Raw genomic sequence first — 72,089 nt, 5'->3', positions numbered from 1 at the left:
GTTTTAGTACAGGTATGTTAAGGCGGACACCTATATGTTTAGGCCATTTGGAGATATTTTGGCACCATCTTTGACCTTTGACCTTTCTCATGTATCAGATTATTTTTTTATTTTTTTTGGGGGGGGGGGGATTTTTTGGGGTTGGCCGACCAATGGTATGGAAATTCGGCGTTGAAACCGGACATGACACATTCTCCAGTTGGAGAAAACTGGATGTGACTTAGGCCGTGTTTACCGTCTCGGGAAAAGAATGGTGGCATCGTATAGCATGCAAAATTGTGAAAAAAAATGTGATATCGATGAAGAGAATTGATCGAGGTAAACTCTTTATATCACTTCGGATGCCGATGGGGGTCCGTTGGCTCCTATGAGGTTAAAAAAGTCCTGGGTTGCTTACACACTATATTTTGGGTCATTGTCCATCAGTATTGTGAAGCACCATCCAATCAACTTTGCTGAATTTGTCTGAATCTGAGCAGACAGAATATCCCTAAACACTTCAGAATTCATCTGTCTGCTTCTGTCTTCTGTCACATCATCAATAAACACTAGTGACCCAGTGCCATTGGAAGCCATGCATGTCCATGTCATCACACTGCCTCCACGTTTTTTCACAGATTATGTGGTATGCGTCGGATCATGAGCCGTTCCAAGCCTTCTCCATACTTTTTTCTTCCCATCATTCTGGTACAGGTTGATCTTAGTTCCATCGGTCCAAAGAATGCTGTTCCAGAACAGGGCTGGCTTTTTTAGATGTTTTTTTGTCAAAGTCTAGTCTGGCCTTATGAATGGCTTGCACCTTGTGGTGAACCCTCTGTATTTGCTTGAGTGAAGTCTTTCTTTTATGGTACACATGGATAATGATATGCCTACCTCCTGGAGACTGTTCTTCACTTGGCTGGATGTTTTGATGGGGTTTTTCTTTACCATGTAAAGGATCCTGTGATCATCCACCACTCTTGTCTTCCATGGACGTCCAGACCTTTTTGTGGTGCCAAGCTCACCAGTGCATTCTTTTTTTCTCAGAATGTACCAAACAGTTAATTCGGCCACTATTAAAGTTCCCACTATCTCTCTGATGGATTTTTGTATTGTTTTTACAGCCTAAGGATGGCCTGTTTCACTTGCATTGAGAGCTCTGTTGACTGCATGTTGTGCGTATACAGCAACAGCTTCCAAATGCAAATGCCACACTTGGAATCAACTCAGAACTTTTACCTGCTTAATTGATAAAGAAATAATGAAGGAATAAATAGCCCACACTGGCCCATGAAACAGCTTTTGAGTCAATTGTCTAATTACTTTTGGTTATTATATATAAAAGAGCTATAATTCATAAACCCTTCCTTCAATGTGGATGTGAATACTCTTAACCTAAAGCTGAGAGTCTGCATTAAGCCCAGTAAATTCTGTTGGAAATCTCATCTAAGATACGTTAGATCCAAAGTATCAAGGAGTATTGCAGTATTGTGTAGGGCAAAACATATTCTGGAACAGAGGATGTTGTATACTCTATATTGTTGTCTTGTCTTACCCTATTTGAGTTACTGTGTGGAGATATGGGGAAATGCATATAAAAGCACGTTAAACCCATTGATTACACTACAGAAAAAAGCTATGAGGATTGTACATAAGGTCGGATATCGTGATCACACAAATAACTTGTTCCTAATGTCAAATGCCTTAAAGCTCATGGACTTATTCAAATTTAAATTGGCACAGTTAATGTATAAAGCAAAGACTCAAGAACTCCCAGGTAACATTAACAAATGATTTATAGAGAGGGATAAGGGATATAATTTGAGAGGTAACCACAACTTTAACAAGGGTTATGCTCGCACCCATCTCAGGAGCAGGTGCATATCATTCTACTGAGTTACCATATGGAATGGGCTAGAGGAAAATATGGAAAGCAGAAAGCAGAAATATTGCTCTATTTAAAAAAAGGTTTAAAGAAATTATTTTTGTTAAATACCAAAATGAGGAAAGGGAAGGTTGTTAATCTTCTGGAAAGTAAGGTGTGGTTTTCTGTGTCTTTTTCTTCTGTATTACATTGTGGATACTGATGTTTGTTATTTATTTATTTAGTGTTGTTTCAGTATTAAGAATGGAAAAATGATGTTTATTTGGTTATTTTGTGTCAATATTAAGAATGAAAAAGTATTAGAACGGATGATACTGAAATATATGTATTAATTAATTGGATTATATAATGTAAGCATAATTGTTAAATATGCAGGCGCGGTATGATGACGCGCTCGAACCAAATATGGTGTCCAAGCGTCCGGGTGATGCGCGTGTAGGCTGCAGCTGGATATACTTGCTTTTCGTAGCTGTGTTCTGGAACTCCGCCCACTTAGCTCGGGTAAATTTCTTTAAAATAAAAGCGCCCGCGTTCAACTTGTTTAAGCATTTCGAAATGCTACATATGGATAAAGTAACGCAAATGATATGCAACTACATAATTCTTCTAATATCCTAATTATTGTGGTGAAAGACTGCTGCACTGCATAAGGGGACATAATTGATTGTACACAAATAATCTTGCAAGGCTAAACATGATTACTACCACTGACTGTACTCAGCAACACTTCTAGAATATGGATCAAGTGAGTTTCAACCATGAGGGGTGACATACAGCTGTCTCTTGTCGTGTAATTTCTACTAATTAATCAATAATAAAGATACACGTGAGTTTCTAGGCTTACAAGAACTTAGCACTAAGGTACACGATGTGATGAAACAAAGTCTCCTCAGTTTATTAAGAGCTCTTAGAGAAGCAAGATACAAAGCAAAGCTCTACCTCAGTTCTGAGGGGTTACTGAGGGGTAAAAATACTAATAATACAACAATAAGGAAGACAAGATATTATCACTTCTCATCAACACAAACATCTGTGGGGTGGAAGCTGTTCAATATTCAGATTTTTTTTGGTAAATACATTTCAGTTTTGTTGAAAATCAATGACACACTCGCTAGTCAACTAACACAGCTTGTTTTGTGAGCCAGCTAACAATGTAAAGCAGTGTTATAGTTAATAGTTATAGGTGCATGTAGGTCCGTTTACCTGCTGGAACTTTCCCCTTTTTATCCAACTGAGCTGATGTGCCATGCAGGCGTCATGCAGGGGTCAAAGAAGTCAATACCACACAGGAGTTCAACCAAATCAAATGGTGCATCAGTCAGACAGTCACCGCAGGTCAGTGAGCTAATTACACCTCCTAGAATTGTCACAGTTCCGCCCCCGGCTCATCAGCCGGCTATCAGTGGCGCCAGGTGTGGCCGATTAAGACCGCGACTGGTTCCTACTTAAGCCCTGCTCCTGCTTCCAGTCAACGCCAGATCGTAGCCACTTAATGGTTGGTTCATGTGTTCGTTCCCTCAACTCTAGATGTTACCCGTTACCGTAGCCTAACCCTATTCTCCCTGTTCCCCGTTTAAGGATTCCCTGCCTGCCGACCTCCTGCCTGTCTGACTACCTGCCTACCTGCCTGACCCCCTGCCTGTCTGAGTACCTGCCTACCTGCCTGACCCCCTGCCTGTCTGAGTACCTGCCTACCTGCCTGACCCCCTGCCTGTCTGAGTACCTGCCTACCTGCCAGACCCCCTACCTGCACTACCTACCTCCAGCCTGATTCCCCTAACACCCCAATCCTACAATACATCACTGTTATTATTATACTACCTGTTCTCCGTTGTCTGCTTCTGGGTTCCGCCCTCTGGTCGTGACAAGAATATGGATCAAGTGAGTTTCAACCATAAGAGCTCTTAGAGAAGCAAGAGAAAGGAACCACTTTACACCACTTTACAAGTGTTCTGGGTCCTTTGTGTCACAGATGAACGAGGCACCTAGCAGACATCCTGTCTGTGATCAAATCGTCAAACCCCTTTTTTCCATGTTATTACGTTTGAATGTATTAATAGTTGGGTGTATAGTCATGTTTGATCTTATTTTAATGTATGTTTTATGAGTAGTATGTTGTTGTCATTTTCATTATTGTGTGATGTTTCTTTCCAGTATTTTGTTGTGCCTTTTTAATAACATTCCACAGAAACCCAGCCAAATGGTCAATGAGCTCATGACAATTGGTATGGAGCTCATTACAGTGGTTATTGGGATTAAAATAGTGTCACACCTCTGGCTGATGTCTCTGTGGAAAACACTGTTTATGAAAGGAATACTTTTGTTGTGTGAGTGTCCAGTGAGTACTTTTGCCAGTGAGTGTCCCCATTTGATAAAAGGTATTTTGATATGTTAAGGTTAAAACCACACCCAGTGTTGGAATGGGATGAATTGGATTTGGGCTTCAACGTACACTTCAGTCCAAACTTCAACATGATGACTGAGCCAAAAAACTAAAACAAAATTGTGTGCACATATTGCAGCGATGAACTGTCTTTCCACAACAGTATTGTTGTGTGTAATTTCAAGATCCCTTGAGCCAACATCTTGCTTCTTGTGACATGACAGAAGATGATATACACTTGCTGTTGTTTTAATGATTTGTAATGACTGTGCTATGAGCCTATAGGTACGATACTTTATTCAAGTTGCATGTGTATCTTTGTGAGAAAGGATCTGTTATAAAATGATCAGACCTGTTTCTTTCTCTCGTGGATTGCATCACTTGCTATTAGCAATGTGTCTAACTCTAAATGATCAAATAAAACTCAGATGAAAGATTTATATTTGAAATAGAACATTTGTTATTTTAATAATCACAAAAAACATACTCACAAAAATAAACAATTTAACCTCTTAAAAACCCTGAGGTTAAATAAATAACTATTTACAGAGACGAGATAAAAGATTCATATTTGAAACAGAACATTTGTTATTTAAATAATTACAAATAAACACACACTCACACACAAATGAACAAGTTAGGCGTATTCCAGCAGGTCCTGTCACAAGCCGAGGATGGTGCTGACAGCCTGGTTACTCTGCCAGGCTGTCCACATGGTCCTTTCCTGGCACGCTGTGCTCATCCACTACCTGAAAAATAATACCAATGCCAGGATACCACATTCAGGTTGTGTGTGGATATGCTCAGATCTGACTTCAGAATAACATTCTACACATGACAAAGATATACAATCATCAATAATTAACTGAATACAAAATGAAGCAGAATTATAACCTGCAGGAAATGACATGCCCACAATTAATATAGAATATCTCCACAACCATAAGGGCCATTGTAATAATCTTGGTATCAGATGAAAGCTAACACCTGTGGGGTGTCAGAATCAAAATAGATGTTACTGTGTAGTAGCAAATAGAGCAAGGACTTTGTATGTAATCAGTATTCCAATGTATCATTAGTACTTGTCCCAAGTTAGATGCTAGTATGTGAGCCAGTGACACTTTGGAGAGGTGTTAGTACAGGTATGTCCAGACGGACCACCAAATTGTGCCATTTGGAGAACTTTTGGCACCACCAGTGCCATTTGACCTTTCTCATGTACCAAACTGTAAAACTAATTATATTTCACCGACAGATCACTATAGGTATACATTCCATCCAAATTAAACTGTTTTCTCACTTGTTTTGAAAAGTAAACCATTCAACATCTATACGTTTTACCGCTCAAAGAAAATCATACAAAGAAAATGAAGTTTGACTCAGATTTATTGTCAAACTGAGAATATACAGAATTACAATGAAAGCAAACAGAAAATATAATCAAACACACAATAAAACCAAACCTTGAAATTGCTGAAATAACAGGTAAAAACAAATCAGAAGTATATACAATGTCTGCCACTCAGTCATTTGCACCTGCATTTGCACTTTCTTCACCACAAGAATGTTTCCTGGATAGGATTTCACTATGAGGACAATAGTGAAATAAGATTCATTTTTATCTAATCATGAAAATAGGTTGAACCATCCTGTAAAAAAACTATGATGTCTGTGACCACTAAACAGTCTGATACTCCAATCCTACTCCGACACTTAACTCCTAACACTGAGGACCATGTGTTGGTTATTACAATTCTTCTAATGAGGTCAAATACAGAATCCATTGGAGGATACAACCTTCCAGTTCTGTGACCAAAGACCACAAGTTACTATAAATACATGGATGAATCTATCTTCTTTTTAACTATTATAATAATAATAATATATGCAAACACTTTTATCCAAAGCAACTTACATTGCAGTGAGTGCATACATGTTTCAGTATATATGGTCCCAGCAGGGATATATGGTACTACACAAGGGGTAATGGAACTCTGTCAGTGTGCGTACCATGATGCTCTCAGGTTGCAGGACTTACTGAAACTGTTCTGACTCTAGGAGCAGTGGTACTCTCTCCTGTGTGTATTCTCTGTTGTACCTTTGGGGGATGTTTGTAACTCTCCTCACACTCCCCACAAATGTATGTATTCTCTCGTGGGTCTTTAGCGCTCTTGGCGTAGTAAAACTCTTCCCACACTGGGAGCAGTGGTATGGCCTCTCTCCTGTGTGTATTATCTGATGGATCTTAAGCTTTCCTGCCTCATTAAATCTCTTCTCACACTGGCCTCTCTCCTGTGTGAATTCTCTGATGTACCTTAAGGTTTTCTAGTCTACTGAAACTCTTCCCACACTGGGAGCAGTGGTACGGTCTCTCTCCTGTATGTATTCTCTCATGGGTCTTAAGGTGTTGTAGTCTACTGAAACTCTTCCCACACTGGGAGCAGTGGTACGGTCTCTCTCCTGTGTGTATTCTCTTATGGGTCTCTAGCGCTCCTGGAGTAGTAAAACACTTCTCACACTGGGAGCAGTGGTATGGCCTCTCTCCTGTGTGTATTCTCTGATGGACTTTTAAGTGTGCTGCCTGAGTAAATCTCTTCCCACACTGGGAGCAGTCGTATGGCCTCTCTCCTGTGTGTATTCTCTGATGTGTCTTTAGGTCTCCTAGTTGAGAGAAACTCTTCCCACACTGGGAGCAGTGGTATGGCTTCTCTCCTGTGTGTATTCTCTGATGGGTCTTTAGCGCTCCTGCCTCAGTAAATCTCTTCCCACACTGGGAGCAGTTGTATGGCCTCTCTCCTGTGTGTATTCTCTGATGTGTCTTTAGGCCTCCTAGTTGACTGAAACTCTTCCCACACTCGGTGCAGTTGTGTGTCTTCTCTCCTGTGTGTTTCCTCTGATGTTGCTTTAGGGTGTTATGGGAAGCTAAACTCTTCCCACACTGACGGTCAGGGTAAGTATGTTCTCCTCTGTGAGCCTGTGGTTGTTTGTGGTTTCCTGACATGGTGGAGCTGGGCTCGCTGTCTGAGCCTGGGTTGGAGCTCTCTCCTGTAAGAGTAGGAACATATACAGGATTAGAAACAATTCATTCAACCTTAATTCATACAGGGGAAAACATACTGAGAACAAGGCCTCTTTTGCAGTTGCCCCCTGTCCACAATATCTATACCATTACAAAACAACACATAAGAAATACATTTGAATAGAGACATCAATACATCACTTAAAACCACAACCTTCTTAAACTCAGACATGCAATTGATACCATTCCTGTGAGTAGTGCAGATTGGGAAAGAGGTTTTTCAGAAATTAATAATGTTGTCACACCTTTGCGCACACAACTGAGAATTGAAAACACCTCAGCTCTTATTTTTATTTAACTAGTTGGACCTCCTCTTGAGTGTTGGAACCCCATGAAATATGTAAAGAAGAAGATCTAGAAGATCTGCTAGTCGTAAACTTGTTTATATTTGTGTGTGTGTAGATGGGCAAATGTATATGTATATATGCATGCAGACATGTTTGAGAGGGAGGGGTGGGTGTAGGGGATGGAGAAAAACAGAAAATATTCATGCCTTTTTCAATGTATCAATCTTCTATACTGGACTAAAAAATAGTTAAAAAAGAAGAAAAAAAGAAGATCTGCTAGTCACTTGGCATGCATGCAGAGAGGACAGGCTTCAACATACCAGCCCATCTGGGATCTTCTGAACTAAGATTGTATATAAATAACTAGCTAACTTACTGTGTAAGAGATACGAGATAACCAAGATTAGAGACTGTCAGTGTACGTTATTGGCCTGCTGTATTACGGAAACTCAATGAAAAAGAAATAAAATGGATTGAAATTTAAAATTGCATTATGGACATTTTAATTTCAAGATCATTTATGGTTTGATTTGTGAGGCAGTATTGAGCCCCACCATCACTCCCGCACCTTTACCCACCTCTAACACAGAGCCCCCCCACTTAATAAATCCCACTTTAACCCCTGCGTAATGGTAATAATATATAAGGACCCATCCCGTATGCACAATTAACACCATAGAGCAATGTACAATAAATACATTATAATAGTAGTCAAGTTCATGAACGTACCATCCAACTCACTATCTGTCTCCAGTAAATCCTCTCCTCCCTCCTCTTCTTTCATCATCACATCAGATAACCTCTGAACAAGTAGGTAATGGTAATAATAAATAAGGACCCATCCCTAATACACAATTAACACCATAGACCAATAATGTACATTACATACAATTATAATATTAGCCAAGTTCATGAACTTACCATCCGTTCCTTCCTCTCCTCCATTTTCTTCTTTCACAATCACATCTTTCTCCTCCACTTCCTCCTCTTCTTTCATTATCACATCTTTCTCCTCCACTTCCTCTTCTATTTCTTCTTTCACCATCATAGCTTTTTCCTCCTCTTCCTCTCTTCCAGCCACCATCATTTCTTCTTCTTCCTCTTTCACTAACACATTATGTTCCAGTGTTTGACTGCAGTCCTCCAACTTCACTGCCACCATCTCTGGACCCTGCTGTGAACCCAGGGACTCTGTGGACTTGGCTTCAGACATGGTAGCTGGGCTGTGAGATGGATCTGTGTAATGTAAACAAAGGAAGAGCAACACATAGTGGAGAGTTAATTTCACAAACATTCAGATTACCAAACACCTAACAAAGAATATGCACTACTATGAATTGTTATTGTAAAGCATGGGTCACCAACAGGCGGTCCGCGGGCCGAATGCGGCCCACCAAAGCTTCCCATCGGGCCCGTGTAATATTTATGGTTTTTAAAATATTAATGAATTCAGAAAATGTGAGGAGGGAAATACCGTTTAGAACATATAGGGCGCGTTCGTAAATTCGTCGGAGCGCACACTGGATTCAACGTCATCATGGAACCAAGTAATTTGATTGGACTAGAGGCAGTCACGTGGACGCTCTGATTCTCTCAGAGCGAATTTACTCATTCACAAAGCTTCAACCTTGCATCTAAATAGCAGTAGCAAAGCTGAAACTAATTCCCGTCTTTTAAATGGAATTCGGCAGACGTAGCGCCTATTCGCATGCAAGAATGGGGACACACTCATAGCTCTCATTTAACATTTCGTTTTTGGTTTTTTTCACATACTCATTTAACATTTCGTGTTTTTTTTTCTTCACATGCTCTTGTTTAACATTTCGTGTTATAGGCTCTTTTTTCACATGCACATTATAGTGACTTAAATAACAAATAACTTCTCAGTCAAAACATGAATGAGGTAAATGGCTTGTTATGATTGTAGAACCCAGACAGCCCGGAGAGATGCACTAGTTGCCCTCTCGTTCAGATAACGTTCTGCTAATAATTCCACTGGCATGTCCATATCCAGCTTTTAAGTTGCTTTTAGGTCTATTTTTCTGTGACGGGTCTCAGGGTATGACTTCTCAGGGTATGATTCTCTGAAAGCTGCATGCCTTGTATAATTGTAACAGCGAAGATTGTATTGTTTTTCAATAGCTTCAGTGCAGATGAGGCATATTGGTAAATGGACTGACCTATTCCAAAGCGCTTTACAATGGCCTCTAATTCACCCATTCACACACCACTGGCAGCAAGCTACCATGAGAGGCGCGAGCCCGCTCATTGGGAGCAATTTGGGGTACAGTGACTTGCCCAAGAACAGTTTGACATGTGGTCTGTCAAAATACTTTTGAATGCATGCAGGATTCTGCCACAGTACAGGATAGTATACAGGATTGCTTTGCTGCATTGAGAATCTCCCTTCAAGAAGCATTTCCATGCAATGCCGTTATAGATCCAGCAGGGGGCGACTGGCAGTAGACAGCATATGCAAAGTAGTATTATAAAGAAATGAAGAAGAAGCCTTGACAAACACTCTAGCCAAGGTTAAGATACAATTATGGTGGGTATTGAGGTGGTCAGTATAGGATATCTTGACAGTTATAATAGATCATTTAAACACTACAAATTGAAAAGTTAGGTTGACAGAGTTGGAGTTGTGCATACAGGCCTAACGTTAGTGTATATGTGTGGTGGCCTGGGAAAACCCGTCGGATGTCGCTGGCGTTCGTTCGTGGCAAAGAGCAAATATAGATGGAAATCGCGATTTTGGCGATTTTGATATCATGTGGTATTCTAGTACTTTTAAGAAACATTTTAAGAAAACAAAAGAGAAAGTACTTATTTTGATGTTTTTGTGGCGGGTAGTTTGCTAGCGAAACAACATCACGTTGAACGTGTCTCATTCTCAGTTAAGCAACGCACGCACACATGAGCGAAAGGAGAGATGATACTTCCACCTGTGTTATTGCCAGTTTACTGATGCTCACAATAAGCATAAAGTAATAAAATCTTAACTAGAAGACACACAAATGGATCTGTCCCTCGCATACCGACGAGGCGAGCAGACTACCACCGCATCACAAGCAGACAAACGAGACCGGCCGATCTGCATAGGCTCCTCCCCCGACCCGGAGGAGAAAGGGGAGGATTTCTCCCCTTTCACTTTTTTTGACATGCTACATTAAAATGCTCATAACTTTTTAAAATAAAGGGCTATCTCAGTCATTCAACCAGTTATGAATAGCTGAGAACTTCTAATTTATGGAAATATTAAAAAATGAAAATGTCAAAATGCCACCATGTGAAGGGTTTTCCCAGGCCACCACACATATGTTACTTTACTTGTTTAAATTCGTCCACCTGCTGCTACTCAGATAACTGTTGGGGAAGACTTTACTCTAACACCTTCAAATAATAACAATAAACACTCTCTAAGAAACCGGAGCTGCTGATCACAAGAGGCCCTTTATTACAGACCGGGGCCTGAGCGAGTTCACGATGCAACTCTCTAGGCACTCAGAAATATCATCTCTTATAGAATTCTCCTGGGGACCCCTCCCCAAATACTCATTTACATACCGTGGCCCCAACTTCCAGCTCAATATCCTGGGGCTGTTGCTGTGAAACCCTTTGATCAGTGATTAGGCTAACTCTTTCCCCCATATAGGCCTATTCCAAGCCTTTCTCATGATTACTCTGGGCATCATTAATAGCCTACCTCCTGGCTGGCTGTCTCCCTGAATAACAAATGGTACCATCTATTGCTAAATTCCTTCTCTGAATTCATGAGGGTTAGGGAGAGAAAACAAGCTCTTCACACAAATCCAACTTTAAAACGCGCAGAGTCGTCTAACTCGTGTTTTTATGACTTTCGGTTTTGATACCTATTCAACTTCAATGATTACACAACAACACTCAACTCTTCAACAACCGACACTACCACTCTCAACCAGTCAACCAACCCTCCACCCGGTCCACTGAACTACCCCAGACTCCTATCTATCTATCTATCATACTATCTATCTATCTATCTATCTATCTACCTATTTAACTATCTGACTCTGTCTAACCTTCTATCTATCTGTAACATACAATCCATCTATCTATATATCAAACTCTGACTGTCTAACCATCTATCTTTCCAACATCATATCTATCTAACCTTTCAACTAAACAGACTAACTAGAAATGACATTCTGCGATATTTCATAGATAAATAAGGTCTAGATTGGAAACGAGGACACACTGTAACAGAAGTCAACAACTTTCAAAGCGACTCATCTATTCAGCCTTTGTAAATTCACCCTATTAAGTCTAGAATATCACTGTTCTTTACTCTGATATCCAGTCTATCCCATTTCGACCTCATTCAGAGCAGACATTGTGACTTTGCAACTGCAAACCAAGGCCTCACACGAGTTGCACAAAGGACAGACGAAAACGTTTTCTTGTGGAATGTTGATATGAAATCTAAATACTCATCAGAACATATGTTTGATCCGTGGTGTATTCCGGTAGAAACGATCAAACAGATACAACATCTCTTCTGATTAGTATGTTCACCTCATTTAAACTTTCCTCAAGAAACAACCACCATTACGAACAATGAAGCAATGCGATGCAGGACTTGCTGCTACGAACACGTTTTACTTACATTTCTGCGTTTTCACCAATGTGGACATACCGGCGCTGCTCCAAACGGCCCTGTCGGAAGTCTTAAAAAACAAGAAATCAAATAAATGTCCTCCAAGCTGGCGACCTCGACGGACTCACATCAGGAGTAGAATGAAGCATGTTATAAACACGTTGTCGTCTTTTGATGACGTCATCACCGGGTCCTTCCGGAGCTGTGTTCTGGAACTCCGCCCACTTAACTCGGGTACATTTCTTTAAAATAAAAGCTTGTTTAAGCATTTAGAAATACTACATTTGGATAAAGTAACGCAAATGATATGCAACTACATAATTCTTCTAATATCCTAATTATTGTGGTGAAAGACTGCTGCACTGCATAAGGGGACATATAATTGATTGTACACAAATAATCTTGCAAGGCTAAACATGATTACTACCACTGACTGTACTCAGCAACACTTCTAGAATATGGATCAAGTGAGTTTCAACCATGAGGGGTGACATACAGCTGTGTCTTGTCGTGTAATTTCTACTAATTAATCAATAATAAAGATACACGTGAGTTGCTAGGCTCACAAGAACTTACCACTAAGGTACACGATGTGATGAAACAAAGTCTCCTCAGTTTATTAAGAGCTCTTAGAGAAGCAAGATACAAAGCAAAGCTCTACCTCAGTTCTGAGGGGTTACTGAGGGGTACAAATACTAATAATACAACAATAAGGAAGACAATATATTATCACTTCTCATCAACACAAACACATTTCCATCAGTGGGGTGGAAGCTGTTTAATGTTTGCACTTTTATTTCGAAAAATGAGAATACATTTCAATGAAAATCAATGACACACTGGCTAGTCAACTAACACAGCTTGTTTTGTGAGCCTGCTATTAATGTAAAGTATATTTTAGTTAACTAGGTAGCAGTAGGGATTACTCACCAAACCCACTGCATTACAATATATTGGCTTGTCTAGCGAATTTATTCAGATGACTAACAGGGTCGATCACTCTCTATGCTTGGGAGTCAAATGAATTGCCTGACCCAGCTGAAACCACTTTACACTTTACAAGTGTTCTGGGTCCTTTGTGTTACAGATGAATGAGGCACCTAGCAGACATCCTGTCTGTGATCAAATCGACAAACCCCTTTTTTCCTTGCTATTACATTTGAATGTTTCAGTAGTTGGGTGTATAGTCATGTTTGATCTTATTTTAATGTATGTTTTATGAGTAGTGTGTTGTTGTCATTTTCATTATTGTGAGATGTTCCTTTCCAGTATTTTGTTGTGCCTTTTTAATAACATTCCACAGAAACCCAGCCAAATGGTCAATCAGCTCATGACAATTGGTATGGAGCTCATTACAGTGGTTATTGGGATGTAAATAGTGTCACCTCTGGCTGATGTCTCTGTGGAAAACACTGTTTATGAAATGAATACTTTTGTTGTGTTACTTGCCAGTGAGTGTCCCCATTTGATAAAAAGGTCTTTTGATATTTTAAGGTTAAAACCACACCCAGTGTTGGAATGGGATAAATTGGATTTGGGCTTCAACGTACACTTCAGTCCAAACTTCAACATGATGACTGAGCCAAAAAACTAAAACAAAATTGTGTGCACATATTGCAGCGATGAACTGTCTTTCCACAACAGTATTGTTTTGTGTAAATTCTAGATCCCTTGAGCCAACATCTTGCTTCTTGTGACATAACAGAAGATTATATACACTTGCTGTTGTTTTAATGATGTTTAATGACTGTGTTATGGGCCTATAGGTACGATACTTTATTCAAGTTGTTGTTTTAATGATGTTTAAAGACTGTGTTATGGGCCTATAGGTATGATACTCTATTCAAGTTGCATGTGTATCTTTGTGAGAAAGGATCTGTTATAAAATGATCAGACCTGTTTCTTTCTCTCGTGCATTGCGTCACTTGCTATTAGCAATGTGTCTAAATGATCAAATACAACTCAGATGAAAGATTTATATTTGAAATAGAACATTTGTTATTTTAATAATCACAAAAAACATACTCACACACAAATAAACAAGTTAACCGCTTAAAAACCCTGAGGTTAAATAAATAACTATTTACAGAGAGGAGATAAAAGATCCATATTTGAAATTGAACATTTGTTATTTAAATAATCACAAATAAACACACACTCACACACAAATAAACAAGTTAAGCGTATTCCAGCAGGGTTCCAGCAGGGTTCCTGTCACAAGCCGAGGATGGTGCTGACAGCCTGGTTACTCTGCCAGGCTGTCCACATGGTCCTTTACTGGCACGCTGTGCTCATCCACTACCTGAAAAATAATACCAATGCCAGGATACCACCTTCAGGTTTTGTGTGGATATGCTCAGATCTTGCTTCCTCTAACATTCTACACATGACAAAGATATACAATCATCAATAATTAACTGAATACAAAATGAAGCAGAATTATAACCTGCAGGAAATGACATGCCCACAATGAATATAGAATATCTCCACAACCATAAGGGCCATTGTAATAATCTTGGTATCAGATGAAAGCTAACACCTGTGGGATGTCAGAATCAAAATAGATGTTACTGTGTAGTAGCAAATAGAGCTAGGACTTTGTATGTAATCAGTATTCCAATGTATGTTTAGTACTTGTGTAGAGTTAGAAGCTAGTATGTGAGCCAGTGGAGAGGTTTTAGTACAGGTATGTCCAGACGGACCACCAAATTGTGCCATTTGGAGAACTTTTGGCACCACCAGTGCCATTTGACCTTTCTCATGTACCAGACTGTAAAACTAATTATATTTCACCGACAGATCACTATAGGTATACATTCCATCCAAATTCAACTGTTTTCTCACTTGTTTTGAAAAGTAAACCATTCACCTCTATACATTTTCTCACTCAAAGAAAATCATACAAAGAAAATGAAGTTTGACTCAGATTTATTGTCAAAGTGAGAATATACAGAATTAAAATTTTAATGTCTGTGATCAATTCGACAAACCCCTTTTTTCCTTGCTATTACATTTGAATGTTTCAGTAGTTGGGTGTATAGTCATGTTTGATCTTATTTTAATGTATGTTTTATGAGTAGTGTGTTGTTGTCATTTTCATTATTGTGAGATGTTCCTTTCCAGTATTTTGTTGTGCCTTTTTAATAACATTCCACAGAAACCCAGCCAAATGGTCAATCAGCTCATGACAATTGGTATGGAGCTCATTACAGTGGTTATTGGGATGTAAATAGTGTCACACCTCTGGCTGATGTCTCTGTGGAAAACACTGTTTATGAAATGAATACTTTTGTTGTGTTACTTGCCAGTGAGTGTCCCCATTTGATAAAAAGGTCTTTTGATATTTTAAGGTTAAAACCACACCCAGTGTTGGAATGGGATGAATTGGATTTGGGCTTCAACGTACACTTCAGTCCAAACTTCAACATGATGACTGAGCCAAAAAACTAAAACAAAATTGTGTGCACATATTGCAGCGATGAACTGTCTTTCCACAACAGTATTGTTTTGTGTAAATTCTAGATCCCTTGAGCCAACATCTTGCTTCTTGTGACATAACAGAAGATTATATACACTTGCTGTTGTTTTAATGATGTTTAATGACTGTGTTATGGGCCTATAGGTACGATACTTTATTCAAGTTGTTGTTTTAATGATGTTTAAAGACTGTGTTATGGGCCTATAGGTATGATACTCTATTCAAGTTGCATGTGTATCTTTGTGAGAAAGGATCTGTTATAAAATGATCAGACCTGTTTCTTTCTCTCGTGCATTGCGTCACTTGCTATTAGCAATGTGTCTAAATGATCAAATACAACTCAGATGAAAGATTTATATTTGAAATAGAACATTTGTTATTTTAATAATCACAAAAAACATACTCACACACAAATAAACAAGTTAACCGCTTAAAAACCCTGAGGTTAAATAAATAACTATTTACAGAGAGGAGATAAAAGATCCATATTTGAAATTGAACATTTGTTATTTAAATAATCACAAATAAACACACACTCACACACAAATAAACAAGTTAAGCGTATTCCAGCAGGGTTCCTGTCACAAGCCGAGGATGGTGCTGACAGCCTGGTTACTCTGCCAGGCTGTCCACATGGTCCTTTACTGGCACGCTGTGCTCATCCACTACCTGAAAAATAATACCAATGCCAGGATACCACCTTCAGGTTTTGTGTGGATATGCTCAGATCTTGCTTTTAAGGTTAAAACCACACCCAGTGTTGGAATGGGATAAATTGGATTTGGGCTTCAACGTACACTTCAGTCCAAACTTCAACATGATGACTGAGCCAAAAAACTAAAACAAAATTGTGTGCACATATTGCAGCGATGAACTGTCTTTCCACAACAGTATTGTTTTGTGTAAATTCTAGATCCCTTGAGCCAACATCTTGCTTCTTGTGACATAACAGAAGATTATATACACTTGCTGTTGTTTTAATGATGTTTAATGACTGTGTTATGGGCCTATAGGTACGATACTTTATTCAAGTTGTTGTTTTAATGATGTTTAAAGACTGTGTTATGGGCCTATAGGTATGATACTCTATTCAAGTTGCATGTGTATCTTTGTGAGAAAGGATCTGTTATAAAATGATCAGACCTGTTTCTTTCTCTCGTGCATTGCGTCACTTGCTATTAGCAATGTGTCTAAATGATCAAATACAACTCAGATGAAAGATTTATATTTGAAATAGAACATTTGTTATTTTAATAATCACAAAAAACATACTCACACACAAATAAACAAGTTAACCGCTTAAAAACCCTGAGGTTAAATAAATAACTATTTACAGAGAGGAGATAAAAGATCCATATTTGAAATTGAACATTTGTTATTTAAATAATCACAAATAAACACACACTCACACACAAATAAACAAGTTAAGCGTATTCCAGCAGGGTTCCAGCAGGGTTCCTGTCACAAGCCGAGGATGGTGCTGACAGCCTGGTTACTCTGCCAGGCTGTCCACATGGTCCTTTACTGGCACGCTGTGCTCATCCACTACCTGAAAAATAATACCAATGCCAGGATACCACCTTCAGGTTTTGTGTGGATATGCTCAGATCTTGCTTCCTCTAACATTCTACACATGACAAAGATATACAATCATCAATAATTAACTGAATACAAAATGAAGCAGAATTATAACCTGCAGGAAATGACATGCCCACAATGAATATAGAATATCTCCACAACCATAAGGGCCATTGTAATAATCTTGGTATCAGATGAAAGCTAACACCTGTGGGATGTCAGAATCAAAATAGATGTTACTGTGTAGTAGCAAATAGAGCTAGGACTTTGTATGTAATCAGTATTCCAATGTATGTTTAGTACTTGTGTAGAGTTAGAAGCTAGTATGTGAGCCAGTGGAGAGGTTTTAGTACAGGTATGTCCAGACGGACCACCAAATTGTGCCATTTGGAGAACTTTTGGCACCACCAGTGCCATTTGACCTTTCTCATGTACCAGACTGTAAAACTAATTATATTTCACCGACAGATCACTATAGGTATACATTCCATCCAAATTCAACTGTTTTCTCACTTGTTTTGAAAAGTAAACCATTCACCTCTATACATTTTCTCACTCAAAGAAAATCATACAAAGAAAATGAAGTTTGACTCAGATTTATTGTCAAAGTGAGAATATACAGAATTACAATGAAAGCAAACTTTGAAATATGAAACAGAAAATATAATCAAACATACAAAAAAAAAAAAACTTGACATTTCAGAAATAACAGGTAAAAACACATCAGAAGTATATACAATGTCTGCCACTCAGTCATTTGCACCTGCATTTGCACTTTCTTCACCACAAGAATGTTTCCTGGATAGGATTTCACTATGAGGTGAATAGTGAAATAAGATACATTTTTATCTAATCATGAAACTAGGTTGAACTATCCCGTTAAAAACCATGATATCTGTGACCCCTAAACAGTCTGATACTCCAACCCTACTCCTACACTTAAGAGCAGGAATTCTGGTCTTGATCGGGGATGTTGACGGTACCACTGTAAGTTGTTGACATTGCCTTCATAGTTACAGGAGAGAGTGACGTCTGATCCTTGGAGGACATTCACCTCAGTTCTCACCGGCTGTATTGAATCCTCAAGACTATGATCTGCAACACATTCATATGGTCATTATGTTGTAAAGTTATTCCTGATGATGTTTTAATGGTAAACTGACAATCTGGATTTGATGCACCTCATGAGAAGATTTTGATGTAGAATTGTATGTGAATTATTAGTTATCTGATTGAAAACTACTTATACAATAATTCAATTGTAATGTTATCTTACTTCTAACAACATGAATATTTAAAAACTTACCAAGAAATGTTGAGAGGAGCAAAAACAATATGAGCAACATCCTGACGAAGCTTGGAAACAGACTGACAGCTAGAGACAGTGAGAGCTGAGTAGACAGTCCAACCACACGCACGCATGCACACACGCACACACACACACACACACACACACACACACACACACACACACACTATTGTAACTGTGTTTGCATACAAGCTTGATTTACTTTTGAAGTTACAGCACTGTATCTGCCTTGATTGATATTTCGCTGTTGATAAGGATCAAGATCATTCTGAACAGCAAGCCTGCATCTAAATGTATGTGTGTCAACTGGCATGTTTTGGTACAGTGTCTCTGGGTTTCCTGTCACTGTGGGCCTCAGAGCGCAGTAGTAGAGAGCAGAGTCTGTCACTTCAGCAGAGGAGATCTCCAGATACAGTTGGGTCTTCTCTGTGTTCAGTTTACCAGAGAGGCGAGGGTCCAGAGACTCAGCAGTCCCTCCGGTCCCAGTGGAGCCTACAAGGAGAAGGAGGTACTGGGGAGCAGATCCTGGGTTCTGCTTGTACCATAGTAGAGAGAACGCTGAGGAGTAGTTGCAGGACAGAGTAACTTTGCTGCCTTCTTCTCCATGTACTTCATGTTGGTTTGACTGGATAGTTTGCCCAGAACTGACACCTGGAAACATGAGGAAGTGAACATCGAGGTATTACTTTTTTCCAAACATGAAGTATTTTATCATTAATATAACTACTAAGTAATTTGAACAGATAATACTACAAATGCAGTATTTTCCCAAAATAAATATGACTACTATAATAGCTTGAAGCAGTCAGCTACTTACCAAAAAGTGGTGAAAAAAAGACAATTGAACAGAAACACAACATTGTTGGGGTTGGACGTCAAACTGACAAAGAAGCGTTTTAATGCACCAAACTAAATTCCTCTGCAAGGTTTTCAATGGACCATGTCAGCCTGTCTTTCTGTTGAAGCTCCACCCCAAAGGACTTTAATGCAGTCAGGTTTTTGTACAGTGTCTCTGGGTTTCCTGTCACTGTGGGCTGCAGGGCGCAGTAGTAGAGAGCAGAGTCTGTCACTTCAGCAGAGGAGATCTCCAGATCCACACGGTTTCTCTCCTTATTCAGGTTAACAGATAGTCGAGGGTACGGAGGATCAGCTCTCACTACAGTCTCTTTATCTCCATATGCTGAGATGAGGAGGAGGAACTGAGGAGCAGATCTGGGATGTTGGTGATACCATAACAGACTACTTGATGCACTACTAGTTAGTGAGTAGTTGCAGGAGAGCTTGACATTGTCACCCTGGATCGCATGTTCTTCCAGACTGATGGAGAATATTTCATCTTCGTAACTGTCACCTGCAGAAAGTCAAGACTGTGTATTGAGTCATTTCTTGGAAAATCGTAATATGTTGTGTTTTGTTATGAATGTATAATGTTTTAAAAGTTGTTATTAAGAGGTTATTACATATCTATTCTGTTACTGTATTTCACTTACCTACGAATGTTAAAAGTCCAAAGACTATCCAACACAGCATGGTTGATGTTAAAGAGACAAGCTGACAATGAACAGAGAAGAACACTTCATGCCACTCTGGTTCTCTTCTTCTTCTTCTTCTTCTTCTTCTTCTTCTTCTTCTTCTTCCATTCTAGCTCCTCCTCTCAATGCAGTTGTACATGACATCTCCTTTCAGAGAGGATCTTCTGAAGAGGAGGAACCACAGTCAGGGAAGAAGATGTGTTAGAAAGAATAAGCTTTGGTTTTCATGTCTCTGATTTTCAAGACCAATAAGAAACAATGAAGACAACCTCTCTCCAATCTACCCTTTGTTATGGAGTTTCAGATACATGTTTTCACATGTCTTTAATGTCCACTGAATTAATGTCAACACGTGAGAAAGATAACAGTAGTGATTGAGTTATTAACTGCCTCTATGTTTTTACAATGGAGTTAATGTGATAGTTTGACCTTATGTGAGGTCACATTGTGTAAAGTGTTGCCCCCATCACACTAAACATGCTGCCACTCGTTCACCCAACAGGTGTTACCACAACAATACTCTTATCTCCAGAGCCTCTGCAGCCGTGTAGCTGATACTGAACTGTGGTGAGAGAATTACCTGTAAACTGGTCTACAACAGGGCCTTTCTCAGCGTAGGGGTTTTTGTACAGCCTCTAGGAGACTTTGTATCAGTGTGCGGCCCTCAGGGCGCAGTAGTAGAGAGCGGCGTCTGTCAGAGTCACTGGTTTGATCACGAGGCTGATGGACTTTGGAGACGATTCAATCGTATATCGACTATCAGTGCTGTGTTCATCTTTGTTTGTTCCTGCACCTTTATACAGTAGAAACTCAGGCGCCTGGTTAGGATGTTGCCGGTACCAGAAAAGGTGGATGTTTTGGCTGCTTGAATCATAGGAGCACCTCAGTGTCGCAGAGCCTCCTTCTGTATGGGTGTATTCTTCCTTCTCAGGAGTCATTTCATCACCACATACTAAACCTGCAGTGGGAAAACTATTATGTCAATTATTAAAAACAATATATGTATATGATATATGTTTTTATATCAGCATGACTATCTATATTAATATTCTTGTTTGTATTTTCATTATTGTTTAGTAACAATATGAATAATCTCATGGTGATAATAAGGATATCAGGAGACTTGTTGTTGTTGTTGTTGTTTACATGTGTTGTTTACCTGTAGTGATGATTAGAATCAGGACACTGAGGGGTTTCTCCATCTCCAGACAGACTGTTGCAGGCCTTCACTCTCCTCTAAAGTCTTCCTCTGTGTGTTACTGTGGGCTTTACAACCAGCTGGGACGTCACCACACCCACCAAGGAAACAGGAGGGGCAGGTTTACTGTTCTATAGCTGCAGTGTGTCTGTCTGTCTGTCTGTCTGTCTCACTATCTGTCTTGTCTTCCTGCCTGCCTTCCTGTCTGTCTGTCTGTCTGTCTCTCTGTATGTCTGTCTTTTTGTCTGTCTGTCTGTCTGTCTAAAACTTGATGAAAGTCATTTAAGATCGGATACAGTGTCTGTGTGTGTGTGTGTGTGTGTGTGTGTGTGTGTGTGTGCACATCCATGTGTGCAGGATATATTCCAGGACCAGGTGCAACCACAGACTCTCTGATAACCTAAAGCCTCTACCAGAGTGCATCTGGTGTAATGTTGTGGTCTGGATATGACTTCTGACCTCATTAGATAATAACATCTTATCTCTGCTCAGCTTTTTGTACAGCCTCTTCCAGCTGTTGCATCGCTGGGTAGTCTGAGTCAGTACTCAGAGCACAGTAGTAGAGACCTGTGTCTGCCAGGGTCAGATGCTTTATGACAAGTTCAGTTGATATTGTGTGTGTTATGGATTCATATCGACTATCAGAGGCATGTCCAGTACTGCTCAATGATCCTGCACCTTTATACAGCAGATACTGAGGTGCCTGGTCAGGGTAATGCATAAACCAGTAAAACCTAATAGCATGCCTCTTAGATTTATAAGTGCAGCTCAGTTTCACAGATTCTCCCTCTTTTCCACAGACTTCAGGTGTAACAGGACACAGGGAATCTCCAGCCACCAGGGGGGTATTCCATCAACATCGCTAAAAGAAAATCCAGGTTTAGTCTGACAAGTCTCGCGAGAGTTCCTAAAAATATCCAGGCATATTCTGATAGGTCTCGCGAGAGTTATCAAAAATAAGCCAGGATTTTCCTTTAGCGACATTGATGGAATACCCCCCAGTTCTGTAAAAATACAGAAACAACATGATTGCAGTACAGTAACATAACATCACCTCCGTCCAAAGATAGAAGAAAATACGTTCAAAGCAAGTTATTTAAATGGTAATGATGATACTAGTTTACGATATTAAACTTTAAAACAGAAACATTGTTTAACTGAGGCAAGGAAAACGCACACACATAAAACACTTTGCACACACACACACACACACACACACACACACACACACACACAGTGGATGAATGGATATAGCACTAGATCAACCTACACAGATCAACATATTACTGGACATACAAACAGCATTTCCACATGTAGTCTATGCAGACATAGAGGATGGTTGAATCACACTGGCACCTATGAACATAGTTGTTGTACAGGAGCTGTATATCCTGTAGTCACAGTGGGCCTCAGAGCACAGTAGTACACAGCAGAGTCAGACAGCTGCAGCCTCTGGATCCTCAGAGGAACTGACTTCAGAGTGGAAGTGATATTGAGATTGGCATCAAATCTCCCTTTGAATTTTTCTGCATTTTCCCCTTTTGACTCCAAATGTGAACCTCTTCAACATGAACCTGGGGTAGTCGTTAGCTTCTTGTTTGTACCAGAACAGAAAGGGGTTTGTATCTATAGTATCAAATTCACAGCCCAGTGAGGCTAGACCTCCCTCAGTAGCAGTCACATCTCCTGTTGGCTGGGTGACCGAGTCCTCTCCTCTGCACTCTGGAAAACAACCAACATATTTATTCATATTTGTGTCAGGAGGAAATGTATCAAGTAAAACATTATAGAGGGGACTGTGTTGATTTGTTAACTCTGATTGTGCTTATTGTTGTGCTTTCTTTAACCCTGCTTTTTTATCTGAACAAACTAAATGAAACTAAAGTAACAAACTAGAGGTGATAATACTGGTGGTGTCATACCAAGACAGAGAGCCAGAATCAGCAGGTTCCTCAGCCAGTGCTCCATGTCTGCTGTGAGGTGAGATGGAAGAGATCAGTTCCATCACATTTGAAACAAAGTTTTAACAGCATAATTCGGATTGACAATAATTTTATGAAAAAGCAAAGTCACTTACAAGAACACATTGCAGAGACAAACAGGAGTAAAGCAAGTAACATTGTGATACTAATGTACAGTTTAGAATGTTGGACAAACAAACTGACAGCTGGTGAATCTTTCACGTCTCCTGTCATAACATGTAGAGTATGAAAAGGACCATTCCTCTAGCTCCTCCCCCTTGACACAAAACCCTTCTGATGATGGCAGTGAAGTGTGTGTTGGTGTCAGGGTGATGCAGGTTAGGTTTTTGTACAGTGTTTCTGGGTTTCCTGTCACTGTGGGCGTCAGGGCGCAGTAGTAGAGAGCAGAGTCAGTCACTTCAGCAGAGGAGATCTCCAGAGAAACCTGAGTTTGGTCTCTATTTCGTCTGACAGTCATTCGACCTTCTTTCATCGATTCAGAAAACATAAGCAGGAGGAACTGTGGAGGTGATCCAGGGTTCTGGTGATACCAGAGGAGATTCTGTGCAGATGAGTAGTTACATGATAGTGTGATATTGCTGCCCTCCAGTCCATACACCTCCTCTCTGGTTGGCTCAATGGTCTGTCCATCACTACCACCTGCATTAAGATGAGGTATCAGACAGATAAACATGATTACTCTATCTTCAAAACACTATTAGAGCCATGAGATATACTGTAATAACATCCTAGAATGATAACATGTACTGCAAATCTTAGTAACTGACTTAAAATGATGTAACTGCAACATGAAATACTCACATGCAATTATCAAAAGCAGAATAAATGTATAGATTGGCATCATGACTATAACTGGAGATCAACATGAGAATGATAGTGACTATACTGAATACTCCAAACACACACCTCATGGTTTTGAATGAACTGTCTCCTGTGATTACTGTAACATCTTTAGCTCCACCCAGCTTTGACTTGAAAGATGAACACATGGATGTATGGTGTTGTTGAACAAACCATCCTCCTTATTCATCAGGAGGTATTGAAGTACGGCTGTCTGTCTCCCTCTACTGGATGTTGTGGAGAAGTGTATTTATTATTGTTATTATCTCCTGGAGGCATTTCAGGCTAACAGAGGCAGGCAGAGAGGCTGTCCTGCCCAAGTAATGGTGCAGTAGGGTAGGCCTCAGTGTTGTTTTTGGTGCAGGCTCTTCAACATCATTCATCCATTCAACATGAGGAAATGTATTTTATTTCATTATAATAGGTCATTTGTTTAAGCCAGAATCTAATTTGAATCCAAATGCGATGGTCACTTTTGGGAATCATTTATTGCCCATTTGCAGTTAATGAAATTATTAATGCAGTTAAGAAAGTTCCTACATTGAGGAGGAGACAGAGACAGTTTTCCTCTCATGAGACGTCAGTCAGGGAGGTTTCTGGGATGTCAGTCAGGGTTTCTGGGTTTCCTGAGTAACTTTGCTGCCTTCTTCTCTGTATACTTGGTTTGACTGGATAGTTTGTCCAGAACTGGCACCTGGAAATATGAGGAGGTGAACATTGAGTCATGACCTTTTTTCAAACAATCAAACATAGTCTTTTCCCAAGAAATAAATAAGACTACTACAATACTGTGAAGCAGTACACTACTTATGCAAAAGTGCTGAAAAAAGATAATTGAACAGAACATCAAACTGACTAGTGACAACGTTTTAATGCATTTTCAATGGAACATATCAGTCTTTCTGTTGATGTGTCTCTCCAAAGGACTTTAACGCAGTCAGGTTTTTGTACAGTGTCTCTGGGTTTCCTGTCACTGTGGGCTGCAGGGCGCAGTAGTAGAGAGCAGAGTCTGTCACTTCAGCAGAGGAGATCTCCAGATACAGATGGTTCTTCTCATCATTCAGTCTCGTTGATATTCGTGGATTTGGATTTCGGTCATCTGCATGACTTGTGGTCCTTAACCCTGATATGGTTATGAGAAATTCGGGTGCTTTTCCTGCATCTTGACGATACCAGAAGAAGTAATCATTACTTGCAGCAGTTTTGGAGTAGTTGTAGGAGAGAGTAACATTGGTGTCTTCTAAACTAGACACTTCAGTCTGGACAGGAGTGAGGTCCTGAGAACTGACACCTGCATATTAAAACATATAGAAATATTCACTTATTCAGAGAGATTAATTTGAAATGGTTCACTCATCCATTTCATAAGTAAATGACTATGTATTTAATTTGGTTAAATTGCATGAGTATCATCACATGTTCATGACCTACCCATAACTATCACCAGGAACAACACAGAACACAGCAACACCATCTTAGATGAAACAGAGATGAAGGGACAGAGAGCACTGCTGTTTCTGGATGTTTCATCCTCTCTTATGTACTTCACTGCCTCTGTAGCCCCTCCCCTGCCACAAGCCCCTCCCCTTAGTGTCAGTAGGTGTGTTTCATGTACTGTAGGTTCATGTGAGGTTTTTGTACAGTGTCTCTGGGTTTCCTGTCACTGTGGGCCTCACAGCACAGTAGTAGAGAGCAGAGTCTGTCACATCAGCAGAGGAGATCTCTAGATCCAAGCGGTTTCCAGTAACTTTAGCAGACAATCTTGTGTTTGGATTCAGAGGATCTGCATGCCTTGAGTTAGTCCCTGATCCCAATATGTACACAATGAACTCTGGTGGTTTTCCTGCATCTTGTCGATACCAGAAAAAATAATCTGAACCTGTAGCAGTTTTGGAGTAGTTGTAGGAGAGAGTAACATTGGTATCTTCTACAGTAGACACTTCAGTCTGGACTGGAGTGAGGTCCTGAGAACTGACACCTGGACAGAAAATTATTTTACAACATTATTGATCATTCCATTTAATTTCATCTTTATTTAACTTAAACGATTCAAACATATGTGACTGCTCCTGGTGTTTCTGGACACCTCTCGGAAATGAGAAAGACGTCAAATTCGTCTTTAAAGTTTTTTTTTTTTTTTTTTAATTTTCGTTTTTTTAGCTAACATTCAACTCGAAGATGTGAAGTACCCACTCGTTATTGTTCCGAACAGTTTTACGTTCATTAAATAAGTGTAATCTATAACACAATGACTTCGTTTCTTGTTGTTTGATGGGAATTCATTATCTTTGATGGGGATTTTCTGTGCTTAGTGATTTCCGGTGTAGCAACTTTCAAATACTCATGTCGTCTTCAATTTGTTTCCGATTTCAATGTATGATGCATCATTTGAAAGCTTACAATCTGTAGTTTAAGCACATGTAAAAAACTTAAAAATGATTTCGCCTACAGGTAGCCCTTTTCATTGGGCTGTGTCACATATGAGCAACACAATGAGTATCATGGTAAAACATTATATCACCTACCCATAACTATGTTCAGGAGCAGCAGAGAACACAACAACATCATCTTCCATGAAACAGAGACATATGATAACTGAACATTCCATCCTGGTGTTTATGATCTTCTCTGTTTAGCCCCTCCCCTGCCACAAGCCCCTCCCCTTAACATAGTCAGTGTCAGTAGGTGTGTTTCATGTGCTGTAGGTTCATTTGAGGTTTTTGTACAGTGTTTCTGGGTTTCCTGTCACTGTGGGCGCCACAGCACAGTAGTAGAGAGCAGAGTCTGTCACTTCGGCAGAGGAGATCTCCAGAGAAACATTCTTTTCGTTTTTCTGGATGTTAGCTGACAGGCGAGGGTATGGTGGAGTAGCGTTTTCTATAGAACCCTGTTCTGAGATGTACAGGAGGAACTCTGGTTTAGATCCTGGATATTGGCGGTACCACTGTACGTTGTAGATACTGCTGTCATCATATTTACAGGAGAGGTGGACATTTCTCCCCTCCACAGCATGCTCTTCTGGAGAGTTTGGCTTTATATCCAGGGGTGCACATAACTGGTGCGCCAGTGCTCATGCGTCGCCAAAATGCATGCTGCGCGGCAGATCAGCGGCATGAACGCGCTCTTGCGCACCAAAAGCTGGAAGCGCTGGGAGAGGAATTTACTTCCTCAAAATACAACTGCTGACTGCTGACTGCTGCATCACTGCAAGCCCCACTAAGTAACTATTTGCCGTCCCCTCAGCAATCCATCACAACAGTCGACCGACGACGACCACTGCGACTCCCCTCACGAAAACATTCGGAAAGTATCGTAACTCGTACTTTCATTCCGCGTATCGCGTATCGCACGGTTATCACGGTTATCACGGTTATCACGCCGCACGTGAAAATTCAGTCCCGAACGACTCGTCGCTAAAAGGAAAAACAACACCAAGGGACTTCACGTTTCTTTTCTCTGAAGCTTTCAAACGTTCAGACGTTTGTTTTACAGCTTCATTATCGCACCTAGACCCCTGACCCAGGGAATATGGTTGGGAATTCTATTAGAAGAAAAAAAAAAAAACTTTGTTGCACAATCAAAATAATGAGCTATTTAAAGTGATAGCCTACAACATCCTCTACCATGGTTGAAATTGAGGACAGTATTAACAGCAGTCAAGAGAGCAGTGATGATGATGATGATGATGATTAAGCTTGTAGCATAAATAAATGCTTAGGCTGTAACTTTTTGTTGAAAAGTTGATTTCAGTGTTTACAGAACAGAGCAGTGCTTAAAGAGATGTCAGTTGATTTCATTGTGTTTAAAGAACAGACATTCAGTTAGTGCTTAAAGAGATGTCAGTTGATTTCATTGTGTTTAAAGAACAGACATTCAGTTAGTGCTTAAAGAGATGTCAGTTGATTTCATTGTGTTTAAAGGAGTCTGACAGACTTTCATGCTTAAAGAGCAGTCATTTGATTTTGCATTTGTTTCTTTTGTTTTGCACACAATCATTTGTTCGTTCATCTTTATTTATGAACAAATGTCGTATTGCTAATATAAGTTATCCATGTATCCCTTTTTCATCCATCCTGTGGGACGGGTCGTGACTCGCGAGCTCGGGGAGCACCAAGCAGCATCCCTAGGTGCTCCTCTGAGCACTGGCCCCAAAAAGTTATGTGCACCCCTGTTTATATCCCCAAAACTGATTCCTGAAAAATGTTGGAATGGAAAATGTGTATTACATTGTGAATATATTGCATGTGTGTCATATCATATGTGACTGCTCCTGGTGTTTCTGGACACCTCTCGGAAATGAGAAAGACGTCAAATTCGTCTTTAAAGTTTTTTTTGTTTTTTTTCAAATTTTCGTTTTTTTAGCTAACATTCAACTCGAAGATGTGAAGTACCCACTCGTTATTTTTCCGAACAGTTTTACGTTCATTAAATAAGTGTAATCTATAACACAATGACTTCGTTTCTTGTTGTTTGATGGGGATTCATTATCTTTGATGGGGATTTTCTGTGCTTAGTGATTTCCGGTGTAGCAACTTTCAAATACTCATGTCGTCTTCAATTTGTTTCTGATTTCAATGTATGATGCATCATTTGAAAGCTTACAATCTGTAGTTTAAGCACATGTAAAAAACAGAAAAATGATTTCGCCTACAGGTAGCCCTTTTCATTGGGCTGTGTCACATATGTAACATACTGTATATGCAACACTGTCACTGCAATATGAGATTAGATTCAAAGACAAAAACTCCAGATTAAATACAGTACATTCTAACTCACCTGAAAGAGCTGTAAAGAGGAGAAACGAGAGGAGCCACATCTTGGCAGACCTTTGAGCAGTGTGTAGAGACACTGTCCTGAACTGTGAAACATGAACCATCAAGTAAGTGGGGGTTTTATTGTGTGGAAAAGTAGGTTTGCTTTGTGGTAACTTCATCACATCAGGTCACATCTGGGCACCTGCCTCTCAGCTCATGACTGCCTCCTACTGGTGTATTCTGTACACCACACCTACTAGATGTATCTGGAATCTGGATGCTGCAGTTTGCAAGATTAGTGAGAGAAGAATATCACAGCCTTGGGTCCAAGGACGAAGCAAAACAATCAACACAGGATTCAAACTTTTATCTTAAGCAAGGCTTTATTTCAAAGCAGAAGAATAAATATGATTTTTGTTTACCCAGACTTTCTGCAATACACATATGTAAAGAATACTATAAATATAATACTAATACAATAAAATGTCATATTGAATTATAGAGAATGATAGATTTGCATCACCACACAATATCTCCACTGATGCTTTTTCCACGGTAGGGTCTCTTGTGAGGTTTTTGTACAGTGTCTCTGGGTTTCCTGTCACTGTGGGCCTCACAGCGCAGTAGTAGAGAGCAGAGTCTGTCACTTCAGCAGAGGAGATCTCCAGATCCACACGGTCTTTCTTGTCATTCAGTTTAATAGACAGTTGTGGAAACAGAGTTGTGTCTTTCGACACAAAGCTGCTGGTTTGCACGATTAAGAGCAGGAATTCTGGTCTTGATCTGGGATGTTGACGGTACCACTGTAAGTTGTTGACATTGCCTTCATAGTTACAGGAGAGAGTGACGTCTGATCCTTGGAGGACATTCACCTCAGTTCTCACCGGCTGTATTGAATCCTCAAGACTATGATCTGCAACACATTCATATGGTCATTATGTTGTAAAGTTATTCCTGATGTTTAAATGGTAAACTGACAATCTGGATTTGATGCACCTCATGAGAAGATTTTGATGTAGGGATTCTTAATAGGACTAGATGTTAAAATCCCTAAATAATTAGCACAACAATTGACTGAGTGGAGTTGGAGATGTCCTCTTGGGTGGAGTGGAATTTGGCAATGATCACGTGGTGCCACCAGTACGACACATCTTCAGTTGTGGTCCCCGACCTCATTGGGTGTTTCGGCCATTTATCACAAGACACCCTCTGCCGAGGTTGGCCCACCACAGGCTGATCAGGCCTGGGTGTGTGTCGCACGGTGGCACCACGTGGTCATTTGGGAGCCCATGTTGGGTCCCTACGTTTCAGCCACAGCCAGTGACTGCTCCGTTCTGCTGCAGTGGACAGTTCTTTAATTGCCTTCCGTTGGGCCTGTCCTCTGATCCCTACTGCCCTCAGGAGCCTTGTGGTGGAGCTGGCTACAAAGCCTCTGCAGCCCACCTCCACTGGCCACACCTTCATGTTCCAGCCCCGCCCCTCTGCTTCGACTGCTAAGTTGGCATACCGCAGCCTCTTCCGTTCGAATGCCTCATCGATGGCCTCCTCCCATGGGACCGTCAGTTCTACGATGAAGACACGCCGGCAGGACTTGGACCAGAGGACTAGGTCTGGGCGCAGGTTGGTCGCTGCAATTTCGGGTGGGAAGGTGAGCCTCTGGCTGAGGTCTACCCGCATTTCCCAATCCCGGGCTGCGTTCAGTGGGCTTGAGTCTGGAGGTGATGGCTTGGTCCGCTGTTTCTCCCCTTCCCGGATGAAGATTGTTTTCCGTGGAAAGGTAGTCTGGGCATTTAGAGGCATGGCGTTGGTGGTTACCCTCTTGTGCTCAAGTTCGGCAGCCAAGCACTTTAGCACTTGGTTGTGGCGCCAGGTGTATCTTCCTTGAGTTAGACTGGTCTTGCAACCCACCAAGATGTGTTTGAGGCTTGCTGGGGCTGCACACTGGAGACAGGCTGGGTCCTCTCCATACCAGAGATGTAGGTTGGTAGGAGAGGGCAGGACATCATATGTGGCTCTGATGATGAAACTTAGCCTATTAGACTCCATGCTCCACAGCTCGTTCCATGTGATTTTCCTCCTCTCCACGCTCTCCCACTTCATCCAGCGGCCTTGCTGGGCTTGGGAGACTGCCTTGGCGCACCTGGCTGCTTCCTCCTGGTGGCGCACCTCCTCAACCACCATCTTCCGCCGTTCGGTTGGAGTAGCCTTTTGCCATGTGGGTGTTGTTGTTTCCAAACCAAGGCCCCCTCTGCCATGTTGGACATGCCCCACTATATCCCGGTGTCTGAGGGCGGTCTTTGCCACCGCAACTGCTGCAGATGGCTTCCATTTCCTCCCCGTTGCTAGGATCGGAGCAGCACCTCTGACGAATGGATCCCGGGATTCTGTGAGAGTCATTTCCAGCCTTGATTTGGCACATTTGTACTCCTCCACCAGGCTTGAGATTGGTAGGGAGAGGGCTCCGTTGCCATACAGGCCTATGCTGCTAAGGCCTCTCGGCAGTCCAAGCCACTTCCTCACTTGTGCATTCACCAGTCTCTCCAGCCGGTTGGCATGGGATAGTGTGACCTCGTAGATGGAAATTGGCCACATGAGACGGGGCAGCAGCCCAAACTGAAAGCACCACAGCTTTTGTGAATTATTAGTTATCTGATCGAAAACTACTTATACAATAATTCAATTGTAATGTTATCTTACTTCTAACAACATGAATATTTAAGCACTTACCAAGAAATGTTGAGAGGAGCAAAAACATTATGAGCAACATCCTGACGAAGCTTGGAAACAGACTGACAGCTAGAGACAGTGAGAGCTGAGTAGACACTCCAACCACACGCATGCACGCACACACGCACACACACACACACCCACTATTGTAACTGTGTTTGCATACAAGCTTGATTTACTTTTGAAGTTACAGCACTGTATCTGCCTTGATTGATATTTCTCTGTTGATAAGGATCAAGATCATTCTGAACAGCAAGCCTGCATCTAAATGTATGAGTGTCAACTGGCATGTTTTTGTACGGTGTCTCTGGGTTTCCTGTCACTGTGGGCCTCAGAGCGCAGTAGTAGAGAGCAGAGTCTGTCACTTCAGCAGAGGAGATCTCCAGATCCACACGTTTCTGTTCTTTGTCATGTGTGATTGTGGGGAACATGGCGCGTTCTGGCCTGCAGAGGGAGCCAGACTGCCATTGGAGGGGAATGATGGGTTGATTACGGACAGGTGTCAGTGATCAGGCTCGTTATGATGGGCTGATTACGGACAGGTGTCAGTGATCAGACTCATTGTTCCACTGGTCTATTTAACCTGTGTGTGTTTGTTCCCTCGGGAGATGAGTAGGGCAGGAAGTACCTGCCGCACGGAGACACGGAGAGACCGAGAGAGAGAGAGCCGCGGCGAGCCAGCACGAGACCCCGAAAGGGGGTGAGGTGCAGGGAGCCGGACGGACGGAGCGGGTCCCGAAAGGGAGGACTAGCGGGGCGGGAGCGAGGGCTCAGCCAAGGAGCGGACTAGCGGGGCGGGAGCGAGGGCTCAGCCAAGGAACGGAATAGCGGGGCGAGAGCGAGGGCTCAGCCAAGGAGCGGACTAGCGGGGCGGGAGCGAGGGCTCAGCCAAGGAGCGGACTAGCGGGGCGGGAGCGAGGGCTCAGCCAAGGAACGGAATAGCGGGGCGAGAGCGAGGGCTCAGCCAAGGAGCGGACTAGCGGGGCGGGAGCGAGGGCTCAGCCAAGGAGCGGACTAGCGGGGCGGGAGCGAGGGCTCAGCCAAGGAGCGGAATAGCGGGGCGAGAGCGAGGGCTCAGCCAAGGAGCGGACTAGCGGGGCGGGAGCGAGGGCTCAGCCAAGGAGCGGACTAGCGGGTCCCGAAAGGGAGAGACAGCGGGAGTGGGGGAAAGACTGGCTCAGCACGTCAGTGACGGTGCTGAGCAGTGTTGGACTAAATAAAACTATTATTCTGCACCATTCCTCTGTGTCAACCTCCCTCTGTGCCTAGAAACTGCTACAGTGATGTTCAGTCCTGGTATTGGGTTGGTTACCTGTCCTATGTACTCCATAATGAGGAACTGTGGTGCTGATCCAGGGTTCTGGCGGTACCATGACAGACTGTTAGCTGTGTCTGAGCTGGTGTACTTGCAGGAGATGTTAACACTACTACCCTCCATAGAATGCTCTACATCTCTGTGTGGGGTGATTGTATCTTCTCCAACACTTGGACCTGTGAAAGAGGAGAGGTATGACGCTGTTTAGTAAATACACATTATTTCTGTCTATTATTTATCTAGAAACCCAAACTGTATTACGCTCTGGTTGAGAGAGTCTGCTAAATGGCTAAAATGTAAACGAATGAAATGTTAATAACATGTTCCGGATGTGTATACACTCAGTATTTCTCCTCATGTTCAATTGACAAGGAGTGAATTCTTACCTACAAGAGAACAAAACAACATCACTGAATAGAGCAGCATCGTAGCTAAAGCACTGTGTCAGATAGAGAGACTAGAAGCTTTGCTGAACCAGAGTGATCTTCACTTGGAACATTCACTGAGGAATGGTGAATGTTAAAGGTGACTCTGTTCTGCTCACTGTCTGTTGGGACTGATGTTGAGCTCCTCCCCTTTAACACAATTCATCAGAGCAATTGCGCGTCATCTCCCTGTCATCAGAACGATCACGCCCCTTTTTGGGTGAAAGAAGAGTAGAAGTTTGACAGGGACAGTGTCCATCAAAGAATGCAGCAGAATTAGCCAAGAAGGCTAGTTTTCATCCGTAGTCCCTGAACACCTGTCTCCCGTTGCTGCTGACTACCCTCCGCTGGCTAGACAGAACAGAGGACAGAACACACACACACACACACACACACACACACACACAGACACACAGACACACAGACACACAGACACACACACACACACACACAGACAGACACACACACACACACACACACACACACACAGCTAGAACCCAACACACTGCTCTGTGTAACAGTGTTTCTAAGTTGTTTAAAAGCAGTTCCCTCAGGTCCTCGTTGACCAACCACCGTGTGAGTAATGTTGTTAGACTGCAGGAGACGGAGGGAGGAGAGAGAAGGTCACCTAGCAGGCCTGAGTGCTCTCTCTCTCTCTCTCTCTCTCTCTCTCTCCCTTCTCTGTCCTCACTCTCTCTCTCTCTCTCTACTCTGTCCTCTCTCTCTCCCTACTCCCCCCCCTCTCTCTCTCTCTACTCTGTCCTCTCTCTCTCTCCCTACTCCCCCCTCTCTCTCTCTCTCTCCCTTCTCTGTCCTCACTCTCTCTCTCTCTCTCTCTCTACTCTGTCCTCTCTCTCTCTCCCTACTCCCCGCTCTCTCTCTCTCCCCCCCCCTCTCTCTCCCTCCTCTGTCCTCTATCTCTCTCTCCCTACGCTGTCCTCTCTCTCTTCCCCCCTCTCTCTCTCTCTCTCTCTCTCTTCCTACTCTGTCCTCTCTCTCTCTCCCTACTCTGTCCTCTCTCTCTCTCCCTACTCCCCCCTCTCTCTCTCTCCCCCCCTCTCTCTCCCTCCTCTGTCCTCTATCTCTCTCTCCCTACGCTGTCCTCTCTCTCTTCCCCCCTCTCTCTCTCTCTCTCTCTCTCTTCCTACTCTGTCCTCTCTCTCCCCCCCCCCCCCCCTCTCTCTCTCTCTCTCTCTCTCTCTCTCTCTCTCTCTCTCTCACGTGTTGCTCTGCATTTGTCGCTCCCTGCAGAGGTTTAACCTTTAATCTTTTTCCACCTTAGTTTTTTTGCTGTCTGTTCCCTACACTGACTCACTGGCAGGCAGTATTTCCTCTGTGAAGGATAACGTGAGGCCGTATTTCCTCTGTGAAGGATAACGTGAGACAGTATCGGGAGACATGTAGTTCACAAACAGGCAAAACGCTACAGCTTCCATCTTCCATTGCAATACGATTTCTACAAGATATCATTCAAAGCCATGGCCCTAAAACAAACTCCAACTGTTTCCTTTTGCATTTTAACAGCCGAGTTTTAATTAAATGTAATTTATTGTGTTTACCTTGACAAGACAATGTCTCCAGGTGCCTGTGGGAGCGCACACTTCACACACTCCCTGGCGGTGCATAGCTGATCGCCGGGCCATAAAAGTGATCTAGTCGTTTTTGGCAAAACATTTTGGGCCGCTACCCACACCTTTAGCTGTGTAACTCATTCCACGAATGCATGATCCTTACAAGTTGTACCTCGGTGTAAAGGTGACTAATCAGGCTTTCCAACGATATAAAATACAATACCAATTGGTATTATTAAAGGGGAGCAAGAATCGACTGAAATAACGTTTCCAAACTTTTTTTGAGGGGTTTAGTAGTTTATTCACCAGGAGTCAGGAGGTAGAGCCGCCGTCTAATGATCGCAAGGTTGGCAGATCGGCGGTTCGAGTCCCCGGCTAGGCACATGTCGAAGCGTCCTTGGGCAAGACACTGAACCCCAAATTGCTCCCAGTGAGTGAGCGGGCCGGCGACCTTGCATGGTAGCTTGCCGCTGTTGGTGTGTGAATGTGTGTGTGAATGGGTGAATGAGAGGCGGTTGTAAAGCACTTTGGATAAAGGCGCTGTATAAGTGCAGTCCAGTTACCACTTAGGAGGCCTTGTTGTTGGTCTATCTAGTCCAACCAGGGTTTTTACTTTTATCGTCAAGGTCCAGTTTACCCTTTTCTAGACACAGCCGAGTCCATCAATTTAATTTCCTAATGAAATAATTAATTCATTTCGTAATCGTTTTTTTTCAATGCTAACATTTTATTTCATCGGTGAATCGGTATTGTTTCATAGTCCGGGTCTCCTTTTTTATGCGTTAGCCGCTTGGAACTCTGGGAAGTGGCCAATTTTCGGTACAGCCTCCTCAGCCCAGTGGGCCTCCAGCGCAGCGACCGCTTCATCCACCTGGTAGCGCAGCGCCTCAGGAGACGCCAGCAGGCGCAGCAGATCACGGTTGTCCATCTCCAGCAGCATGCCCGTGACCTTGGGGGCGATGCTGGGGTGCATGCTGAGGATGGATGGGAAGAGACGCTCACCTGGAGGGAGGAGGGAGTAAATATCAGTAACAGTAACTGTTGTAACGTTATAGGTTACCTGATCGATTGACAGTTAAAAGAGATTGATTAATATGTTACATGATTGATTGACAGTTAAAAGAGTTATTATTTATCGTTAAGGTAGTTAAAAAAAAAGAAGTACATTTCTGTTGTATTAGTTAAAGAATGGGTTTCAGAACTGCAGTTTCCAGAATGCCTTGCAGCAAGACGTCTCACAGAAGTTGACAGTTTGTTGTTTTTGAGAAATGCGAATTGTACCGTCCAGAATATGAAAGTGAATATCTAACAGCTTGTTTTATTGAATTGAAAGTGATCACAAGTGCATGTCAGCAGATTTGTATATAAAGAACCTTTCGCTTGATAACACCAGTCCTAGCCATCATTTCAGGAGGTAGAAATTCTACAGTAACTGTAACAGCTAATGGGTATCCATAGAAACAAACAAATAGACTCACCTATCATCTGCTTCTGGTCCTCATGGGGAACTGTAGCCAGTATGGAGGCAGTCAGTGTCTCCTGGTCCTGGTCCTGGACATGGACAGCAGGCTGCTGCACGGGGACTTGTAGCTGGGGAGCCGTGTGCTGCTGGCGGTCGTGTCCACCAGCTGTGGACTTGTTCTGGGGCACAGCGTGCAGCCGTGCCATAGCTGGATCACCATCTGCAACGGCAGGGTGCTTTCTCAAGGCCTGGGTAGATGAGAGGGGAAGATAAGCATAACCAAAGGGATATTTATGGCAAATGTTTGGATAGTGCTCTTGTCTCTATGTCAGGGGTCCCCACACCTTCTGAAACATCCCATTCAAGCACCTTTCAAGGACTTTCAAGACTCGATTCCCTCAAATTCAAGGACCCAACACGGCATAGTTTGAGACGGAGCTAGTTGACGAGCTGAGTAAAACATTTTTGAATATATATTATTTATTTTTTAGCGAGAGAGAGAGGGGAATTCAAGCACTTTCAATGGCCCATGTCTATTTTCAAAAAACTTTTAAGACCTTGATTTCTTTTTCTCAAACTCACAAACTTTCAAGGGTTTCAAAGACCCGTGGGAACCTTGCTATGCGCAGGCATGCTTCACTAAATAAACTGACCTATGTGCTGAGACGTCATCCTACGGGGCACCTGGGAAGGTGTGGCGGGGGTCATAGCATCGAAGGTCTGAGGCCCGGTAGCCCATGGAGACGTGGTGGTGTCGTCGGGCGTGTTCTGGAAGTGCTGAGGTTTCGCCTCAGGTTCGAGGGTAGCCAGGTGATGAGTGGGTCTCAGCTGAGCTGAGGAGTATTGGGCGGTTCCACAGTCCTGGGTCTGTGGAATGTGAGAAGCCATGAAGAGTCCAGGTGGGGGAGCAACCTGGTAGGGTAAGTTAGGTAGGAAGTCTGGGTCGGGAACGGCGCAGACGCTGGCCATCCTCTGTGGCATGTTCCGGTTGGTTCTGAGAGCCTGGCGCTCCTCCTTGCGCTGGGCCAGGGGCACGTACAGGGGCTTGGTGGCCACGATGCGGCCGTTCATCTCGGTCACGGCCTTGGTGGCCGCCTCGGGGGAGGAGAAGCACACGAAGCCGAATCCCTTGCTTCGTCCTTCCTCCGTCATCATCACCTTCGCGCTGGTGATGGTTCCGAAGCGGGAGAACTCTTTGTGCAGTTGGTCGTCGTCCAAGCGGTCGTGCAAGTTCTTCACGTACAGGTTGACACCCTGCTGGTAGAGAGAGAGCATGTTTAGTGAGATGTTTTTATACCTCAAATACATCAAGAATGTTTACAGAGACTATCAGCTTCTTTTTCTTATACACATAATAATGTTAGCTGTAGCTATCTCACCCAGTGACTAACACTGACAGATATTGACAGCTGTCAATCTAGAGGGGGAGTGGTTGTGTTACCGCCCATTAGCTGGCTGTGTGAAGGTGGGAAAAACAACCAACTCTTTAAACAGCTTTTTCTCTGGATTGTGATTGTATGACACATCATTCGAAAGCGTACAATCTGTAGTTTAAGCACATGTAAAAAAAATTAAATAATAATGACTTTGCCTACTGGTTGCTTTGACTACTTTTCACCAGCAGCTGTCACATTTTTTCCTTCATAAACACACACCTGGTATGTGGTCCTGTGGCCCTGGTTCAGTTGCTCAAACTGGCTCTTCAGGACAGCCTGGCGCTCTCCTCTCTTCTGGGCCCGGCCCACGTAGACCCGCCTCCCGTTTATCTCCTGGCCGTTCATCTCCTCGACGGCCCTCTTGGCGTTCTCGTGCCTCTCGAAGTTGACGAATCCAAAACCCACGGATCTACCAGCGGCATCAGTCATGACCCGGACGCTCAGGGCCGGTCCGAATCTCTCAAACCTCTCCTTCAGGCGTCGGTCGTCCATATCCTCCCCAAAGTTCTTGACGTACACGTTAGTGAACTCTCGCTCTTTGCGAGACTTCCAGTGTCCGACAAACACTTTTTGGTCGTTCAACAGCGTGCCGTCGAGTCTCTCGATAGCTCTCTCTGCAGCCTCCTGGGTGTTATACTGGACGAAGCCGAAGCGTTTAGAGAAGCCGTTCTCGTCAGATGCTACCTTGCAGGAAAGGATGTCCCCGAACTCGGAGAACGTGTCGTAGAGGTCCTTGCTGTCGAAAGCCTTCGCTAAATTCTTGATGAAGATGTTGCCGACTCCACTGTTCCTTCTAGAGGGGTCACGCTGACACCACATGATGCGCATGGGTCTCCCGTTGACGTCGTCGAAGTTCATGGTGTCCAAGGCGCGCTCGGCGTCAGCTCGCTGTTGGAAGTTGACGAAAGCGTACCCGAGAGACCGGCGTGTCCTCATGTCCCTGCACACTCTTATAGAGGTGATCGGTCCAGAAGGGCTGAATTTCTCAAATAGCATTCCTTCAGTGGTGTCCATGTGGAGATCTCCTACATACAAGGAGGCCGTCGGTTGAATAGGCGCACTAGGATTCATTGTCTGGTGACTTTCGGATAGCGAGAGTTGGAGAAAAACTGTGAGAAGAACGAATAACTAATCTATCTATCTAGCTCTTCACAGAGGAATGGCAGGTAAATCAACGGCATGTGTACTGCAGCTGGATTCTAGAACCCCAGCTGCATGTTCTACATTGTTATGTCATCACATTGTTAGACAAACATGTTTTTTATTGTGTCATGAACATGAAAGCTTTGGGATTAAATTGCATAATAAAATCATGTTTGTCTATTATAAAATTGTCTTACTATATTCTTATGAAAGATTAATGATAGCAAAACATGATTTTATTTCATGCAACCGATGTCCATGATTCATTGAGGTAGATGCAACACCTTTTTCAGTGGTATAATATTGTACATATAACTGATCCAATATTGATCTGATCTTTGATCAATATTGGATCAGTTAGTATGCACAATATTATACAACAGTACCCATACTACTAAATTCACATTTTGCCAAATTCTGAATGAATTGACCATTTCAAGGAATGTTTGGTTACTGGGCAACACCTGGCTGCTACTGAACTTCCTGTGAGTCAGCTGATACCGGGTTAGTACTTTGTTAGCTAACAGGAAGTTCGTCTGGATCCAGCATGGTATTGCCTAGTAACCGAACATACCTTGACATGGTCAATATAGTACATTACAGGTAGTTCTGTTCTGTTAGTTCTAATTGGAAAAGAGACATTACAACTGATATTACAGTACAACATCACTTATTTTTAAGAAAAAATTCTTTATTTGTCATGCATAAGTGCACTTGACTCAAACACATGTAATGGGCAACTGGAAACAGTTAAGTTTACTGAATGGTTTAAAACTTTACATAGTACAGTAGTACAATTACAAAAATGTTATTTGTGCAAAAAAATCAACAATGAACTGGTTAGGTTGGAGCTGCTGGCACAGTGTGGCAAAAGTATGTACACACTAACACTGGAAACAGTTAAGTTTACTGAATGGTTCACTAAATAAACAAAATCTCGATCCCCGTAACACCAGTAGAACTGACATGAACATTGTCTGTGCATTGGGACGGCTTAAACACTTTACATGAGATCGACAATTAACTGGTTAGGTTGGAGCTGCTGGCAGACACCTTCGTGTCTGAACGTTCAGGGAGGAGTACATTGAAAAATAATAATAATAATAATAATATAGAGGTTACTGACCTCACATCTCACTCAAAAAGTTTGAGTTTCAAGGCTTGTGCCTTCTTTGACAGTGTACTGCCATCCAGCTGCATTAGGATTTTCTGTACAACTTCAAAAGTGTACCTCAGTTCTGCAGGGTAGCCCAGATTTAAATTATAGATTAGACCAAACAGCATGGCTGTTGCGAAGGGCACGCTTGGGAGGTCTCGCAGTACAGCCTGCCCTTCGAGGACGATCCCGATGTCCCCTTCACTTGGGTCGTCGCTCTTTATATTGAAGATCCCCACTGTGGTCGCCTCGATCCCATCCTGGATGGTGGCTTCGTCTGCAGTCTGGAGAAAAAGATTGTCAAGTTACATTACTTGGAATATGAACGTTGGTTTGGAAAAATGTTGTGCATGAATGCGTTCAAAAGAGATTTTTTTTCTTCCAAGAATGTTGAACTGAACACAGCCATTTGAATCTGGTGAACGTGAACTAGTTCATTTTGGGGGGCTGTGAACCTGTAGTTCATATTTAGGAAGATAAATCAATGAGAATTAAAAGTAGGCTAGCCTAACTCGACTACAAAACAATGCTAGATTCAGATTCTTCGCCTTGAGGCTCGTTATAGGCTACTATCAGTGTTTCACACGATTAAGGCTGTCGCGCGAGCATCAGGAGCAAGTGAGAGAAGTGTCAAGTAATGTTTGGATTAGGTTTAGGCTTAGGGCTGGTAATCATGTGGGGTTAACAGGCTCTGCATCGATGGGAACTAGCCTCTACCCATTATGTTGCTATAAATGACACTGCATTACTGCATCTTATGCATAAAAGGAAATTATTGACATTGGTTTAGTGGTAAAACAAAACTTTTTAAATCACTGTCTATGATTCTATAATAGACTGTAGCAATAGCTTGTGGTACACATATAAAAAGGGACTTTTTGGGACTGAACTTAGTTCAAAATAGTGAATTATGAACTTGAACACTTTAGTTGGACTTACATCATACTCCCTCACCAGACAATCTGGCTTCTCGTTGAGGTACACACAGAGACCCTTGAGGATGGACTCCCTTCCAAAGTCAATGTCATCATTCTGGAAAGAGAGTTACCGGTATTTCATTTGTCATAACAACCGACAAGGGGTGTTAGATCACTGCAATGCTCAAAGGAAAATTACACCTTTTGGGGAGGTTAGCCTATTTACCACCTTCCCCATTGTGAGATAAGAACATGTGGCATTTTCTTCTCTGTGCATTCTGTATGAACATTTTGGAAATCCAAAGAATTACCCTAGCTTAGCTGCAAGAACTAAACTGAATGGGCCCCGCTAGCATTGTTGCAGCATTGCTAGTGGAGCCCATTCAATTTAGTTCTTACAGCTAAACTTGGGTGATTCTTTGGATTTCCAAAATGTTCATACAGAATGCACAGAAGAAAATTGTATATGTTCTTGTCGCACAATGGGGAAGGTGGGGAAGGTGGCAAATAGGCTAGACTGAAAAATGTGTTTTTCCTTTAAAGGTGCACTTCCCCCATTAGCAATCAGCTTTCTGTTCTTCCATAAGTGTCAGTACATTACAATGAAGGTGGTTTTCCTGACCTCAATCTTCCCTGGGCTTCCAAAAAAAGTATATGTTGTTTTTTTAAACTACACAAATTATGTCATAAAGATGTCAAAATCGTCATATGACATCATTTGTCCAGATTTTAAATGTTACTTTTAATTAACTTTTTTGGAAGCCCAGGGAAGATTGAGGGCAGAAAACCCACCTTCATTGTAATGTACTGACACTTAGGGAAGGACAGAAAGCTGATTGCTAATGGAGGAAGTGCCCCTTTAGTGCAGCTAAAAAATGGTCTCAGAAAGCCACCATCCCAGGCCACCTAAACAGAAGGACTGAAATTATGTCAAGAGGGGGGTCCAGGCAGGACAGATTGTCAGCTTAGTCTAGAGGCAGGGATGGAGAGTATGACAAAAGTCCTCTGTGCCCTGTGGTTACTGCATAATTGTACACCAACATCACTGTTGTACAAGAACTGTACATAATTTGCAGGCAATATACCACATTACATTTGATTTTAATCACCATCATGCAACACATATTAGAGTACAAAGAATTGGGGTACATTATTCTATCAAATATTTTTCTGGAATAAATGTACATACTTTGTCCATGGCTTCCTGGATTGCCATCACTTTTTTGCCGATCACACCTCCTCTCTTTTTAAAGAGATGCAAAAGCCTGTAGGTGTGCATGTCAAGCTCGGACAGGAACTTAGATTGGAGAGGCATTGTAGTGATGAATGGGTGAATGAGAGGCCGTTGTAAAGCACTTTGGATAAAGGCGCTGTATAAGTGCAGTCCAGTTACCACTTAGGAGGCCTTGTTGTTGGTCTATCTAGTCCAACCAGGGTTTTTACTTTTATCGTCAAGGTCCAGTTTACCCTTTTCTAGACACAGCCGAGTCCATCAATTTAATTTCCTAATGAAATAATTTATTCATTTCGTAATCGTTTTTTTTCAATGCTAACATTTTATTTCATCGGTGAATCGGTATTGTTTCATAGTCCGGGTCTCCTTTTTTATGCGTTAGCCGCTTGGAACTCTGGGAAGTGGCCAATTTTCTGTACAGCCTCCTCAGCCCAGTGGGCCTCCAGCGCAGCGACCGCTTCATCCACCTGGTAGCGCAGCGCCTCAGGAGACGCCAGCAGGCGCAGCAGATCACGGTTGTCCATCTCCAGCAGCATGCCCGTGACCTTGGGGGCGATGCTGGGGTGCATGCTGACGATGGATGGGAAGAGACGCTCACCTGGAGGGAGGGGGGAGTAAATATCAGTAACAGTAACTGTTGTAACGTTATAGGTTACCTGATCGATTGACAGTTAAAAGAGATTGATTAATATGTTACATGATTGATTGACAGTTAAAAGAGTTATTATTTATCGTTAAGGTAGTTAAAAAAAAAGAAGTACATTTCTGTTGTATTAGTTAAAGAATGGGTTTCAGAACTGCAGGTTCCAGAATGCCTTGCAGCAAGACGTCTCACAGAAGTTGACAGTTTGTTGTTTTTGAGAAATGCGAATTGTACCGTCCAGAACATGAAAGTGAATATCTAACAGCTTGTTTTATTGAATTGAAAGTGATCACAAGTGCATGTCAGCAGATTTGTATATAAAGAACCTTTCGCTTGATAACACCAGTCCTAGCCATCATTTCAGGAGGTAGAAATTCTACAGTAACTGTAACAGCTAATGGGTATCCATAGAAACAAACAAATAGACTCACCTATCATCTGCTTCTGGTCCTCATGGGGAACTGTAGCCAGTATGGAGGCAGTCAGTGTCTCCTGGTCCTGGTCCTGGACGTGGACAGCAGGCTGCTGCACGGGGACTTGTAGCTGGGGAGCCGTGTGCTGCTGGCGGTCGTGTCCACCAGCTGTGGACTTGTTCTGGGGCACAGCGTGCAGCCGTGCCATAGCTGGATCACCATCTGCAACGGCAGGGTGCTTTCTCAAGGCCTGGGTAGCTGAGAGGGGAAGATAAGCATAACCAAAGGGATATTTATGGCAAATGTTTGGATAGTGCTCTTGTCTCTATGTCAGGGGTCCCCACACCTTCTGAAACATCCCATTCAAGCACCTTTCAAGGACTTTCAAGACTCGATTCCCTCAAATTCAAGGACCCAACACGGCATAGTTTGAGACGGAGCTAGTTGACGAGCTGAGTAAAACATTTTTGAATATATATTATTTATTTTTTAGCGAGAGAGAGAGAGGGGAATTCAAGCACTTTCAATGGCCCATGTCTATTTTTAAAAAACTTTTAAGACCTTGATTTATTTTTCTCAAACTCACAAACTTTCAAGGGTTTCAAGGACCCGTGGGAACCTTGCTATGCGCAGGGATGCTTCACTAAATAAACTGACCTATGTGCTGAGACGTCATCCTACGGGGCACCTGGGAAGGTGTGGCGGGGGTCATAGCATCGAAGGTCTGAGGCCCGGTAGCCCATGGAGACGTGGTGGTGTCGTCGGGCGTGTTCTGGAAGTGCTGAGGTTTCGCCTCAGGTTCGAGGGTAGCCAGGTGATGAGTGGGTCTCAGCTGAGCAGAGGAGTATTGGGCGGTTACACAGTCCTGGGTCTGTGGAATGTGAGAAGCCATGAAGAGTCCAGGTGGGGGAGCAACCTGGTAGGGTAAGTTAGGTAGGAAGTCTGGGTCGGGAACGGCGCAGAAGCTGGCCATCCTCTGTGGCATGTTCCGGTTGGTTCTGAGAGCCTGGCGCTCCTCCTTGCGCTGGGCCAGGGCCACGTACAGGGGCTTGGTGGCCACGATGCGGCCGTTCATCTCGGTCACGGCCTTGGTGGCCGCCTCGGGGGAGGAGAAGCACACGAAGCCGAATCCCTTGCTGCGTCCTTCCTCCGTCATCATCACCTTCGCGCTGGTGATGGTTCCGAAGCGGGAGAACTCTTTGTGCAGTTGGTCGTCGTCCAAGCGGTCGTGCAAGTTCTTCACGTACAGGTTGACACCCTGCTGGTAGAGAGAGAGCATGTTTAGTGAGATGTTTTTATACCTCAAATACATCAAGAATGTTTACCGAGACTATCAGCTTCTTTTTCTTATACACATAATAATGTTAGCTGTAGCTATCTCACACAGTGACTAACACTGACAGATATTGACAGCTGTCAATCTAGAGGGGGAGTGGTTGTGTTACCGCCCATTAGCTGGCTGTGTGAAGGTGTGAAAAACAACCAACTCTTTAAACAGCTTTTTCTCTGGATTGTGATTGTATGACATCATTCGAAAGCGTACAATCTGTAGTTTAAGCACATGTAAAAAAAACAACTGAAAAATGACTTTGCCTACTGGTTGCTTTAACTACTTTTCACCAGCAGCTGTCACATTTTTTCCTTCATAAACACACACCTGGTATGTGGTCCTGTGGCCCTGGTTCAGTTGCTCAAACTGGCTCTTCAGGACAGCCTGGCGCTCTCCTCTCTTCTGGGCCCGGCCCACGTAGACCCGCCTCCCGTTTATCTCCTGGCCGTTCATCTCCTCGACGGCCCTCTTGGCGTTCTCGTGCCTCTCGAAGTTGACGAATCCAAAACCCACGGATCTACCAGCGGCATCAGTCATGACCCGGACGCTCAGGGCCGGTCCGAATCTCTCAAACCTCTCCTTCAGGCGTCGGTCGTCCATATCCTCCCCAAAGTTCTTGACGTACACGTTAGTGAACTCTCGCTCTTTGCGAGACTTCCAGTGTCCGACAAACACTTTTTGGTCGTTCAACAGCGTGCCGTCGAGTCTCTCGATAGCTCTCTCTGCGGCCTCCTGGGTGTTATACTGGACGAAGCCGAAGCGTTTAGAGAAGCCGTTCTCGTCAGACGCTACCTTGCAGGAAAGGATGTCCCCGAACTCGGAGAACGTGTCGTAGAGGTCCTTGCTGTCGAAAGCCTTCGCTAAATTCTTGATGAAGATGTTGCCGACTCCACTGTTCCTTCTAGAGGGGTCACGCTGACACCACATGATGCGCATGGGTCTCCCAATGATGTCGTCGAAGTTCATGGTGTCCAAGGCGCGCTCGGCGTCAGCTCGCTGTTGGAAGTTGACGAAAGCGTACCTGAGAGACCGGCGTGTCCTCATGTCCCTGCACACTCTTATAGAGGTGATCGGTCCAGAAGGGCTGAATTTCTCAAATAGCATTCCTTCAGTGGTGTCCATGTGGAGATCTCCTACATACAAGGAGGCCGTCGGTTGAATAGGCGCACTAGGATTCATTGTCTGGTGACTTTCGGATAGCGAGAGTTGGAGAAAAACTGTGAGAAGAACGAATAACTAATCTATCTATCTAGCTCATCACAGAGGAATGGCAGGTAAATCAACGGCATGTGTACTGCAGCTGGATTCTAGAACCCCAGCTGCATGTTCTACATTGTTATGTCATCACATTGTTAGACAAACATGTTTTTTATTGTGTCATGAACATGAAAGCTTTGGGATTAAATTGCATAATAAAATCATGTTTGTCTATTATAAAATTGTCTTACTATATTCTTATGAAATATTAATGATAGCAAAACATGATTTTATTTCATGCAACCGATGTCCATGATTCATTGAGGTAGATGCAACACCTTTTTCAGTGGTATAATATTGTACATATAACTGATCCAATATTGATCTGATCTTTGATCAATATTGGATCAGTTAGTATGCACAATATTATACAACAGTACCCATACTACTAAATTCACATTTTGCCAAATTCTGAATGAATTGACCATTTCAAGGAATGTTTGGTTACTGGGCAACACCTGGCTGCTACTGAACTTCCTGTGAGTCAGCTGATACTGGGTTAGTACTTTGTTAGCTAACAGGAAGTTCGTCTGGATCCAGCATGGTATTGCCTAGTAACCGAACATGCCTTGACATGGTCAATATAGTACATTACAGGTAGTTCTGTTCTGTTAGTTCTAATTGGAAAAGAGACATTAAAACTGATATTACAGTACAACATCACTTATTTTTAAGAAAACATATTTATTTGTCATGCATAAGTGCACTTGACTCAAACACATGTAATGGGCAACTGGAAACAGTTCAGTTTACTGAATGGTTTAAAACTTTACATAGTACAGTAGTACAATTACAAAAATGTTATTTGTGCAAAAAAATCAACAATGAACTGGTTAGGTTGGAGCTTCTGGCACAGTGTGGCAAAATAATGTACACACTAACACTGGAAACAGTTAAGTTTACTGAATGGTTCACTAAATAAACAAAATCTCGATCCCCGTAACACCAGTAGAACTGACATGAACATTGTCTGTGCATTGGGACGGCTTAAAAACTTTACATGAGATCGACAATTAACTGGTTAGGTTGGAGCTGCTGGCAGACACCTTCGTGTCTGAACGTTCAGGGAGGAGTACATTGAAAAAAATAAAATAAAAATAATAATAGTATAGAGGTTACTGACCTCACATCTCACTCAAAAAGTTTGAGTTTCAAGGCTTGTGCCTTCTTTGACAGTGTACTGCCATCCAGCTGCATTAGGATTTTCTGTACAACTTCAAAAGTGTACCTCAGTTCTGCAGGGTAGCCCAGATTTAAATTATAGATTAGACCAAACAGCATGGCTGTTGCGAAGGGCACGCTTGGGAGGTCTCGCAGTACAGCCTGCCCTTCGAGGACGATCCCGATGTCCCCTTCACTTGGGTCGTCGCTCTTTATATTGAAGATCCCCACTGTAGTCGCCTCGATCCCATCCTGGATGGTGGCTTCGTCTGCAGTCTGGAGAAAAAGATTGTCAAGTTACATTACTTGGAATATGAACGTTGGTTTGGAAAAATGTTGTGCATGAATGCGTTCAAAAGAGATTTTTTTTCTTCCAAGAATGTTGAACTGAACACAGCCATTTGAATCTGGTGAACGTGAACTAGTTCATTTTGGGGGGCTGTGAACCTGTAGTTCATATTTAGGAAGATAAATCAATGAGAATTAAAAGTAGGCTAGCCTAACTCGACTACAAAACAATGCTAGATTCAGATTCTTCGCCTTGAGGCTCGTTATAGGCTACTATCAGTGTTTCACACGATTAAGGCTGTCGCGCGAGCATCAGGAGCAAGTGAGAGAAGTGTCAAGTAATGTTTGGATTAGGTTTAGGCTTAGGGCTGGTAATCATGTGGGGTTAACAGGCTCTGCATCGATGGGAACTAGCCTCTACCCATTATGTTGCTATAAATGACACTGCATTACTGCATCTTATGCATAAAAGGAAATTATTGACATTGGTTTAGTGGTAAAACAAAACTTTTTAAATCACTGTCTATGATTCTATAATAGACTGTAGCAATAGCTTGTGGTACACATATAAAAAGGGACTTTTTGGGACTGAACTTAGTTCAAAATAGTGAATTATGAACTTGAACACTTTAGTTGGACTTACATCATACTCCCTCACCAGACAATCTGGCTTCTCGTTGAGGTACAAACAGAGACCCTTGAGGATGGACTCCCTTCCAAAGTCAATGTCATCATTCTGGAAAGAGAGTTACCGGTATTTCATTTGTCATAACAACCGACAAGGGGTGTTAGATCACTGCAATGCTCAAAGGAAAATTACACCTTTTGGGGAGGTTAGCCTATTTACCACCTTCCCCATTGTGAGACAAGAACATGTGGCATTTTCTTCTCTGTGCATTCTGTATGAACATTTTGGAAATCCAAAGAATTACCCTAGCTTAGCTGCAAGAACTAAACTGAATGGGCCCCGCTAGCATTGTTGCAGCATTGCTAGTGGAGCCCATTCAATTGAGTTCTTACAGCTAAACTTGGGTAATTCTTTGGATTTCCAAAATGTTCATACAGAATGCACAGAAGAAAATTGTATATGTTCTTGTCGCACAATGGGGAAGGTGGGGAAGGTGGCAAATAGGCTAGACTGAAAAAGGTGTTTTTCCTTTAAAGGTGCACTTCCCCCATTAGCAATCAGCTTTCTGTTCTTCCATAAGTGTCAGTACATTACAATGAAGGTGGTTTTCCTGACCTCAATCTTCCCTGGGCTTCCAAAAAAATAATATGTTGTTTTTTTAAACTACACAAATTATGTCATAAAGATGTCAAAATCGTCATATCACATCATTTGTCCAGATTTTAAATGTTACTTTTAATTAACTTTTTGGAAGCCCAGGGAAGATTGAGGGCAGAAAACCCACCTTCATTGTAATGTACTGACACTTAGGGAAGGACAGAAAGCTGATTGCTAATGGAGGAAGTGCCCCTTTAGTGCAGCTAAAAAATTGTCTCAGAAAGCCACCATCCCAGGCCACCTAAACAGAAGGACTGAAATTATGTCAAGAGGGGGATCCAGGCAGGGCAGATTGTCAGCTTAGTCTAGAGGCAGGGGTGGAGAGTATGACAAAAGTCCTCTGTGCCCTGTGGTTACTGCATAATTGTACACCAACATCACTGTTGTACAACTGTACATCATTTGCAGGCAATATACCACATTACATTTGATTTTAATCACCATCATGCAACACATATTAGAGTACAAAGAATTGGGGTACATTATTCTATCAAATATTTTTCTGGAATAAATGTACATACTTTGTCCATGGCTTCCTGGATTGCCATCACTGAGAATCACTGAAAGCTAACACCTGTGGGGTGGCTGTAGAAGTGTCAGAATCAAAATCTATGTTACTGTGTCAGAGCAAATAGAGCTAGAACATTATAAAACATCTCAAATTCAGTCTCCGCCTAAAAAAACAACAGCTTTTCCAGTCAATATCACCTTGGAAACCTGATAACGAAGCCAAAATCATCTAGCAATCAGTACTCCAGGGTCTTATTAGTACTTGTGCCAAAGTCGATGCTAGTAATGTGAGCAAATGCAACTTTGTACCTGTTTTAGTACAGGTATGTTTAGGCGGACACCTATATGTTTAGGCCATTTGGAGATATTTTGGCACCATCTTTGACCTTTGACCTTTCTCATGTATCAGATTTCTTCTTCTTTTTGGGGGGGGGGGGGGGGGGTTTGGGTTGGCCGACCAATGGTATGGAAATTCGGCGTTGAAACCGGACATGACACATTCTCCAGTTGGAGAAAACTGGATGTGACTTAGGCCGTGTTTACCGTCTCGGGAAAATAATGGTGGCATCGTATAGCATGCAAAATTGTGAAAAAAATGTGATTTTGATGAAGAGAATTGATCGAGGTAAACTCTTTATATCACTTCGGATGCCGATGGGGGTCCGTTGGCTCCTATGAGGTTAAAAAAGTCCTGGGTTGCTTACACACTATATTTTGGGTCATTGTCCATCTGTATTGTGAAGCACCATACAATCAACTTTGCTGAATTTGTCTGAATCTGAGCAGACAGAATATCCCTAAACACTTCAGAATTCATCTGTCTGCTTCTGTCTTCTGTCACATCATCAATAAACACTAGTGACCCAGTGCCATTGGAAGCCATGCATGTCCATGTCATCACACTGCCTCCACGTTTTTTCACAGATTATGTGGTATGCGTCGGATCATGAGCCGTTCCAAGCCTTCTCCATACTTTTTTCTTCCCATCATTCTGGTACAGGTTGATCTTAGTTCCATCGGTCCAAAGAATGCTGTTCCAGAACAGGGCTGGCTTTTTTAGATGTTTTTTGTCAAAGTCTAATCTGGCCTTTCTATTCTTGAGGCTTATGAATGGCTTGCACCTTGTGGTGAACCCACTGTATTTGCTTGTGTGAAGTCTTTCTTTTATGGTACACATGGATAATGATATGCATACCTCCTGGAGACTGTTCTTCACTTGGCTGGATGTTTTGATGGGGTTTTTCTTTACCATGTAAAGGATCCTGTGATCATCCACCACTCTTGTCTTCCATGGACGTCCAGACCTTTTTGTGGTGCCGAACTCACCAGTGCATTCTTTTTTTCTCAGAATGTACCAAACAGTTAATTCGGCCACTATTAAAGTTCCCACTATCTCTCTGATGGATTTTTGTTTTGTTTTTACAGCCTAAGGATGGCCTGTTTCACTTGCATTGAGAGCTCTGTTGACTGCATGTTGTGCGTATACAGCAACAGCTTCCAAATGCAAATGCCACACTTGGAATCAACTCAGACCTTTTACCTGCTTAATTGATAAAGAAATAATGAAGGAATAAATAGCCCACACTGGCCCATGAAACAGCTTTTGAGTCAATTGTCTAATTACTTTTGGTTATTATATATAAGAGCTATAATTCATAAACCCTTCCTTCAATTTGGATGTGAATACTCTTAACCTAAAGCTGAGAGTCTGCATTAAGCCCAGTAAATTCTGTTGGAAATCTCATATAAGATACGTTAGATCCAAAGTATCAAGGAGTATTGCAGTATTGTGTAGGGCAAAACATATTCTGGAACAGAGGATGTTGTATACTCTATATTGTTGTCTTGTCTTACCCTATTTGAGTTACTGTGTGGAGATATGGGGAAATGCATATAAAAGCACTTTAAACCCATTGATTACACTACAGAAAAAAGCTATGAGGATTGTACATAAGGTCGGATATCGTGATCACACAAATAACTTCCTAATGTCAAATGCCTTAAAGCTCATGGACTTATTCAAATTTAAATTGGCACAGTTAATGTATAAAGCAAAGACTCAATAACTCCCAGGTAACATTAACAAATGATTTATAGAGAGGGATAAGGGATATAATTTAAGAGGTAACCACAACTTTAACAAGGGTTATGCTCGCACCCATCTCAGGAGCAGGTGCATATCATTCTACGGAGTTACCATATGGAATGGGCTAGAGGAAAATATGAAGGAAAGCAGAAATATTGCTCTATTTAAAAAAAGGTTTAAAGAAATTATTTTTGTTAAATACCAAAATGAGGAAAGGGAAGGTTGTTAATCTTCTGGAAAGTAAGGTGTGGTTTTCTGTGTCTTTTTCTTCTGTATTACATTGTGGATACTGATGTTTGTTATTTATTTATTTAGTGTTGTTTCAGTATTAAGAATGGAAAAATTATGTTTATTTATTTATTTTGTGTCAATATTAAGAATGAAAAAGTATTAGAACGGATGATACTGAAATATATGTATTAATTCATTGGATTATATAATGTAAGCATAATTGTTAAATATGCAGGCGCGGTATGATGACGCGCTCGAACCAAATATGGTGTCCAAGCGTCCGGGTGATGCGCGTGTAGGCTGCAGCTGGATATACTTGCTTTTCGTAGCTGTGTTCTGGAACTCCGCCCACTTAGCTCGGGTACATTTCTTTAAAATAAAAGCGCCCGCGTTCAACTTGTTTAAGCATTTCGAAATGCTACATATGGATAAAGTAACGCAAATGATATGCAACTACATAATTCTTCTAATATCCTAATTATTGTGGTGAAAGACTGCTGCACTGCATAAGGGGACATATAATTGATTGTACACAAATAATCTTGCAAGGCTAAACATGATTACTACCACTGTACTCAGCAACACTTCTAGAATATGGATCAAGTGAGTTTCAACCATGAGGGGTGACATACAGCTGTCTCTTGTCGTGTAATTTCTACTAATTAATCAATAATAAAGATACACGTGAGTTTCTAGGCTTACAAGAACTTACCACTAAGGTACACGATGTGATGAAACAAAGTCTCCTCAGTTTATTAAGAGCTCTTAGAGAAGCAAGATACAAAGCAAAGCTCTACCTCAGTTCTGAGGGGTTACTGAGGGGTTAAAATACTAATAATACAACAATAAGAAAGACAAGATATTATCACTTCTCATCAACACAAACACATGTCCATCTGTGGGGTGGAAGCTGTTCAATATTCAGATTTTTTTTTGTAAATACCTTTCAGTTTTGTTGAAAATCAATGACACACTCGCTAGTCAACTAACACAGCTTGTTTTGTGAGCCAGCTAACAATGTAAAGCAGTGTTATAGTTAATAGTTATAGGTGCATGTAGGTCCGTTTACCTGCTGGAACTTTCCCCTTTTTATCCAACTGAGCTGATGTGCCATGCAGGCGTCATGCAGGGGTCAAAGAAGTCAATACCACACAGGAGTTCAACCAAATCAAATGGTGCATCAGTCAGACAGTCACCGCAGGTCAGTGAGCTAATTACACCTCCTAGAATATGGATCAAGTGAGTTTCAACCATAAGAGCTCTTAGAGAAGCAAGAGAAAGGAACCACTTTACACCACTTTACAAGTGTTCTGGGTCCTTTGTGTCACAGATGAACGAGGCACCTAGCAGACATCCTGTCTGTGATCAAATAGACCCCTTTTTTTTTTTTTTTTTTTTAGACCCCTTTTTTCCATGTTATTACGTTTGAATGTATTAATAGTTGGGTGTATAGTCATGTTTGATCTTATTTTAATGTATGTTTTATGAGTAGTGTGTTGTTGTCATTTTCATTATTGTGTGATGTTTCTTTCCAGTATTTTGTTGTGCCTTTTTAATAACATTCCACAGAAACCCAGCCAAATGGTCAATGAGCTCATGACAATTGGTATGGAGCTCATTACAGTGGTTATTGGGATGTAAATAGTGTCACACCTCTGGCTGATGTCTCTGTGGAAAACACTGTTTATGAAAGGAATACTTTTGTTGTGTAACATGCCAGTGAGTGTCCCCATTTGATAAAAGGTATTTTGATATTTTAAGGTTAAAACCACACCCAGTGTTGGAATGGGATGAATTGGATTTGGGCTTCAACGTACACTTCAGTCCAAATTTCAACATGATGACTGAGCCAAAAAACTAAAACAAAATTGTGTGCACATATTGCAGCGATGAACTGTCTTTTCACAACAGTATTGTTTTGTGTAATTTCAAGATCCCTTGAGCCAGCATCTTGCTTCTTGTGACATGACAGAAGATGATATACACTTGCTGTTGTTACATTTTACATTTTTGGCATTTAGCAGACGCCTTATTCCAAAGCGACTTACAATCAATACATTTGAATACTAAGCATGTGAATCAGCAATCCACCATTCGTTGCAGGAAGAGTAATCTAGCTCGGGCCCGGGGCCACTGATAGAAGAAAAAACCTTCTCCATATCGCCTTCTACTAAATTAAAAAAAAAAATCTGGAGAAACTGAGAAACAGTACAAGGGGGGCAATAGAAGTTCTTAGGGACACAGTAGAGGGGAAAGCGGGTGTCTTTAGGAGACGTAGTGGTGAGGGTCAGAAGATGTCTCAGGAGGAGCAGTTAAGATGTAACCTGAAGAGATGGGTCTTCAGTCTACGACGGAAGATGGGTAGTGACTCAGCCGTTCTGACGGCCGTGGGGAGCTCATTCCACCAGCGGGGAGCCAGTGTTGTGAAGAGACGTGATCGGGCAGCCCGACTGCTGTGTAGAGGAGGTGGGGCCAGTCGGCCAGCCGAGGTGGAGGAGCGGAGTGAGCGGGCAGGGGTTTGGGGGGTTACCATTTCCTTCAGGTAGGCAGGGGCTGTCCCTTTAGCTGCCTGGTATGCAAGCACCAGGGTCTTGAATCTGATGCGAGCTGCTATCGGGAGCCAGTGCAGGGTGCGAAGGAGAGGGGTGACATGCGAGTATTTGGGGAGGTTGAATACCAGCCGGGCAGCAGCATTCTGGATGAGCTGCAGAGGTCTAATGGCTGAAGCGGGGAGCCCAGCCAGGAGTACATTGCAGTAATCCAGGCGGGAGATGACCAGTGCCTGGGTCAAGAGTTGCGCTGCCTCTCTGGTAAGGAATGGTCGTATCCTTCTGATGTTGTAGAGGAAGAATCTGTTGTTTTAATGATTTTTAATGACTGTGCTATGGGCCTATAGGTACGATACTTTATTCAAGTTGCATGTGGATCTTTGTGAGAAAGGATGTTATAAAATGATCAGACCTGTTTCTTTCTCTCGTGGATTGCATCACTTGCTATTAGCAATGTGTCTAAATGATCAAATAAAACTCAGATGAAAGATTTATATTTGAAATAGCATTTATAAATGTAATAACATTTGTTATTTTAATAATCACAAAAAACATACTCACACACAAATAAACAAATTAACCTCTTAAAAACCCTGAGGTTAAATAAATAACTATTTACAGAGAGGAGATAAAAGATTCATATTTGAAACAGAACATTTGTTATTTAAATAATTACAAATAAACACACACTCACACACAAATGAACAAGTTAGGCGTATTCCAGCAGGGTTCCTGTCACAAGCCGAGGATGGTGCTGACAGCCTGGTTACTCTGCCAGGCTGTCCACATGGTCCTTTCCTGGCACGCTGTGCTCATCCACTACCTGAAAAATAATATATCAGATCTGACTTCAGAATAACATTCTACACATGACAAAGATAATATACAATCATCAATAATTAACTGAATACAAAATGAAGCAGAATTATAACCTGCAGGAAGTGACATGCCCACAATGAATATAGAATATCTCCACAACCATAAGGGCCATTGTAATAATCTTGGTATCAGATGAAAGCTAACACCTGTGGGGTGTCAGAATCAAAATAGATGTTACTGTGTAGTAGCAAATAGAGCTAGGACTTTGTATGTAATCAGTATTCCAATGTATGATTAGTACTTGTCCCAAGTTAGATGCTAGTATGTGAGCCAGTGACACTTTGGAGAGGTGTTAGTACAGGTATGTCCAGACGGACCACCACATTGTGCCATTTGGAGAACTTTTGGCACCACCAGTGCCATTTGACCTTTCTCATGTACCAGACTGTAAAACTAATTATATTTCACCGACAGATCACTATAGGTATACATTCCATCCAAATTAAACTGTTTTCTCACTTGTTTTGAAAAGTAAACCATTCACCTCTATACGTTTTCCCGCTCAAAGAAAATCATACAAAGAAAATGAAGTTTGACGCAGATTTATTGTCAAACTGAGAATATACAGAATTACAATGAAAGCAAACGTTGAAATATGAAACAGAAAATATAATCAAACACACAATAAAACCAAAGCTTGAAATTGCTGAAATAACAGGTAAAAACAAATCAGAAGTACGGTATATACTGTACAATGTCTGCCACTCAGTCATTTGCACCTGCATTTGCACTTTCTTCACCACAAGAATGTTTCCTGGATAGGATTTCACTATGAGGACAATAGTGAAATAAGATTCATTTTTTATCTAATCATGAAAATAGGTTGAACCATCCCGTAAAAAACGATGATGTCTGTGACCACTAAACAGTCTGATACTCCAATCCTACTCCTACACTTAACTCCTAACACTGAGGACCATGTGTTGGTTATTACAATTCTTCTAATGAGGTCAAATACAGAATCCATTGGAGGATACAACCTTCCAGTTCTGTGACCAAAGACCACAAGTTACTATAAATACATGGATGAATATATCTTCTTTTTAAATATAATAATAATAATAATAATAATAATAATAATAATAATAATATATGCAAACACTTTTATCCAAAGCAACTTACATTGCAGTGAGTGCATACATGTTTCAGTATATATGGTCCCAGCAGGGATATATGGTACTACACAAGGGGTAATGGAACTCTGTCAGTGTGCGTACCATGATGCTCTCAGGTTGCAGGACTTACTGAAACTGTTCTGACTCTAGGAGCAGTGGTACTCTCTCCTGTGTGTATTCTCTGATGTACCTTTGGGGGATGTTTGTAACTCTCCTCACACTCCCCACAAATGTTATGGCTTCTCTCCTATGTGTGTTCTCTGATGGGTCTTTAGGGTTCCTAATAGAGTAAAACTCTTCCCACACTGGGAGCAGTGGTACCAGTTCTCTCCTGTGTGTATTCTCTGATGGTTCTTTAGGTCTCCTAGTTGAGAGAAACTCTTGCCACACTGGGAGCAGTGGTCCCTCTCTCCTGTGTGTATTCTCTGATGTTTCTTTAGGTCTCCTCGTTGACTGAAACTCTTCTCACACTGGGAGCAGTGATATGGCCTCTCTCCTGTGTGTGTTCTCTCATGTCTCTTTAGGGTTCCTAATCGATTGAAACTCTTCCCACACTGGGAGCACTGGTACGGTCTCTCTCCTGTGTGTATTATCTGATGTCTCATTAGGTCTTCTAGTCGATTGAAACTCTTCCCACACTGGGAGCAGTGGTATGGCCTTTCTTCTGTGTGAATTCTCTGATGTAACTTTAAGGTACTTAGTTGACTGAAACTCTTCCCACACTTGGAGCAGTGGTACGGTCTCTCTCCTGTATGTATTCTCTCATGGGTCTTAAGGTGATCTAGTCTACTGAAACTCTTCCCACACTGGGAGCAGTGGTACGGTCTCTCTCCTGTATGTATTCTCTCGTGGGTCTTTAGCGCTCTTGGAGTAGTAAAACTCTTCCCACACTGGGAGCAGTGGTATGGCCTCTCTCCTGTGTGTGTTCTCTGATGGATCTTAAGCTTTCCTGCCTCATTAAATCTCATCCCACACTGGGAGCAGTCATATGGCCTCTCTTCTGTGTGTGTTCTCTCGTGGATCTTTAGGGTTCCTAGTTGACTGAAACTCTTCCCACACTTGGTGCAGTGGTATGGCCTCTCTCCTGTGTGAATTCTCTGATGTACCTTAAGGTTTTCTAGTCTACTGAAACTCTTGCCACACTCGGTGCAGTTGTGTGACTTCTCTCCTGTGTGTTTCCTCTGATGTTTCTTTAGGGTGTTAGGGGAAGCTAAACTCTTCCCAAACTGACGGTCAAGGTAAGTATGTTCTCCTCTGTGAGCCTGTGGTTGTTTGTGGTTTCCTGACATGGTGGAGCTGGGCTCGCTGTCTGAGCCTGGGTTGGAGCTCTCTCCTGTAAGAGTAGGAACATATACAGGATTAGAAACATTTCATTCAACCTTAATTCATACAGGGGAAAACACACTGAGAACAAGGCCTCTTTTGCAGTTGCCCCCTGTCCACAATATCTATACCATTACAAAACAACACATAAGAAATACATTTGAATAGAGACATCAATACATCACTTAAAACCACAACCTTCTTAAACTCAGACATGCAATTGATACCATTCCTGTGAGTAGTGCAGATTGGGAAAGAGGTTTTTCAGAAATGAATAATGTTGTCACACCTTTGCGCACACAACTGAGAATTGAAAACACCTCAGCTCTTATTTTTATTTAACTAGTTGGACCTCCTCTTGAGTGTTGGAACCCCATGAAATATGTAAAGAAGAAGATCTAGAAGATCTGCTAGTCGTAAACTTGTTTATATTTGTGTGTGTGTAGATGGGCAAATGTATATGTATATATGCATGCAGACATGTTTGAGAGGGAGGGGTGGGTGGAGGGGATGGAGAAAAACAGAAAATATTCATGCCTTTTTCAATGTATCAATCTTCTATACTGGAATAAAAAATATTTTAAAAAGAAGAAAAAAAGAAGATCTGCTAGTCACTTGGCATGCATGCAGAGAGGACAGGCTTCAACATACCAGCCCATCTGGGATCTTCTGAACTAAGATTGTATATAAATAACTAGCTAACTTACTGTGTAAGAGATACGAGATAACCAAGATTAGAGACTGTCAGTGTACGTTATTGGCCTGCTGTATTACAGGAAACTCAATGAAAAAGAAATAAAATGGATTGAAATTTAAAATTGCATTATGGACATTTTAATTTCAAGATCATTTATGGTTTGATTTGTGAGGCAGTATTGAGCCCCACCATCACTCCCGCACCTTTACCCACCTCTAACACAGAGCCCCCCGACTTAATAAATCCCACTTTAACCCCTGCGTAATGGTAATAATATATAAGGACCCATCCCGTATGCACAATTAACACCATAGAGCAATGTACAATAAATACATTATAATAGTAGTCAAGTTCATGAACTTACCATCCAACTCACTATCTGTCTCCAGTAAATCATCTCCTCCCTCCTCTTCTTTCATCATCACATCTTTCTCCTCCACTTCCTCTTCTTCCATTTCTTCTTTCACCATCAGAGTGTTTTCCTCCCCTTCCTCCTCTTCTTTCACCACAACTTCTTCTTCTTCCTCTTTCACTACCACATTAAGATCCAGTGTTTGACTGCAGTCCTCCAACTTCACTGCCACCATCTCTGGACCCTGCTGTGAACCCAGGTACTCTGTGGACTTGGCTTCAGACATGGTAGCTGGGCTGTGAGATGGATCTGTGTAATGTAAACAAAGGAAGAGCCATAGTGGAGAGTTAATTTCTCAAATTAGATTATCAGATTAACAAACACCTAACAAAGAATATGCACTACTATGAATTATTATAGTAAAGTGTCTTTCATGTTGGCTGGGCTGTGGCCTGATTCTCTACCCCTCTGGGTGAGTGGTGCACTCACATACATCTGAATGCAGGATACTTTATTATTACTTAATTATTTACAGAACCCAATATTCTTAATGTAAATAGTAAAAAAAACATGACCAAGAATCCATCCTTGATCCATCCTTTGTTATGTCTAAAAAACCTGATTTAACCCCATCAGTTAAGACACACTGCGTTCTGTCTGTTAAATAATATTCAATACAGCTACAATAACCTGGTCCAGATAACCTCTGAACAAGTAGGTAATGGTAATAATAAATAAGGACCCATCCCTAATACACAATTAACACCATAGACCAATAATGTACATTACATACAATTATAATATTAGCCAAGTTCATGAACTTACCATCCGTTCCTTCCTCTCCTCCATTTTCTTCTTTCACAATCACATCTTTCTCCTCCACTTCCTCCTCTTCTTTCATTATCACATCTTTCTCCTCCACTTCCTCTTCTATTTCTTCTTTCACCATCATAGCTTTTTCCTCCTCTTCCTCTCTTCCAGCCACCATCATTTCTTCTTCTTCCTCTTTCACTAACACATTATGTTCCAGTGTTTGACTGCAGTCCTCCAACTTCACTGCCACCATCTCTGGACCCTGCTGTGAACCCAGGGACTCTGTGGACTTGGCTTCAGACATGGTAGCTGGGCTGTGAGATGGATCTGTGTAATGTAAACAAAGGAAGAGCAACACATAGTGGAGAGTTAATTTCACAAACATTCAGATTACCAAACACCTAACAAAGAATATGCACTACTATGAATTGTTATTGTAAAGCATGGGTCACCAACAGGCGGCCCGCGGGCCGAATGCGGCCCACCAAAGCTTCCCATCGGGCCCGTGTAATATTTATATTTTTTTAAATATTAATGAATTCAGAAAATGTGAGGAGGGAAATACCGTTTAGAACATATAGGGCGCGTTCGTAAATTCGTCGGAGCGCACACTGGATTCAACGTCGTCATGGAACCAAGTAATTTGATTGGACTAGAGGCAGTCACGTGGACGCTCTGATTCTCTCAGAGCGAATTTACGAACGCGGCCATAGCATAGATTCATATCGTTCTTCCAATGCAGGACGATTCAGACCTAACTCATTCACAAAGCTTCAACCTTGCATCTAAATAGCAGTAGCAAAGCTGAAACTAATTCCCGTCTTTTAAATGGAATTCGGCAGACGTAGCGCCTATTCGCATGCAAGAATGGGGACACACTCATAGCTCTCATTTAACATTTCGTTTTTGTTTTTTTTCACATACTCATTTAACATTTCGTGTTTTTTTTCTTCACATGCTCTTGTTTAACATTTCGTGTTATAGGCTCTTTTTTCACATGCACATTATAGTGACTTAAATAACAAATAACTTCTCAGTCAAAACATGAATGAGGTAAATGGCTTGTTATGATTGTAGAACCCAGACAGCCCGGAGAGATGCACTAGTTGCCCTCTCGTTCAGATAACGTTCTGCTAATAATTCCACTGGCATGTCCATATCCAGCTTTTAAGTTGCTTTTAGGTCTATTTTTCTGTGACGGGTCTCAGGATATGACTTCTCAGGGTATGATTCTCTGAAAGCTGCATGCCTTGTATAATTGTAACGGCGAAGATTGTATTGTTTTTCAATAGCTTCAGTGCAGATGAGGCATATTGGTCAATGGACTGACCTATTCCAAAGCGCTTTACAATGGCCTCTAATTCACCCATTCACACACCACTGGCAGCAAGCTACCATGAGAGGCGCGAGCCCGCTCATTGGGAGCAATTTGGGGTACAGTGACTTGCCCAAGAACAGTTTGACATGTGGTCTGTCAAAATACTTTTGAATGCATGCAGGATTCTGCCACAGTACAGGATAGTATACAGGATTGCTTTGCTGCATTGAGAATCTCCCTTCAAGAAGCATTTCCATGCAATGCCGTTATAGATCCAGCAGGGGGCGACTGGCAGTAGACAGCATATGCAAAGTAGTATTATAAAGAAATGAAGAAGAAGCCTTGACAAACACTCTAGCCAAGGTTAAGATACAATTATGGTGGGTATTGAGGTGGTCATTATAGGATATCTTGACAGTTATAATAGATCATTTAAACACTACAAATTGAAAAGTTAGGTTGACAGAGTTGGAGTTGTGCATACAGGCCTAACGTTAGTGTATATATGTGGTGGCCTGGGAAAACCCGTCGGATGTCGCTGGCGTTCGTTCGTGGCAAAGAGCAAATATAGATGGAAATCGCGATTTTGGCGATTTTGATATTATGTGGTATTCTAGTACTTTGAACTCCATACTACATTATGGTGAATAAACATTTTAAGAAAACAAAAGAGAAAGTACTTATTTTGATGTTTTTGTGGCGGGTAGTTTGCTAGCGAAACAACATCACGTTGAACGTGTCTCATTCTCAGTTAAGCAACGCACGCACACATGAGCGAAAGGAGAGACGATACTTCCACCTATGTTATTGCCAGTTTACTGATGCTCACAATAAGCATAAAGTAATAAAATCTTAACTAGAAGACACACAAATGGATCTGTCCCTCGCATACCGACGAGGCGAGCAGACTGCCACCGCATCACAAGCAGACAAACGAGACCGGCCGATCTGCATAGGCTCCTCCCCCGACCCGGAGGAGAAAGGGGAGGATTTCTCCCCTTTCAGTTTTTTTGACATGCTACATTAAAATGCTCATAACTTTTTAAAATAAAGGGCTATCTCAGTCATTCAACCAGTTATGAATAGCTGAGAACTTCTAATTTATGGAAATATTAAAAAATGAAAATGTCAAAATGCCACCATGTGAAGGGTTTTCCCAGGCCACCACACATATGTTACTTTACTTGTTTAAATTCGTCCACCTGCTGCTACTCAGATAACTGTTGGGGAAGACTTTACTCTAACACCTTCAAATAATAACAATAAAAACTCTCTAAGAAACCGGAGCTGCTGATCACAAGAGGCCCTTTATTACAGACCGGGGCCTGAGCGAGTTCACGATGCAACTCTCTAGGCACTCAGAAATATCATCTCTTATAGAATTCTCCTGGGGACCCCTCCCCAAATACTCATTTACATACCGTACCCCCAACTCCCAGCTCAATATCCTGGGGCTGTTGCTGTGAAACCCTTTGATCAGTGATTAGGCTAACTCTTTCCCCCATATAGGCCTATTCCAAGCCTTTCTCATGATTACTCTGGGCATCATTAATAGCCTACCTCCTGGCTGGCTGTCTCCCTGAATAACAAATGGTACCATCTATTGCTAAATTCCTTCTCTGAATTCATGAGGGTTAGGGAGAGAAAACAAGCTCTTCACACAAATCCAACTTTAAAACGCGCAGAGTCGTCTAACTCGTGTTTTTATGACTTTCGGTTTTGATACCTATTCAACTTCAATGATTACACAACAACACTCAACTCTTCAACAACCGACACTACCACTCTCAACCAGTCAACCAACCCTCCACCCGGTCCACTGAACTACCCCAGACTCCTATCTATCTATCTATTTAACTATCTGACTCTGTCTAACCTTCTATCTATCTATCTATTTAACTATCTGACTCTGTCTAACCTTCTATATATTTATCTATCTATTTAACTATCTGTAACATACAATCCATCTATCTATCTATCAAACTCTGACTGTCTAACCATCTATCTTTCCAACATCATATCTATCTAACCTTTCAACTAAACAGACTAACTAGAAATGACATTCTGCAATATTTCATAGATAAATAAGGTCTAGATTGGAAACGTGGACACACTGTAACAGAAGTCAACAACTTTCAAAGCGACTTATCTATTCAGCCTTTGTAAATTCACCCTATTAAGTCTAGAATATCACTGTTCTTTACTCTGATATCCAGTCTATCCCATTTCGACCTCATTCAGAGCAGACATTGTGACTTTGCAACTGCAAACCACGGCCTCACACGAGTTGCACAAAGGACAGACGAAAACGTGTTGATATAAAATCAAAATACTCATCAGAACATATGTTTGTTCCGTGGTGTATTCCGGTAGAAACGATCAAACAGATACAACATCTCTTCTGATTAGTATGTTCACCTCATTTAAACTTTCCTCAAGAAACAACCACCATTACGAACAATGAAGCAATGCGATGCAGGACTTGCTGTTACGAACACGTTTTACTTACATTTCTGCGTTTTCACCAATGTGGAGATACCGGCGCGGCTCCAAACGGCCCTGTCGGAAGTCTAAAAAATAAGAAATAAAATATATTTCCTCCAAGCTGGCGACCTCGACGGACTCACATCAGGAGTAGAATGAAGCATGTTATAAACACGTTGTCGTCTTTTGATGACGTCATCACCGGGTCCTTCCGGAGCTATGTTCTGGAACTCCGCCCACTTAGCTCGGGTACATTTCTTAAAAATAAAAGCTTGTTTAAGCATTTAGAAATACTACATTTGGATAAAGTAACGCAAATGATATGCAACTACATAATTCTTCTAATATCCTAATTATTGTGGTGAAAGACTGCTGCACTGCATAAAGGGACATATAATGGATTGTACACAAATAATCTTCCAAGGCTAAACATGATTACTACCACTGTACTCAGCAACACTTCTAGAATATGGATCAAGTGAGTTTCAACCATGAGGTGTGACATACAGCTGTGTCTTGTCGTGTAATTTCTACTAATTAATCAATAATAAAGATACACGTGAGTTGCTAGGCTTACAACAACTTACCACTAAGGTACACGATGTGATGAAACAAAGTCTCCTCCGTTTATTAAGAGCTCTTAGAGAAGCAAGATACAAAGCAAAGCTCTACCTCAGTTCTGAGGGGTTACTGAGGGGTAAAAATACTAATAATACAACAATAAGGAAGACAAGATATTATCACTTCTCATCAACACAAACACATTTCCATCAGTGGGGTGGAAGCTGTTTAATGTTTGCACTTTTATTTCGAAAAATGAGAATACATTTCAATGAAAATCAATGACACACTGGCTAGTCAACTAACACAGCTTGTTTTGTGAGCCTGCTATTAATGTAAAGTATCTTTTAGTTAACTAGGTAGCAGTAGGGATTACTCACCAAACCCACTGCATTACAATATATTGGCTTGTCTAGCGAATTTATTCAGATGACTCAGGGTCGATCACTCTCTATGCTTGGGAGTCAAATGAATTGCCTGACCCAGCTGAAACCACTTTACACTTTACAAGTGTTCTGGGTCCTTTGTGTTACAGATGAATGAGGCACCTAGCAGACATCCTGTCTGTGATCAAATCGACAAACCCCTTTTTTCCTTGCTATTACATTTGAATGTTTCAGTAGTTGGGTGTATAGTCATGTTTGATCTTATTTTAATGTATGTTTTATGAGTAGTGTGTTGTTGTCATTTTCATTATTGTGAGATGTTTCTTTCCAGTATTTTGTTGTGCCTTTTTAATAACATTCCACAGAAACCCAGCCAAATGGTCAATCAGCTCATGACAATTGGTATGGAGCTCATTACAGTGGTTATTGGGATGTAAATAGTGTCACACCTCTGGCTGATGTCTCTGTGGAAAACACTGTTTATGAAATGAATACTTTTGTTGTGTTACTTGCCAGTGAGTGTCCCCATTTGATAAAAAGGTCTTTTGATATTTTAAGGTTAAAACCACACCCAGTGTTGGAATGGGATAAATTGGATTTGGGCTTCAACGTACACTTCAGTCCAAACTTCAACATGATGACTGAGCCAAAAAACTAAAACAAAATAGTGTGCACATATTGCAGCGATGAACTGTCTTTCCACAACAGTATTGTTTTGTGTAAATTCTAGATCCCTTGAGCCAACATCTTGCTTCTTGTGACATAACAGAAGATTATATACACTTGCTGTTGTTTTAATGATGTTTAATGACTGTGTTATGGGCCTATAGGTACGATACTTTATTCAAGTTGTTGTTTTAATGATGTTTAAAGACTGTGTTATGGGCCTATAGGTATGATACTCTATTCAAGTTGCATGGGTATCTTTGTGAGAAAGGATCTGTTATAAAATGATCAGACCTGTTTCTTTCTCTCGTGCATTGCGTCACTTGCTATTAGCAATGTGTCTAAATGATCAAATACAACTCAGATGAAAGATTTATATTTGAAATAGAACATTTGTTATTTTAATAATCACAAAAAACATACTCACACACAAATAAACAAGTTAACCGCTTAAAAACCCTGAGGTTAAATAAATAACTATTTACAGAGAGGAGATAAAAGATCCATATTTGAAATTGAACATTTGTTATTTAAATAATCACAAATAAACAAGTTAAGCGTATTCCAGCAGGGTTCCAGCAGGGTTCCTGTCACCAGCAGGGTTCCTGTCACAAGCCGAGGATGGTGCTGACAGCCTGGTTACTCTGCCAGGCTGTCCACATGGTCCTTTACTGGCACGCTGTGCTCATCCACTACCTGAAAAATAATACCAATGCCAGGATACCACCTTCAGGTTTTGTGTGGATATGCTCAGATCTTGCTTCCTCTAACATTCTACACATGACAAAGATATACAATCATCAATAATTAACTGAAAAATGAAGCAGAATTATAACCTGCAGGAAATGACATGCCCACAATGAATATAGAATATCTCCACAACCATAAGGGCCATTGTAATAATCTTGGTATCAGATGAAAGCTAACACCTGTGGGATGTCAGAATCAAAATAGATGTTACTGTGTAGTAGCAAATAGAGCTAGGACTTTGTATGTAATCAGTATTCCAATGTATGTTTAGTACTTGTGTAGAGTTAGAAGCTAGTATGTGAGCCAGTGACACTTTGGAGAGGTTTTAGTACAGGTATGTCCAGACGGACCACCAAATTGTGCCATTTGGAGAACTTTTGGCACCACCAGTGCCATTTGACCTTTCTCATGTACCAAACTGTAAAACTAATTATATTTCACTGACAGATCACTATAGGTATACATTCCATCCAAATTCAACTGTTTTCTCACTTGTTTTGAAAAGTAAACCATTCACCTCTATACATTTTCTCACTCAAAGAAAATCATACAAAGAAAATGAAGTTTGACTCAGATTTATTGTCAAAGTGAGAATATACAGAATTACAATGAAAGCAAACTTTGAAATATGAAACAGAAAATATAATCAAACATACAAAAAAAAAAAACTTGACATTTCAGAAATAACAGGTAAAAACACATCAGAAGTATATACAATGTCTGCCACTCAGTCATTTGCACCTGCATTTGCACTTTCTTCACCACAAGAATGTTTCCTGGATAGGATTTCACTATGAGGTGAATAGTGAAATAAGATACATTTTTATCTAATCATGAAAATAGGTTGAACTATCCCGTTAAAAACCATGATATCTGTGACCCCTAAACAGTCTGATACTCCAACCCTACTCCTACACTTAAGAGCAGGAATTCTGGTCTTGATCGGGGATGTTGACGGTACCACTGTAAGTTGTTGACATTGCCTTCATAGTTACAGGAGAGAGTGACGTCTGATCCTTGGAGGACATTCACCTCAGTTCTCACCGGCTGTATTGAATCCTCAAGACTATGATCTGCAACACATTCATATGGTCATTATGTTGTAAAGTTATTCCTGATGATGTTTTAATGGTAAACTGACAATCTGGATTTGATGCACCTCATGAGAAGATTTTGATGTAGAATTGTATGTGAATTATTAGTTATCTGATCGAAAACTACTTATACAATAATTCAATTGTAATGTTATCTTACTTCTAACAACATGAATATTTAAAAACTTACCAAGAAATGTTGAGAGGAGCAAAAACAATATGAGCAACATCCTGACGAAGCTTGGAAACAGACTGACAGCTAGAGACAGTGAGAGCTGAGTAGACAGTCCAACCACACGCACGCATGCACACACGCACACACACACACACACACACACACACACATACACACACACACACACACACACACACACACACACACACACCCACTATTGTAACTGTGTTTGCATACAAGCCTGATTTACTTTTAACGTTACAGCACTGTATCTGCCTTGTTTGATATTTCTCTGTTGATAAGGATCAAGGTAATTCTGAACAGCAAACCTGCATCTAAATGTATGTGTGTCAACTGGCATGTTTTTGTACAGTGTCTCTGGGTTTCCTGTCACTGTGGGCCTCAGAGCGAAGTAGTAGAGAGCAGAGTCTGTCACTTCAGCAGAGGAGATCTCCAGATCCACACGTTTCTGGTCTTTGTCATGTGTGATGTTCAGTCCTGGTATTGGGTTGGTTACCTGTCCTGTGTACTCCATAATGAGGAACTGTGGTGCTGATCCAGGGTTCAGGCGGTACCATAACAGACTGTTAGTTGTGAAGGAGCTGGTGTACTTGCAGGAGATGTTAACACTACTACCCTCCATAGCATGCACTACTTCTCTGTGTGGGGTGATTGTATCTTCTCCAACACTTGGACCTGTGAATGAGGAGAGGTATGACGCTGTTTAGTAAATACACATTATTTCTGTCTAATATTTATCTAGAAACCCAAACTGTATTACGCTCTGGTTGAGAGAGTCTGCTAAATGACTAAAATGTTAATGAATTAAATGTTAATAACATGTTCCGGATGTGTATACATTCAGTATTTCTCCTCATGTTCAATTGACAAGGAGTGAATTCTTACCCACAAGAGTACCAAACAACATCACTGAATAGAGCAGCATCATAGCTAAAGCACTGTGTCTGATAGAGAGACTAGAAGCGTTGCTGAACCAGAGTCATCTTCACTTGGAACATTCACTCTTAAAGGTGAATCTGTTCTCCTCACTGTCTGTTGGGAGTGATGTTGAGCTCCTCCCCTTTAACACAATAGAATGTTGAGTAATTGGCTTCAGTGAGACAACCTGTTGCCAATGCACTGTAGTGTCCTCATCACCCCACTACGTGTCAGTGTAAGGTAACAAATGACTAGAGACTAAACACTCTCAAGTAAATTGGAGGTTTTTGTAGTGTTTCTGGGTTTCCTGTCACTGTGGGCCTCACAGCACAGTAGTAGAGAGCAGAGTCTGTCACATCAGCAGAGGAGATCTCCAGATCCAAGCGGTTTCCAGTAACTTTAGCAGACAATCTTGTGTTTGGATTCAGAGGATCTGCATGCCTTGAGCTAGTCCCTGATCCCAAGATGGAAATGAGGAACTCTGGTCGTTTTCCTGCGTCTTGACGATACCAGAAGAATTGATCTGCACCTATAGAAGTTCTGGAGTTGTTGTAGGAGAGAGTAACATAGGTGCCTTCTACACTAGACACTTCAGTCTTGACTGGAGTGAGGTCCTGCGAACTGACTCCTGCATATGAAAGTATATAGAAATATTCAGTTATTCATGGGAATGAATCTTATATTTTCAGTCATGAATGACATGACTAAGTAGCTCAATATTGAATTTTATTCAATCGCATGAGTATCACCACATGTTCATGGCCTACCCATAACTATCACCAGGAACAACACAGAACACAGCAACACCATCTTAGATGAAACAGAGATGAAGGGACAGAGAGCACTGCTGTTTCTGGAAGTTTCATCCTCTTTTATGTACTTCTCTGCCTCTGTAGCCCCTCCCCTGCCACAAGCCCCTCCCCTTAGTGTCAGTAGGTATGTTTCATGTACCGTAGGTTCATGTGAGGTTTTTGTACAGTGTCTCTGGGTTTCCTGTCACTGTGGGCCTCACAGCACAGTAGTAGAGAGCAGAGTCTGTCACATCAGCAGAGGAGATCTCCAGATCCAAGCGGTTTCCAGTAACTTTAGCAGACAATCTTGTGTTTGGATTCAGAGGATCTGCATGCCTTGAGTTAGTCCCTGATCCCAATATGTACATGAGGAACTCTGGTGGTTTTCCTGCATCTTGTCGATACCAGAAAAAATAATCTGAACCTGTAGCAGTCTTGGAGTAGTTGTAGGAGAGATTAACATTGGTGCCTTCTACAGTAGACACTTCAGTCTGGACTGGAGTGAGGTCCTGAGAACTGACACCTGGGCAGAAAATTATTTTACAACATTATTGATCATTACCTTTAATTTGATCTTTATTTAACTTAAACGATTCAAACATATGAGCAACACAATGAGTATCATATGGTAAAACATCACCTACCCATAACTATGTTCAGGAGCAGCAGAGAACACAACAACATCATCTTACATGAAACAGAGACAAATGATAACTGAACATTCCATCCTGGTGTTTATGTACTTCACTCTCTGTTTAGCCCCTCCCCTGCCACAAGCCCCTCCCCTTAGCATAGTTCAGTGTATGTAGGTGTGTTTCATGTACTGTAGGTTCATGTGAGGTTTTTGTACAGTGTTTCTGTGTTTCCTGTCACTGTGGTCGTCACAGCACAGTAGTAGTGAGCAGAGTCTGTCACTTCAGCAGAGGAGATCTCCAGAGAAACATTCTTGTCGTTTTTCTGGATGTTAGCTGACAGGCGAGGGTATGGTGGAGTAGCGTTTACTATAGAGCCCTGTTCTGAGATGTACAGGAGGAACTCTGGTTTAGATCCTGGATATTGGCGGTACCACTGTACGTTACGGATACTGCTGTCATCATATTTACAGGAGAGGTGGACATTTCTCCCCTCCACAGCATGCTCTTCTGGAGAGTTTGGCTTTATATCCCCAAAACTGATTGCTGAAAAATGTGTATTACATTGTGAATATATTGCGTGTGTGTCATATCATATGTAACATACTGTATATGCAACACTCTCACTGCAATATGAGATTAGATTCAAAGACAAAAACTGCAGATTAAATACAGTACATTCTAACTCACCTGAAAGAGCTGTAAAGAGGAGAAAGGAGAGGAGCAACATCTTGGCAGACCTTTGAGCAGTGTGTAGAGACACTGTCCTGAACTGTGAAACATGAACCGTCAAGTAAGTGGGGGTTTTGTTGTGTGGAAAAGTAGGTTTGCTTTGTGGTAACTTCATCACATCAGGTCACATCTGGGCACCTGCCTCTCAGCTCATGACTGCCCCCTACATTCTGTACACCACACCTACTAGATGTATCTGGAATCTGGATGCTGGATGTTTGCAAGATTAGTGAGAGAAGAATATCACAGCCTTGGGTCCAAGGACGAAGCAAAACAATCAACACAGGATTACAACTTTTATTTTAAGCAAGGCTTTATTTCAAGCAGAAGAATACATATGATTTTTGTTTACCCAGACTTTCTGCAATACAAATATGTAAAGAATACTATAAATATAATACTAATAAAATAAAATGTCATATTGAATTATAGAAAATGATAGATTTGCATCACCACACAATATCTCCACTGATGCTCTCTTGTGAGGTTTTTGTACAGTGTTTCTGGGTTTCCTGTCACTGTGGGCTGCAGGGCGCAGTAGTAGAGAGCAGAGTCTGTCACTTCAGCAGAGGAGATCTCCAGATCCACACGTTTCTGTTCTTTGTCATGTGTGATGTTCAGTCCTGGTATTGGGTTGGTTACCTGTCCTGTGTACTCCATAATGAGGAACTGTGGTGCTGATCCAGGGTTCTGGCGGTACCATAACAGACTGTTAGTTGTGTCTGAGCTGGTGTACTTGCAGGAGATGTTAACACTACTACCCTCCATAGCATGCACTACATCTCTGTGTGGGGTGATTGTATCTTCTCCAACACTTGAACCTGTGAAGGAGCGGTATGGTGCTATTTAGTAACATAATTTCTGTCTAATATTTATCTAGAAATCCAAACTGTATTACGCTCTGGTTGAGAGAGTCTGCTAAATGACTAAAATGTAAACAAGTGAAATGTTAATAACAGTTGGTAATCCAGCTAAATATATATTCAGGACGATGACGTATGTTCAATTGACAAGGAGTGAATTCTTACCCACAAGAGTGCAAAACAACATCACTGAATAGAGCAGCATCGTAGCTAAAGCACTGTGTCAGATAGAGAGACTAGAAGCGTTGCTGATCCAGAGTGATCTTCACTTCCCTGCGTGCCTGTGTGCCTGCGTGTGAGTCGTGTGTGTGTGTGTGTGTGCATGCGTGTGTGCGTGCCTACGTGCCTGCGTGTGAGTCGTGTGTGCGTGCGTGTGTGCGTGCCTACGTGGACCAAAATACATATCAGATCTCCTCCCACCCTATATTCCCGCAAGGTCCCTAAGGTCAGCTGAGACAAATCAGCTAATCATTCCAAGAGTAAAAACAAAACACGGTGCAGCAGCTTTCAGTCACGCTGCTGCATGCTCCTGGAACAAACTCCCTGAAGAAATCAAACAGGCCCAAACCCTTAAAATATTTAAATCTAAGCTAAAAACCTTCATGTTTTGCACCAGTTATGATTAAACACAAACACTTCTATCAATGTCTTTTTTCCATGAACTATTGTCTTTTTAAATGTTTTATCTATTTACTTCTTATATTTGCTTTTATTCATTGTAATGTTTATTTTCTTATGCTCCTCTTGCTGTATTTTTAAATAATGCATGTAAAGCACTTTGAATTGCCCCTGTTGTATGAAATGTGCTATACAAATAAACTTGCCTTGCCTTGCCTTACTGCCTGCGTGTGTGTCGTGTGTGTGTGCCTGTGTATGTGTCGTGTGTGTGTGTGTGTGTGTGTGTGTGTGTGTGTGTGTGTGTGTAACCCACCTAAGGTCAGTGTTCTATCCTCCGTGGTCCTCCCAGGTGTGTCGGTCTGTCCAATCAGAGCGTCCCGTAGTCTCCCCAGCAGCTCACACTCAGACACCCTCCTCCCCTCCACCCCCCAGGGACCAGGCCTCCCAGCAACACTGACAACACCAGCATCTGCATGGCCTCTGTGCTGTCTCTGTGGAGAGGAGGGCGGGGGGGGGGGGATGGAGGGAGAGAGAAAGAGAGGGAGAGAGAGAGAAAGATGGGACAGAGAGGAGTGAGAGAGAGATGGAGTAAGAGAGAGACAGATTAAATAAGAAAGAAAGAGAGAGAAGGAGTGAGCGAGAGAGAGATTGAGTAAGAGAGAGAAATAGAAATAGAGAGAGAGAGAGAGAATAGATATCCCAACTGTATCGCACCACTGAAAGACAGTCTTGTCACAAAGTGCTTTATAACATGAAGAACATAGAGTACATAACACCTTTAACTCATTTAGTACCAAGGGTGAACAAAGTCTCCCAAATTGTCAACATTCAAGAGTTCCATGGGT

At 41.8% G+C, this 72,089-nt stretch overlaps 1 protein-coding gene across 1 annotated transcript; it reads right to left on the bottom strand.

Moving 5' to 3' along the window:
• Nucleotides 1-54,822: 54,822 nt before the first annotated feature.
• LOC308171952 (uncharacterized protein) lies at nucleotides 54,823-57,018 on the bottom strand (the record flags this gene model as incomplete). The annotated part of the gene is made up of 2 exons (XM_080546865.1): nucleotides 54,823-54,875; nucleotides 56,355-57,018. 2 exons carry the CDS (start codon nucleotides 57,016-57,018, stop codon nucleotides 54,823-54,825), a joined length of 717 nt encoding a protein of 238 aa, XP_080402991.1.
• Nucleotides 57,019-72,089: the final 15,071 nt, after the last annotated feature.

Source organism: Nansenia antarctica (assembly GCF_963989245.1).
Source record: "Nansenia antarctica genome assembly, chromosome: 16".
Lineage (NCBI taxonomy): Eukaryota > Metazoa > Chordata > Actinopteri > Argentiniformes > Microstomatidae > Nansenia > Nansenia antarctica.
This window is presented reverse-complemented; position numbering and strand designations above follow the sequence as displayed.